This window comes from Hibiscus syriacus, unplaced genomic scaffold, assembly GCF_006381635.1.
Source record: "Hibiscus syriacus cultivar Baekdansim isolate YM2019G1 unplaced genomic scaffold, ASM638163v2 tig00001644_pilon, whole genome shotgun sequence".
Taxonomy (NCBI): Eukaryota; Viridiplantae; Streptophyta; class Magnoliopsida; order Malvales; family Malvaceae; genus Hibiscus; species Hibiscus syriacus.
In genome coordinates, this window is record NW_024061878.1 from 6,556,133 (window position 1) to 6,628,221 (window position 72,089).

The following is a 72,089-nucleotide window of genomic DNA, read 5'->3' on the forward strand; positions in this document are numbered from 1 at the left end:
GGTTCCCTCAGTAACAAGTGTTTGATAGCTATGTTAGACCAAATACTAGTCAGGTTTGCATTAGATAATGCACAGTATGTTAGGTTTGCATTTAGATAATACGTAGGAGTATCAGTATCGCATTTAGATAATGTGTAGCATGTTCAGTCGTTAGGGTTAGAGACCCTTTAGAGGTATACTCATGGTGAGGCCCTTAGCAGAGGATTAAGGGAAGCCTTCGACCTTTACTTCAGTGATAGAACAATAAGCCTTATATAGGTAGCACTTGATCTAGGCTATGCATGCACCAACTGCTTAGTACCATGTCTTCGGCATGCTTATGTTTATAAAATTTTTATGTTGCTCTAAATTAGCGATTATACTGTTGGGCTTTGTATGCTCAGCCTTCATATGTTTTCTGTTGGCAGGTCAATAGTTTGGGCAGTTCGTGGGGCATCGTCACAACAGAACTTTCAGCATCTCCGATAGAGTACTGCACGGTAACTTTAGTGGGCATATGTATTCATAAGACCTTACTCATGTATTCATTTTATTAAACTCACTGTCCGTATTATTTTGGTTTAAATTATGTCTGTAAAATGTTTTTATATCAATTATTTATGATTTATCATAATACCATTCAGTATGTTTGAAAAAATGAACAAATATTTTAAAACTAGGGGTTGTCTCGATAGCTAATGTAACACTTTAGGCCCAATCGGGTTTAGGGTTGTTATAAATTTAATAATAATTTGATAATAATTTAATGACCTACTTTTAAAATTGTCATAGTTTAGGGACTTATTATGTGGATGTCCCTTTTTGTTTCAATTTCGTCTCTATTAACTATCCTCGCGTTCTCCATAGTTCCCACCATCGTCTTCACATCATCGTTGATCCATCCTTCGTCGTTCGACCTCTGCTTTACTTTTTGTCGATAATATAGTTACCACTCATCCAACGATTCCTCCAAACTCCCATTTGGGCTTGTCTTCTTGTCTCCATCGCAACAATGTCTCCACCTATTGGTCTTCATCGTGTCTCTTCTGTGAGCCTCGCACACTTCGGGCGTCATCTTTTTAACGTTCCCATCAATTTTCTCTCTCCGTGTTAGTCACTCTCACAACCGCCTAACGTAAGTTGACCCTAACTTCCGGTCGTTCATTGAAGACCTAATTTTCAAAAATCAACTCAATAAGATATTCGAACTAAAATTTTAAAATTATACCCAATAACATTTACATATGAGATTCAAAACAAATATCAACAGTTAAGACCTACTAAATAATGCAGGGTATATCTTTAAACAAGTATTATTCATATTTATCGGGATAATCTTTATGTTCATACGTGATTCCATGATAGTAATTGTTTTATATATGAATCTTAAAGATTTTATTATTTAACTGTGAATCATGAAAAAAAAAATACTGTATCATTCTTTACTATTGAGACACCCCTTAGGTTCCTTGCCTACTACGTTTCAAAGGTCATGACATGTGGGCATTTAATTCATGCACGTGCTATTGTTCTTAAATAAGATAAGACATGTACCGAATTTATGTCCAAAACATTTTTGTTCCATGTGTCCTTTAATCCAATGCATGTGGACACAAAAGACGAGTGATGTAATAAGCGATCACTAAAATCATGTAATGGAAAAATCCACATGGGGTGGAATAAGAACCACATAAGCCCCGAGAAGACCGAAATGTGGTCCAAATTGGGTCATGGTACATGTTCATACTATTATGGATGGATGGAGTCAAGTCACATCCTGCACACAAAAGCAAACAGATGAGATGTCATGTGGTCCACTATACCAACAACAAAAAATCAAAAAGAGATGACACCTCTTTTGCCATTTTCCCTCTTTTTCTTATTTGAGAATTTACTTCGAAAAAAATACAAAAATATCCCAAATTTGATTCATGATTACTAAAACTCGCACCTACATCATGAATAGCATACATGTAGGAATAAGCTTTGTATCAAAAGAACAAAAGAGGAACAAATTTGGAGATTGACATTGAAAAGATTTGAGGCTTCAGAGTTGGGCAAAGTTGAAGAAAAAAAACCATTACAAAGGGCAGCAGCTAATGCTAAATGGGCAAAAAAATAAGGGAAACCAAACAAAAGGGAATAGCAAAAATCAAAATCTTCTCCTAAACTATACTGTGTATACATAAATTCACTAATAATCCAAAATCTTGTTTATGTACTAACAAATTACACAGGCAACTTGCCCCCATTGTGATAGAACCAAGACCGAAAGTAGTAGCAAAAACCTCAGTAGATCGTATTCAACATTTGCAGACGCACACTTTGCTTACTTAAAAGGAAGTCCTTCGACCCAAAGAATTACATTATCCAATAAAAATCAACAAGAAAATGTCAACAGATGTCAGTTCAGAGCTAGCTTCTTGTCGCCCCACATTGTCATTTGCTTTTAGCTCATGTAGAGTGCAACTCTATGGTGCAATATCATTAAAAGGAGGTAAAATCTAAATAGTCCCTAATTGTAGATTTTAACAGGCTTCTCAAAGGTGTGCCGGTTCTGCAAAGAAGTGTGATGTCATTTAAGCAGAGTCATATTCGTGGCATCTCAAAGGCTAGCCATTTTTATGGACTCGGAAAAAGCAGATTGATTAATCATGGCCTTAAAAGATCCAGCCCAAGGTACTGCTCCCAAGCACCATAAACATCTCGTCTCTGAATATATGTAAAGTTAAATGTGAATGAAACTTGGAGAAATGTTTCAAATAACATACAAAAAACAATATGCGCACCTGAAAACGACTAGATACAATATCAGAATCTTGAAGGTATTCTGGCCGACCCAGCGAGAGGAATGCAAACTTCCACTGAAAAGAAAACAGGTTTCATATAAATAAAAAAGAAAAGGATATAGGAAAACAGAGACAGGGGAATGAAAAATGTCTACTTCAAAACATATTGACAGAGGATATGTCAACATCAAAGGAGAAGAGAAAAGCCGTTGAAAACGAGAAGGATTAGGGTAGATCAGTGAGCATAAGCTCACATGGCATACAGGAAGTACAACCAACCTTAGCAAAATCCTCATCTGGAACTTGCAGCTTTTTCTGTAATCTGATTTTTATTTTAGCCAAGGTTTCACCTTCATGAATCACCAAGAAAAACGGTTCTCCAAAATTTAGAATTTGCTGCAAAAACAAGACAGATAAATTGGTAAGGAAGCATGATAGTGATAAAGAAGAAATGATAAGCAAAGCAAAATGGAAGCTGAAAATAAGACAATGTGTAATAATATCAAGATTGTTACCATTTGATTCTGAGCTGTTTCTTTAGTGAAGTGGTAAACATGAATAAGACGATCATTTGGACCAAGATTTTTCTCTTCTTCTGGAATCTGTAAGATTAAAGAACAACCATCAAAACCAGCTCTTCATATCTTAAAGAAAGACTATCTATGAAATTATATTCGTAAAATCAGAACTGGCAAAATACAAAAAAGGAAACTGATTCATTAGATCACAACATGCATGATATATGAGTGCATGCATGATAGGAACAGAAGGCGCGGGGAAGGAACTAACCTCTTCTGCCCTTAATGTCCAGTGGTCATTTATATTCTCAATCTTCTCACTAGGTAAAATCAGAACTGGCAAAATACAAAAAAGGAAACTGATTCATTAGATCACAACATGCATGATATATGAGTGCATGCATGATAGGAACAGAAGGCGCGGGGAAGGAACTAACCTCTTCTGCCCTTAATGTCCAGTACTGGTCATTTATATTCTCAATCTTCTCACTAGGCGGGAAAATCTGCAGAAATATATAGAAACATTCAAAATTTTGTAATTAGAGGGAAGGAAAAGGTACAATAGCCTAGGTAATAAAGGAACCTCAAATAGCAAACCAGTCAGAGAGACAAAAAAATGAAACACAAATGCGGAAATGCTATCAAGAAACTAAACAGTGAAACAATCTTATCAACAAGCAATGTAAAGTTTTAAACAAATAAGAAAGTTTGATGGCATTAGAGGATTATGAAAGAACCAAGACATTACAATCCATCACCTAAGCATCCCAAGGAAATCAAATAAAGATGTAAAGAGTTGCCGTTGCTCATTTCCCACTTTCAAGGTAAACACTAAAAGAAAACAACAATGAAAATAATGACATCCAGACCTTGTAGATCTTGTGATAGAAAACTTCAAGCAACCTCAGTTCTGCATCAGGATGAGACAACTCCACCTGTTTCAGAATAATGATTCACCAATTTTATTCTATTATCCATAAAAAATACGTGTCTTCAACATGATCATTTTGACCCAAGGAATGAAATAACACTTACCTTCGTCTTAAGATCGTTAATCACATCACCCACAGTGCTCTGTTTCGGAAGCCTAATAGTATGAATAACAGACCTTGTAATTCAGGTAGAGGGATTCTAACACTTCATATAAAAATATCAGAGTCTGACAAAAACTAAAAATTGGTTAGCTCTTAGATTTTCATCATTTGGCCTTTCGATATGCACTACTAAGGGAATTTGATTATTACCTGGTTGTAGTGGACCAGCATATCAGACAAATGATCCACTCCACGGTACTTAATAGGCTGAGGTTTGGGTTGCTGAGAGTAACAGTTGTGAGATGTAAGTCTGATTTTGGACGGATCATTCAAACCAAGTTGTTGAGCTACTCTTTCAACAACATCATCATAAGTATAAAGCCTTGACCTAAACATTCAAAAGAAAGGAGTGTGAATCTTGGATCATCACATTCATATAAAAAAATAGAAGAAAATAACAGTAAATAAAGTTATGTCAATTGCAAAAGTAAAGGAAGTCAACTTCTACCAAAATCTTGAACTTACATCTCCAGACAAAAATCATCTTCCTTGGGTTTTTCCAAAGACCGAAAATGTACAATCTACCATAAAGAAAGGATAAAAAAAATCAAATATTACTTTTGTTCATGAAGCAAAAAAAGTTAATTCGAGCATGGATATAACTGAAGGTTTAAAGACTGAAAGTGTACAATCTACCATAAAGAAATATGTCTCTACAGATAGGCTAACAGCTTAACATGCAAAGGCATGGGCAATATTTGTAAGTGAGCTAAAATAGTTTGAAAACTATATGGATACATAGAGCTTTTACTGTATTATTAATAGACAAAAATATATCCATACACCTTACTCCTTTTCTGGGTAATGCAAAAACATAATCCATAAACGTATACAAATGAAAAAGGCTGCATTCATCATCACAACCTAAAAAGTTATACTTCTCCTATTCTTCTATTTAGTTCTTGCGTACTAGACTACTAGTCCTGTTAACTTTTATGTTTAAAATAAACAAATCGGAATTAATTATGCTTAAAGATAATTTTCTTTAAATAGAAAATGCAGAACCAAATGTGATTCTTACCATTTTCATTCATCAAATGCATTTTTAAAGGAGAGAAAGATTGAATACTTTCAAATTAGGAAATTTAACATAGAAATAGACTGTTTACTGGAATCAAGCAAACACTATAATTGATAACTTTAGATATCATGATCTTATCAATCAGACTATAGGGCCTATTGAGACAGTGAAACAGTGCAAATGCAATAAAAATAAGTTAATTTGTTTCTGCTTTAATCTATTAGCAAATAGCAATGATGATAAACATTGATATGTGTGACCACTATCCTAAGATGATAGATCAAAAACTGCTCATAGAATTAATGAAATGTGTCCAGAAAAGCATACAAAACTCTCCAGCTAATAAAACTAATCAGAGAGAACAAAGTCACAATCAGTTGCACATTAGCTTCTGACCAATCAACCTAGCATACCATCAATTGCAAGAAGAATTTCTAAAAGCAGTTATATAATAAGCAGCCACATGACAGACAGATCAACACTAGCACACATCAACAATCACAAGCAGAATTTTTAAAAGCACCCATATAAAAGTGGCCACATGACAGACAGGTCAGCTGACCATCAGCACTCGCATCAAGACTTCAGATAAAAATGCAATGGAAATAATGAAATAAACTCACTGCAAGGCAGTTGCATATATAAAGGATAAAGAGAATGTACTTGACGATTATGCACATATTCCAAAAATGAAGGAACATCTGGATAGCGGAATTGTTCAATGCTTTCAACAGGGAGAGACTTTTGAAAGCAAACAATGTCACCATCCTCAAGCTGCATTGGAAAATGATATATGAACAAAACACTTAAATAGGATCAAACAAAATATCAATTATTCGAAAATGAAGTGCAACGCATACCTGGCTACTTCGGAATGTTATTTTCTTGTCAATTGGTTCACACATAACACTGGGCTCAAATTTAATTTCCTGTACATTAAAGCATACTCAAGGTATTATTCCTCATCAGAATGTCAAAATTTAAACAAATGTTTGGACAAATTAACCAGATGGAAATGATAACAACATCACAGTCAAACGCAAAAATACTGTTACATAGTTATTAATAAACAAGTAATTTATTAACCGTCCAAGTGAAAATAACTGAGAATATGCCTGAATAATCCCAAATAAAACCACTGTTGGGGTGGGGTTCATTTATAGAACCATATATTAGCTTCAATTACTATCACCAAATGCATGCAAAAGAGAAATGGATATGACAGAAACGAGTTGAAAGAGAACTGAAAATACAACCATTGCAGAAATAATTATAAGAAGCAAACCTCGTAAAGGTTGATCTCTTCATCAGGAGCATACCCTGCCATTTTGTTTAATTTTGATAAAATTTCTATTGGCTTGCATGTGCTTTTCACAAACATCCTTCCAACAAAGCTGACACAACAGAAAGATTATCCCTCATACGATTTCACTTACCTTGCCAGAAGACAAGGAAAAACAAACATGAGACAACTTACCGAAGCTCTTCTTTCTCAGGATCATAGTGCTTGATGAAAAGTAAAATGTCTTCCTTTGTCTTATCTGGTGGAGCAATTGGGAGTAAATCCTGAATAGTAATGTTTAAGTCATGAAACAAATATAAGACAACCAAAAAATCAACAAGGGAGCAAGACTGAATTGAACAATCATTTTCATAAGATTCATACAGAGAACTTCCTGAAGAATTCAACAAAAGGGAGATAGTTACGAATCTCACTAACTTGTATTTCAAGGACAGATAAGTAATTCTACAGTGGACATGAGTGAAGCTTAAAACTTCAAAGTCTGATGCCTAACTTTTTTATACATTTGAGGTTGCCAAGCTTAGATCCATGGACTCACTGCACTGGAACTTAGAGTTCAGAACTCTAGCAATAAATGAAAAGACTTGCTGGCAATGCCTAATTTCTACTCTGACAAAACAACCTTTTGCAGAAGCTCTTAGAATCTCAAAAAATGCTCTCTTATTCTTATTTTGGGGCTGATAATGAAGATCCTGAATGAGATAAATAACATCGCTAGACAGAAAACTTAAGAAATGGAAAACCATACTACCAGTCCAAGCTCAACTTCCAAGTACAACTTTAATTCTGCATTGTGGACCTTATTTGATACCTCCCGCAGTGTTCCAACCTAAGTGAGGAAAGTCGAAGTTAGCACACAGTTTTAAAAAGGTAAATTCATCATGCTTTCAACATTTTTCTGGGGTTTTCTGTACATTTTCTAAAGAGAAAAACATATGTAAATATATATATATATTCATTCAACAGGAAAGGCATATTTTTTAAAGAGAAACATATGTATAAATATAAATTCATTCAACAGGATAGGCATAAAACGATATGCATGCAAAGGCTATCAGGATAAATGAAGACAACCAGTTAAAGCTAATGAGCCTGTATCTCTGTTTCATGTTAACAGATGCTTTAATTGGGAGGCGGATAGCCTAGCCAAAGCTGTCATTGAGTAGTTGTTTTGTTCTTGATGTTATGTATTGTGTGTCTCGGGTGAGGAGAGCTTTAGGCCTTTGGGAACTGGTTTGTAATTGCTTGGTTGCAGCCTTGGTGTACTTTGTGTCTTAGCAATAAATTTATGGGCCACTCTTTTCCTCCTTCCAATATCCGTTGGGTTACTCTTGCAGCTCGACGGTTATGAATGGGGTTTTTAACGAGGCCTCTTTCTTATAAAAAAAAAAAGAAGCATGTATCTCTGTTGAACAAAAATTGAAGCAAAAACTATACACAAATACTCCTGAAACAAGGATTTTGAACCAAAACATATATAATTTATGCCAAGGAATATTACAGATTGTGTTTCCTCCAAAGGTGTCAATGGCCGGTTTGGACGGTATGTATGATTTTGACGCTTGGCCCACAACCAGAAACGCTGAAATTGCACTGGTATGCCAAACTCTTTAGCAATCTCTTCCTGCGTGCACGAACAAGATAAATCAAGAACACGGTAAAACTATTACCCCAAGGGCAAAGTAACACACTGAAAAGAACCTCTTTTTTCTATTTACCATACCTTAAACACATTGAAAGTTATCTGCTTCTGAATCCGGAAACTCCTGACCTTATCATGATCCACAAGATCAAAATATATATCCTTTCCAATCTGCTCTGCAAGATCATCATCACGCGCGACCTAGACAATCATATAGCTGTAAGAAAGTAATCAAAAAAATGCTCAATCTAGTCACTAAAATAATGACTCAAACAACCTTTATAATAGTGTAAAGGTGTGCCTCTGCCTTCTCCTTTTTTTTATGCTCCTTCTCTTCTTGTTCTTTCTTCAACCTCACCTAAGAAAGTTAAAAACATTGCATATTAAAATGTGAGAAAGGAAGGATCTGAAATAACCAAATTGAGATACAACTCTTAAAAATCAGCTTGGTAAGAGCTCATTGCTGATTACTCTTGATAAAGCAACCAAGACACAATCAGAGGATGAAAATTCTTCGCGGAGATGGGTGCAGGAGGAGCATCACCACACATGCCCCGCCCAATTGATATCCCTAGCCAATAACAACCCAAGCTCAAACCTAGTAGGTACTAGTAACCGAATCTCAAACCTAGTTGGGGACTAGTTAACTTTTTCAAGCCTAACTCCCTGCCTATCACATCGTTTGAATCGGCCCATTTTCAGCCAAAAGGCAGAGCATAAGAAGTGCCAAGGAGGCCTTGTCCCCTCAACGAATTTTAAAAACAATCAAAGTGTATATATTTATATGTAATCATATATTAGATTGGACCCTCGATATAAACTTTATATAATTGACAGCGAATTCTATGTACGATAAACTAAAGAAGTTAAAACAACATTTTCAAATTGTATCGTACCCCAATCTTATTTACAAATTAATTGTTTTGATATAAATATCAAATCAAAATCATGCAAACTTAAACTAACTTCTCTAAATACTAGTTTTTTCTACTAAACTCTTACCGAGAGTCGTTTTTTCTACTTTTGCTGCTGAATGTTTGTCTTCTATTTTGATCTTCAAATTCTGTTTTTGTTTCGTTTTCAATCTTCAAATTCTGTTTTTGTTTCGTTTTCAATCCTCAATAAGAATCTCTTTGCTTTCTATGTCAGAAACATTTATGTCGGCTTATTTAAATATTAAGTTCGATATGTTGAGGATATGAAGTTCAAAAGGAATTGCTGAAGTTAGGAAAGGAATTAAGATAGCATAAATAATATATATTATATATAGGAAAATATACTGGCATGAAAATATTAGTAAATAAGCACATCAGTTTGCAAGAACCAAATAGAAATAGCAACAAGAACATATTCGACAAGATTGCAGTTTTCTTTTACCAATTTAGTATTTCAATCGCCCCCCTCAAAACTAAATGTCAAGATCCACCACTGTTTTCAGCTCCAACATATAACAATGAAATCTTACCCTAAGATGCTCAGCAATATCCTTCGCATCCACATTACATATTATCTTGTCTTTGTCACTTTCACGTATATACACCAGCATGTATGCATTTGAATACTTGGTAAATTTAAAAGGAGTATTATTGAATCCTGGATTTGTCTGTGGTAACTGGCACACCACAAGAAAAGAAATTTTGTTAAAAACAATAACCCTGAAGGTACATACAGTTAAAAGCAGAAAAACTAAAACAAGAAGTTAAAAAAAACAGTGCACAAAACATGCTAGTACCTCTTCTTCACCACCATACTGCTCCTCTAATGCCCTTTTTATATCTTCTTTGGTTACTCTTTCATCATCAAATTTATACCTGAAAAGCAAACAATATCAATATGAAAGAAGTATCACATTCAAGACTCCGAAGCATAGCTGGCATATGCAAGCAATAGAGTACCTTAATTACAATCTGCCTTAGCTAATTTAATAGTCATGCACCAGACTAAGCATTTAGTAATCCATTCGTTTTTTATGACAATAATTATTATCCTATTTCTTTTTCATTTACTTAGCTTTTGCATAGTATAAATTTTACGCATTGATATGATCTGTACCATTGATCAGAAAGTGTCGGCCTAATAAATGCATAATAATGTCCACCATGCACTCCACCACTGTGAACGAGGACACTGTAACCAAACTCAAAGTTGTAAGCACCATATGTTATTATAAGCATTAAAGAAACACAAAGTAATATGTACTGTCAGTAAAAATTGTGCAACAGCAAAATCAACTTGTGCGCATATACCATCTTTCATGGTATCATTAGAGAACCCAAGTGCATGGTCGCATTCTAGACATAATGTTATTATAAGCATTAAATAAACATTTCATATGTCTTTCGCATAAAAACCACGCACCAGCACTATCAACCGGTACACGCATATGCAACCTTTCTTAACATCATTAGAGAACCTAAGTACATGGGTGGTATCTAAACTTTTCTTTTGTTTATATCCAAGAAAAACATCTAGAAGAAATATTTCTACCATAAACTTTATTTGAAAAAAAATTAAAAAAAAAGTTGAAAGGACATGGGAAGGTATAAATTTTTGGTTAATCCTTCAGCTTACTAGCTACTGATTACAAGATGGAAATGAAAGAACACAGCTGAGACAGAGTAAATGCTTAATGTTTAAGGCACCTGTGAAGTGTGTAAAGATTGCGGACTCTCCTATCAGCATCTGGTGATAAGTATTTTCCACCATCTCGGTCAAGGTCAAGTTGCAATGGGAACTCATAGCGATCATTAATCTACATAACAAGTGGAAATATTAATATAACCATTAGAATCAAGGATATAAACAAACGAAAAAATTTTAGCACAAAACAATAAAAGCAAGCCAACAAGAAGCTGATATCTGTCAGATGACAGGACAACAAAAACGTCTCACTGAGATTAAAAAAAAGGTCCATCATACACTGAAAAAATAGAACAGTCATGATGGTGCCTCTTTTAAGTCTTTAAAGCAAATTAGTCATTGCATTTTGTTCTCTAAACAAAATGAAGAGAGGCTTTAAAGACTCTTTTAAGTCTTTAAAGCAAGTTAGTTCCATGTTCCATCTTCATGGGAAGGTATAAGTTTTTGGTTAATCCTTCAAATTAGTCCTGATGGAGCCTCATTTAAGTCATTAAAGAAAATAGAACAGTCATTGCATTATATCAGCACACAGGCTTGCATATATTAAGAGCTAAGCATGAACATGGAACTAACTTCTTGTATACTTTCAGCAAAAGGAAAATTTTCGTCATGTTTTATCATTTTATGCACTAACATTGGAGACCACTTGGCTGCACATGTACCATTGACTAAGAAGAAACAAACAGAATTAATATGTTATAACTGCTAACCTTGACCATAGTGTCTCGCATAAAATCATATTCAAATCGTTTAAGCTGAAGTTGAAGGACTGGAGGGAAGTCGATGAACAACACACCCTTCTTAGCATCCTGGAATAACATCATCCAAAATTCAAAACGCAAAATAAAAAAACTAAAAGAAAAAAGAATTCTTGTGTAAAGAGGAAACTTCCAAAGTAATCCAGTTCCAGAAGTGCACAAGATGACAATTTGTTACAATCAAGTAATCAAGTAATTTGTGATGTACGCAAAAATAGACACATGCTGTGCACCCAGGCCAAAACAGCAACTGTTATGCAGCGTTTCACTACTGCACAACGATCTAACAAAAGGAAAATTCTCAAGCAATCAAGTAATTTGTGATGTACGCATAGATCATCCTATTGGTATTGTCTTAGAAGCATGATAATTGATTGATAAAATTTTACATCTACTTTAATCATGTCATTACAAATATCTTTTAGAATCTCGTGTTTAACAAAATACAACATAAGCTTACCTGCAATCCATATTGCTCAGCATGATATTTATTATCATCTTCGAGGCGTTCAACTTCTACATACTTGTCAAAAGAAGCATATACATCATGACAGCCTTTAACATCCAGCTGAAGATCTGGTATAGGCAAGAAGTAAATTAGAATCAACCGGAGAACAGGACTCGTGACATCCCAAGCAGTAGTTAAAAAAATTTGAAAGAAACAGATACCATAAAATGACTCCTTCCTTGTTGATTTATAGTCCACATTAATACACTCAATGTAGTTCATATGGTGCCCCTCAAACAACTGCTGTATAGTGCCCTCCACAACAGTTCCCTGGTGGGAATAACAGAAGAAATCATAATTTACTTCGGATTCACATTAGAATAAACTCATGATTAAAGATCATTGATGTATTTGACCTTCATTTTATCTTCAAGTTTTTCACAAAGAACCCTATTAAGTTCCTGAACATCATGCTGCATGAAAGAATCATGTGTGTCCCATCCAAAAGATTTAGTCAGCTCTTTTGTTGCAACACTGCTGTCACTGTACTGGAGTTTGTAAAATAAACTCTGCAGAGCGAGAGGGATGCTTCCAGATGGCATATCATTCTCTGTTGTAGGCATATGATAAACTGCCTGAAATATAACAAGTGAAGCATTAACAAAAGTAACCCAACAACACATCATTTCGGCAAAATATGGAGCATCAGTACTTACCTTCCTGAAGTAAGGAATGTGATACAGAGTTTGGAGCAGAGAGTTCATGTAACATGTTGCTCCTTGATTTTTAAGTCCAACATAACCAGTTTCCTTCTTTGAGTCATATGTCCAGTAATCAACAATTCTGCGGACAACCACCTCTGCTTCAACAATCAAAGTGTCATTCACAAGAAACCCTCGGCAAGGATCGTATAACTCGCCAAGGGGCATAAAGGATGTAAAACCCCAATCACTTTCTCGTGCATTAAACTGGTGTTGCGTTTCTGCAAAATCCAAGTCAGGTAAGTGCAAATTTTAATAAGCTTAAATTATACTCTCCAATGTTATGATAACATTCACATCAAATAACCAAAAAATAATTGAGAAAAACTAAGACTTGAACATGTTACTAAGAGCTAAGCTAGTGCATCATAAAGGCTACATTTTCCTTTTAATTTGATTAATAATAGGGCATCATAAAGGCATCATTTTCTTTTTAATCAGAGATGACTTTCATTGCATCAAATCCATAGTAGACTACTTATCAAAAGGGTGACAAAAGCATAACTCTTTGAAATGATGAAAGAGCAGCACAGATGAGGACGTTCTTGACCTGGCATTGATCAGAAAAACGAAACTGCCGCAGCAAAATAGCAACAAACTATTTTGAATTTATAATACCAAGAAAAGAATACTTAAACGGTGTACATATAATCTACTTAAAGGATAATACCTTTTCTAATAGAATATTTGCTATGAATTTGATTAACTACTGCCAAACTGAACTGTGCATATCTACTCCACCCATACGGTAAGCTTGCTGAATCAGCAACATCAAGATACATAGACAAATGATCCACATTGTTTCCCTTTGGAAATAGAAGTATTCTCCTAAGCAATTATAACCAAAAGTATCAAAATCATCAATTACCATCGCCAAAAAAAACAGAGAGAAAAAGAACAGTAGCACTATCAACGAGAAAAGGGGGAGAGAGAGAGAGATGTACCATTTATAACCACCAACAACAAATACTTCAGAATAATGCTTCTTAGCGTTTAACCTAGAGAAGTTCTCAATCCTCCAAGTGAATCTCGATGAAGGAGGATCCTCAACTGGTTGATTTTCCACAGTATTTGCAGTCTCGGGTTGCGCTACAACTAACAATTAAACATTCAAATCACGAGGATCGCAATCAGATTAAACCCCCTCCCTTTTCAGTGCTATCCAAAAGACAGCTAGAATTTTATTTTATTTTTTAGAAACTTGCATTGACGTAAGCGAATTAAAGTAGTAAATTTCCCGAAAGGAAAAAGAAAAAAAGGAAAAGAGTACCTTCCATGGGTTGGTGATTGTCGTTCAAATCAGACTGAGGGACGAGCATTTCCTCGTCTTCTTGTTGCTAAAGAAATCGAAGAAAATTCCAGAAAAAGTTAATTAAATCAGAAGAATCAGATCCATCAATAAACCAAAATTGCACACACAAAAAATCAATTAACAAAAGAAAACAAATCATAAACAAAAGGAAGTAAGAAAGAGAGAGAGAAAGAGAGAGAGTACATCGACGGCAGCAGGGGTCATGACAGTCATAGCAATGAAATTGAGAGGTAAACTTCGAAGTTTACGGAAAAAAAAGGAAAAACAAAGGGGAAACTGAGAGCGAAGGGTTTTTTTTTTCGAGGGGGGGATGATTTTTATTACAGTGAAGAAGAGAAGCGAGGAGAACGAAGGGTCTGTCGATGGTTATTTGGGAAAGGGTGTTTTCGGTATTCCGAGTGTTCACTTCCATTTTGTTCTTCCGACGTGAATTGTTGGGTACGGTACAATTCATATACTATACAATACCAGTATTCAAATACGGCGTACAATTATAAAATAAAAACTGAACTTCCATTTTAATCCCCTTACTATGTAATCTCCATTTTTTTTTTGCCAAATAAATTAAGATTTAAGCCTCATTTGCTGAATCTTATGAAGAAATCCACCACCGGATATATGAGAAATAGTAAGGTCTTGTTTTATTATAATAAATTTCTATCAATTACTTATTTAATAATTCAAAACTTATTAATATAATATTTTAAATCACTTTAATTATAATATATCTAATAATTTGATTACTTTTTTTAATTCTAATTTATTTTCAGATATAATTATATTTTCTACTTATATATTTATGTATAAAATGATTAGTTCTAATCATAATTAATTGAAATTATAATTATATATATATATATATATATATATTGTTTTGATTGTAATTGTATTATGTTTTGGTTATAATTGTTACAGTAAACTTTAAAAAATGTTTAATAAATTAATAAAAAAATTTGAAAAAAATTAACATATTTGACAATCATATTAAATTTTTATTTAATAGAAAATATTTTAAAAAATATGTTAAATATAATAAATAGGTAAGCATCTATTTATCACATGTTAAGTATATTTTTAAAAATAAATCTAAAAAATAGATATTCAAATAACGAGGTATGCACACTAATAATAAGTTGGTCTAGTGGGATGAGACACTAGATCACTTAAGCAATATCAAAGGATTGTGAATATAGCAAACTAAGATGGGCCACCCTTATTTCTGCTATGCCTGATATGAGGTATACACAGAGTGCTTGTTCATCCTTTACCTTAATTATTATGTAGTTGAAAAGTATTCATAAGGAGAAAAATTATCCAAAGATTAAAATCATGAAATTAGTAACCTTTAGAAAATTAAAATTTACTTTCATCCAACATAATTGTGTATCATACATAAAACAATTGTATACCTATCGAACAACCAAGGATTAGTATCAACTTTTTCATCCCATCCTATACAACATTTTGTATTGATTAAGAATTTAATATAGTTATAAAACGAAATTAAAGGATGAAATTGTATTTCAATACAGAAACATTGAGTGAGTCCTTTCTCAGAAAAAGAGGGGCCTGGCTTTTATATAATAAAATAAAGAAAACAGTCTTTAAAAGTTAACTGATAAATTAATGAAAATCCTCGCCTTGGATTAGTGATCGCCGGTCAAAACTAATAATTCAACTGAATAAACAATTTTGTTAAATCTAATAAATTCACTTGTTTCATCCAACTTTAGTCTTATAAGTTTAAGCTCAATCAAGCTAGAATTTAAACCTTACCAATCAGGCTATCCTGTTGAAAGTCATTTCTGAAAGCTGTTGCATGTGCAACTGTGATGTTTGTTTAGACATGAACCAAAACCCCCTCGATAACAAAATTGATCTTAGGCTCCTTTTGGGAGCCTGGTCGCGAAAACACCCGCCGACCGCACCAGGTCCACGGTTATACAGGTTTGTACAAGAAGACGACATATATTACGACAATGGAAAAGTTTCCCTAGACGTATCCATTCGGTTTCTCTCCACTCTGTGTGGATCTCTTCTGCATGCTAGCTTCATAATGTTGAATGGCGGCATCTAGGGCCTGCACAAGGGAGTGAACTTCAGAAAAATAGTTATACCTAACAAAACCAACTTCGAGTGACAATATGCCGTAATAGGCATTGCCTGATGGCACCGTAATGAATGTATTGTAGATTTCATGCCATAGGACACGAGCCGTGACTGCAACTGCATGTGCTGCTAATACCATCTGCTCATGAGACTAACGCAAGTAGAACAAACCGAGCCCAAGACTCAACCGAGGTCCAAAACCATCACACGGGCAAACACCCAAGCCAGTAGTAGAATTTTGAAGCCCAAGTTCAGGAGAATAAGTGAAACTACTACTGCCTGCAGTTTAATTCTTATATTTCTTTGTATTCTCCCTTTCATTTTTCTGGACTTGAACTAAGAATTAAGAGTTCTCACCTGATGCATTGGACGAACAAGGAGGGAAACCTGATGCCGAAGCTCCGACGGGACAGAACCCTTAATCTCCTGGAATTTTATGACAGGCTTATAAATGATATAGCTAAACTGGAAAAGCTAATATTATCAACAGAAGGAAATAAATAAAGATAAAGCCAAAGCATTTTCGACTCATCATCCAAAACAAAATCATTGCATAAAGGGTGGAATCAAATAGAACTAAGTTTACGAAATGCTAGTTAAGGAAAATAATAGCATTAATTTAGAACTACAGGGACTATACTGTTATCATCTGTAGATATAAACAACCATGAAAACAGGTACCAAGACAGAAATCAGAAATTTTAAAAACTTTTTTGTGACAAATTTACCTCTAATTGTGGATAGATATTTGACATGGCATCCTTCAGTCTGTTAACCTGCATAGAGCAACTGAATGAACACTTCGGATGATAAATTCTAAAAAGTAGAGATTTTTAATCAAGAAAGTCAATCATATTGAGATTTAAAATAGAGAATGCTATGTTAGAATGCAATGCTTTCATTTTCAGTTTCATCGGCTTTCAGTACAATGTTCAACAACTAAATACACAGCTTTTCCTTGAAAAATACACAAAACAGAGTTGCTTCGCGTTTGAAAAATACACAGCTTTTTGTAATTTAATTTTTCCCCCATTTTGAAAAATTATATAAAACTTGAATCTTCATCCATTGACAGGAAAAATCATCAACAGTCAATCGTAAGGTATACCAGCTCTAGGTTTTTTATAACTTAAACATGCAAGAATAAGTGCATGATTTACCTTTGCATAGAGGTAAGAGGTGGTGATAGGATATGATGACCAAAAATGTTTTAGTAGTTCAATGATTGAAGTCCAATGCTGGAAACATAGAGAAGTTTCTATAAGTATAAGCAAACTAGAAACAAAATTATCAAATTAAGTAAAATAAAAATGCACATCCTTAACAGAAGGCAGAACAGATAATGTTCCAAAATCCATGGAATAAAAAACAGCTATATAACAAAGAACTCTCACATGCAATAGGTCCTCCTTAGTTTTCCTTGGTAGCCTGTCCAGAACACTCTCTTGAGGATTTTTCCCAATATTATGTTTAGTATTGGAGATACTATAAGTCAAAGCATCAAAAACCTGCATCATAAAGTTTCACTATTAATTATTATCTCCACCACTTTCCATTTTAACAAGTACCACGAAGATATTGCTGTTACTTGATGAGCAACTTCGGGTTTGACAATAGGCTCATTCAAACCCATAGCTTTGATCAACGAGATAGAAGCCCTTAAAGAACAATACACCTCCGGGATGCTCAAACTGCATTTTATCTGTTCAGTTCCACCAAGTGCATCTCCAGAAGTTCTAAGTGCATTGGCTTGTTGAGAGTCAAAATAATCCCGAGGATCCTGGTTTGGGGCACAAACAATCAAGACATCTACAAAGAAGTGATTCATCAGAGCCACAAGGGCAGAGGAGTCACCTTAATGCAAAGAGGTGCTAATGGAAGATTATTTGATCCCTGAAGATCTTCTATTTCAGTCATCCTTGATAACCTATCCAACCTCTCACGACTTGTATCCCCATCAGATTCTCCCTTCTTCGATGATTCTAATGCAAAGACAGAATGTAAATACCCATTTTAGGGCATAAATCACAGTTGTCTGATGAATTAGGACAGAACCGATACAAACCCCGTTTTGACTGAGCAAGTGCTTCTGCTACAGCCTTTGTGTCTTCCAACTCCACATCTGCATTTAAATTCATAGAATAGATGCAATTATCCCCAAGACATTACTAAACAATACATATGAATATGAATATATATATATATATATTCATGCAATAAGAAAAGGAGGGAAAAAAAAGCACATTACAAAACAATACATATAATTATATATATGCAAGAAGAAAAGAAAATTAAATAAATTCTCTGGTGGTAGATAGCTTAAATTCAAGGGATAGCCTTTACCTACAGTTCTTCCCTCGAGAACAACTGCAGCATGCCGGTTAATATCCTGGGATAGAGTTCTTTTGTATAGCTCATTTTGTGATTCTGCCATTTCCTTATTACCATCGCGAAAGAGTCCATGATCCTGCAGATTAAGAAACAGAAACAGATGATTAGACATTTTGCCTAATGTTGAGACTGTAAAACTCATCCATTACAAACCTTGAACAAAAATATACATGAGCCAGCGGTGAAACCTAATAATTGAATCCAAAAAGTTCACTTTTATCTTCAAATTATCAAAAAGCAAACCTCCAAAAAGCAGTTACTAATTTAATTCCCTTAAGTAATGGTATCAAACATACAGGAAGATGTGTATAATCATCACCCTCGTCAGCCTCCATGTCCAGAGTTGGGTCAACCCGACGGATCTGCAAGGAACATATTATACAGAAGGGTAAAGATCATCATCATTTATAGTATTATTCACAGGAAAGAATGTAGAATCAATGGAGAATGAAGATATCCCAGTTACGAGATTAAGTTTACCAGGTATTTTATGACTTTGACTGTAATGCTTATGACAATCAAGGCTATTCAAGGTTATTTTGAGGTTATAATCCGTATTAATTATAAATACCTATGTTATTTTAGCTTCGACTGGGTTTAGCAGACGAAGACATCCATGTATCTGCGGCATGTTCGTGTAATATTTCAATTTCATAGTCAAGTTTAAAGTTTCCTATATTCAAATGAGTTTTAAATAGTCGTTTGATGTTGAGTTTTAGTTACTTTTACTAACGTGCTCATATCGTATCCAATGTTACCAGATCTAGGGTTTGGGTATTGAATATTGAGATATTCAGATTTCCCACTACAAGTTCTGTCTGATTCTCTTAAGTTTATCTGTTTCTCCTTCAATCTCTTCTGTTTCTCTCTAATTACGTCTATCTATTTCTGATTTTCTCACTTTCTTTCCATGTTCTTTCTGTCCTTCCCACTTGTCAACATCAAGGATTATTACAATTTAAGAACATTCAGAATATAAGAAAAATCTAAATTTCGAAAAAAGTGCACCTTCCTCCGCGCTTCACTTGCCAATATGTCATCCTGCTTTAGAAAAACAGCAAGCTCCTCATCTTCAGCAGCCTCGGCTGCAGCAGCAATACTGTTTTTCGTACTATGTAGGTATTCTGCTCTAAAATATTTGGTCCAGAAATTCCTTTCTGACATCTATAATCCAAAAAGAGAAAAAAAAAACACAAGAAGATATACAGAAAACATGCAGAATAAACCATTACTCGACAGGCTGACTGCTAGAAGAAAAATATTGTTTCGATGCTGCAGGTACCTTGTTAGGAACATAACTTAAGAATGCACGATGAACAGCTGGCTTCTCGGCAAAAATCTGTCACAAATCATCAAGCATCAGTTATACCAAGTCTGACAGCGAAAGACCAATGCTTAAACTAATCCTTCATATTTGCATATATGGTAGAAGCAAAATCTATGGAACAGGATAAGTTAAAATGGGTGTTTGACTAAATATAATGAAAGAAAGGAAAAAGAAAAAGATACCATACTTGAAGAATGATCTCTGGGGTTAAATTAAATGTGACTTTGTTTGTCTGCATAATAACAGAACAAAGATCATCTAAACCTCTTAAACACAACTTGGATAATTGCATTAAATAAACTAATGAATGGTAACCAATCTTGTGAGACATGGTCACATGGGATGGCGAAAGATGTAAGCAGTATAAAAATGTAAGTGAGAGTGCAAGAGAGAGAAAAGTTGTACCCGACCATCAGCTGATGGCTTGATGTCAGAAATCATCGCACTTTTAAAACCCAGCCTCTGTTTTGTCTTTTTACTGGCCTCTCTATCCAGTAACTTCTGCAATTGATGCAGAGGAAGATTTTAATATTTATTCCAATATAACAGTATGTACTGGAGAAAACGAATGTCTAAATGTGCAGTTAACCTTCCGTGTTGCCCAAAACTCAGCTTCTGTGAGGACACCACTAAGCACAAATTGCTTGTGAAGTTTCTGCAGTTCACTGAGAAGAAGAAATGTTAATTTAATATGTTCTTATCAACTCAGGAAGTTCCATACAGTAGCAAAGAATCCAGCCAAGCAGCAGCAGTGGCTTTCAAGCTTAATGTGCAAGATGTAAATGATAAGATTTATTATGCATTTAGTTCAAGCAGTTACAGAATTTATGGCAGCACAAAATATGTGATCATTTACAAATCAAAACACCCTATCAGAAAGCTTTATATAGGACTTCCAAGTCCATCATACGTGTCTTTAGAAATGTAGGTTATGGGGCTTCCAAATAATTGGTCATATTCATGAACAATCACAAGATCAGCCTCAAATTAAACAATGTGAAAACAAGCAAAAGAAGAGCCAATTGCATAAAATAAGAAAACATTTAGGGCATACATCCAGTGAAGAGTTTTATTTTACGTGCAATTCTGCCCAGAATGCTTAAATGGTTGTAGCAACTCGGCTCCAATTCTCATTACCTTATTTATCCTATTTGACTTGAAAGATGTATATATACCTATAAAATAGATATAATGTACAACACCCTTTGCCCATTTCGAACTTACATATATTACATCCCACGGATTGTGCATAAGCACTAAGGAAAAATTTTGTTGCTGAAATGTTCATACCCACAAAGATATGAAATATCTCTCACAAGGAGGTTATTTCAGAGCAAACTTGCTGTCAACACCTTGTCGTTTGTTTTAACTCCCTCAAGAAGTTATGATTAACTAATGCCGACATGAGTTTTACATCTTTACAAACCACAGCCTGACTAAAAGTTTCTGTATCTATCTGAAACCCTTTCAAGCATAAACTTATTCCTCTAAACCACCATTATCTTAATAACTTCACCTTGCAGCATTTTTCTCTCCTATTTTCCTTCCCACCTTCAAATTATTTCTAATATATATATATATATATATTGAAGTAAGCAGCTTGAAACCCTCACCCCAACACAATTGGCTTTCACAATATAAATTGGCATGACACCAAAAGGTAAATTTACCTATCTTCCTGTAATAACTTAATACGTAGCTCCATTTCAGCGGCACTGAGTTGTTCATCAGGATATGCAACAGAAGGCTTTTCAGAAACTTCTCCACCCTTTGCAAGAACTTTCCCTATTCATGAGAAGCAAAAATCACTTCTTGAAACAAGTGTACTAAAACATCAATTAATGCAGTGTAGCATGCAATTCATAGATGAGTAAACTTAAAAGAGAAAAGAAAAGGGGGATCTTTTAAGATTTGATTTAGGATCAAAGAATACTTCATAAGTAAGCATGCATACAAATACATCTCAGGCTGATAAAGCTAATTATAGAAATTAAACAGAATTGTAACATTGTAAAAAAAAAGATTTTTTAATTGCCTAAAACCTAAAGCAAGAACAAGTTAATACCATCGATTAGTTATGCATGTCAACAAGGATAGATAGAGAAGCCAAAGGTTTTCTTATACAATTTAACGAAAACGAGAAGAAGAAAAAAAAAGATGTTAGAAAACAAACATGAAAACAGCGCAGAACAAGGAGAAACACAAAAGTAAATCCTTAATAAAATCCTAGAACCATACCATTCCTAAACTCATTCAACTTGAACCTGTAACTTACCCACAAAATCTCGACAATCTTGGAGATCTGAATAATTTTCAAACTCAAAGATGAAACTCCCATTCTGAGAACATGTAAAGAAAACTTTAACATATCATCGATCCATCACACAAGAAAACATTTGGATTCAATCTGAATAAATAACAAAAAATATCAAAAACCATAGCCATGATTATCCATCCCTATGAAAAAGCATACATTCAATAACGTAAATGATGATACCTGATTGTTAGTAAGGTTAAGCCACGGTGGCTTGTTCGACCCCTCCTTTGTATGCTTTTGACCTGCGAAATTCATCATTTAAGCAGCAGTTTTTATAAAGTATGCTAGCTAACAAATGTACATAACGAATCACACACTGCAATATACCTTTGATGTATTGAAATTCGACATCAAGCTTCACGGCTGATTTAGGGTTATGAGGTACAAATAAAATTTTCTCTAACGTCTGTACAAAGCAAAGTTACTTAGATCATTATCTCTCTGAATCAAATCATTAAAACATTACAGTAAAAATATATACTAATACAATAAAATCCATCACAAACTTAAACTTGTTTCCTATAACATCAACAATAATAATAAAAACATCAATCAATAAATAAAATGCGCTTAAAACTTCAAATTTCATAAAAAAAACATGAATTGCAAACATCAGTTCATTATTCTTCTTCGACATTGATCAAATAGAAATCCAAAAAAATAAATTCAATAAAAATAAAATGAGTACCATTCTAAGAGTACCGGGAGTTCCAGGATCCTTGATAGTGGTCTTATACTTAGCTCGCTTAGTCACATGACCGCTCGCCATCTTCGATTAATAAGGAGAACAATTTGCAAAAAAAAAAAACCGAATTAATGTCGATTGCGGAAAACCCGGAAATTGAGGTTTTACAGTATTGTTTATATGGTAGTTAAAGAAAGATAAGAGTAAATCGAAGGGGAAAAGCTGAAGAGCGAAAGAGAAAGATGCAGGCAGAGTGAAGAAGAGACGACTGAAAACTGAAACACCAAGATCAACCCACAGAATCGAACAACAGGGAGAGACAACTATTAGCAGATTTTTTTTTTATTTTTTTTTTTTAAAGACTGGATTTAATGAGTTTCAGGTTCAAATATTATATTCTAAATTGGGCTTCTTTTAAATTATTGGGCCCTGATACAAACGCTGGTTTTAAACAGGTTTTTTTGCCCCAAATATAGAATTCTGACCTGCCGACCCGAAATAAAAAATGGGGTAATTATCTAAAAAATTTATCCAACCCGAAATTTCTCGGTTCACAAAATTATCTAAAAACAGGGCATTTGTCAACGCGAAATAACATCAAGAGATCCACATCAGTAGATGATTATATATCTTCAGCAATCCGATTTGTATCCAACCACATTCCAGTGTGGTTTTAAGGTGAACCTGATGTAGATTTCGGGTTTGATTGAACGTAGGAGGCCTGAGATGCACACTTTCCATTTTTTGAGTGGTGAAGCGCGATTACTTTGGAAGATGTCACTTACCAACTAGGTGTTCCCGTGAATGGTGTTGTAACATCCCAAACTATGGGTTAGTGACCAAATTGTAAAGTTTTAGAATTTGGTGACTAAAGTAGAAGAATGGATTAGTTTAGTGATTTATTTGGAAGTATTTCCTAAAAGTTGTTAGTAATTATTAAAGGAACTAAAGGGTAAAATTGTCATTTGATCATTTAAGGAATTAAAAATGTGATAGTGGGGATATATATTTTTACACGTGGGAGTGTAGGAAACCAAAAACAATGTTTCCAGAATTCTCTTCTCCTCATTTCTTCTTTGTGCGTGAAGCTCTAGCTCAAAGGTGAGTTTCTTAATTAGTTGGTTATTTGTTGAATTAAAAGTTGGGTTATGATTCTTAGGTGATACTTAAGCTTAAGATAAATGAGTTAGGGAAGATTAAGATTTGGAGTTCTTGAGTGAATTTCTGGAATGGAGTTGATAAGTTGAACTTGAAGTTAAATTTGACTTGTCATCAACTTAATTAAGAAGTATTAAGTGTTAGAATTGGATTTGAAACATGTGGAAAATAAGGTATGATTCTTGAAGTTCCTAAAGAGGAGAGGATATTAGGTTAAAGATGAGATAAATGAATATTAATGAGTTTAAGTATGTATATGTAAGTTAGGAATATGAAAAGGGTTAAAATATGAAGGATTTAATCCAAAAAGAATGAATTTTTGGGTTCAAAAAGAGGATTCTGGCAGAGTGCATCGATGCATATTCATAGTGCACCGATGCATCAAGGTTAAAACCCAGAAATTATTTGAAGGTGTATCGATGCACAGGTAGTGCATCGATGCACTCTTTTAAAATAAAAACATCGAATGCAATTGGTGCATCGATGCATAAGGCATGCATCGATGCATCCCAGTAATAAACAAACATCGAATGTATTTTGTGCACAGATGCACAAGTAGTGCATCGATTCATCGGTAGGGAATACATCGATACACTGTGCAGTGCATCGATGCATACCTTCATTAAAAGATGAAATGGGCTTTTCTTTTAGCCTAAGAAGTGACAATTTAGAAGATATCAATTAGTATATTGATATGTATCAATGTATTATTATGATGTAGATATAGAATGAAGCTTGTTCCGGAACAATCTAATGATTAAGATTGATTTAAAGCAAATAAGGCTAAGGTGAGTGCACATTCTTTAATATATGAGGTTCAATGGAAAATAAGACTTGCGATAAGTCTATTTCCAATAGTGAAAAATATGAATTCATAGAAGTATGTATTTATTATGATTTATATGTGTGCATGAGTATATGTGTTATTGATATGAATATGGTAAGTAAAAGGGATTAATGGTGATGATAAGAATAATAATAAGGATAATGAAATGATAGGTATATGTAAATATATGTATTGAGGTGTTTTTGTATGTATTGTAAGATTATATGTTTATGTGATAACATGATGAGATGACAATGATCTACATATCATATGAACACATGAGAAATGTTATGAGCTATATGAAAGAGAAAGTATATGTGATACGTGAAGGTGAATCATATGAGAATTTACATGAACTACGCGATTACATGTATATGTGAATGAAACCATGAGCTTATATAAATATATGATATGGTTACATGAATATGTAAAAGGATATAAAAGATAATCCCATGTTATGTGTAATGAGAGCTAGGGGTATAGTTGGCATGCCAAGAGTCGAGGGTCTATGTGGTCCTTCGGGACATATATGTATTCTTTGGAACATGTGTGAAGTCTGGTGAGACACATACTTGATCCTTGGCATATGTATATGATTCTTAAGGAATGATATGTGGTCCTTCGGGACATATATGTATTCTTTGGAACATGTGTGAAGTCTGGTGAGACACATATTTGATCCTTGGCATATGTATATGATTCTTAAGGAATGATATGTGGTCCTTATGGACATTATTATATGGCACTATGGTGCAATTCTACGCGGCACTCCGGTGCAATTATATGTGGCACTTCGGTGCAATTATATGAGCTGTGGTGACAGCATTAGTGCACAACCTCTATGTACTCGCATATCTTTAGTTCTCACATGTATATCATGGGCTATTATATAAATAATATTAATAAAAATGAAGATGATATTATATTTGCCTGGGTGTACGTGTTTTATGATAGTATATATGGTATATGTTATATGATATACATGAGTACAGGTTAAGGTATATGTGAATGAGTATAATTGATTGAAATGATGATATAATAATAAGTCTATAAGATATATGATATGGACATAAGAGATCATAGGAACATGAGATAAGAGATATGAATGATAATGACATATATGTATGTATGTATATATATATATTTGTTACATGTAAAAGTATGAGTTGTATGAAATGATATTAGTAATTGTTTATGTATGATTATTACTTACCGTTTACTTTATATGTTTATTGCCTCACTAAGTATTTGACTTAGCGTGTAAGTGATTTATACGTAGGTTCCGAGAAGAGTAAAGAGCAATGTGGAGCAAGACATGTCAGTTCTCCTTACTAAAGGTCAGATCAGAAAAGAGGTGAATAATATGTATTTTAGTATATAAAGTTCTAGTTGACATGTTTTCAAAAGAATGTATTATTTAAGCTATGAACAGTTTTATAAATGTTTTGAATAGTTATATGTAAATAAATAAGTGAAATATACACGCTCTGATTGGTTTTGTAATAATGAAAATGTCTTTTATGTAAATTAGTCATTTATATGTTATAAAAGTTTTAAATTACTCACTATTTTATACAAGTACATGTTTTAAAAGGTCAATGTGACACCTCGGATTTGTATCCGGGTCGGATATGGGTTGGAGTGTTACATTTAATGGTATCAGAGCTACAGTTTAGCCGATTCTAGGCATAAATCGAAGTAAAAAGTGTTTTAAAAAGTATACATGCCAACATAGAGTGAATAATTTCTGATCTGATAGTGTAAGGAGTGTATTGTCTTGCTAATATAATTAAAATGTTATGTTATATTAGATGTATGATCATGAGAGCTTCCAAAGTGAAGCACAAGGCAATAGACTGAAGGTAATAGCATTCACCTGCCCTGGCCAGGCAGGGAGAAGAGCGAAAAACCTCAGGAAGTGCCTGTATAAACTTAGGGAATGTCTTCACCATGTTGAAGAATATTCTGATGAATTTTCAATTTATACTTCTTTAACTTATAGAATGAATGTATTGAATTAGTTGAAAAAGTTAAGAGCACCCGAGTTCAAGGATGGATTTGAGGAAGGTTCTGTTGTTACAAACATATGGTTATATGATATGATAGAAGGTTTTCATTTCTCCCAAGAGGAGAAATTAAATTGAGTAGTTTCGTTACTACTTTGGTAAGTTAGAGTATGGTGGTCACCATGAGAATGTCAAAAGATCAAATGATGCAGTGAGAATTTGTAGGAGAGTTCAGAATAAGTGCATCAGTGACAAGAGTATGATATATATATATATATATGAAGTCAGAGTTTATGAATTTGAGGCAGAGGGAAATTATAATGTGTATGAACAAGAGTATAGTTTGATAAGTAGAGTGAAAGTTTGTGAAACTAATTTGAATGAAAATGATGTTTGCAAGTGATATGTAGAGGGCTAGTGCCTAGATTAAAATAGTGTTATAAGTGTTGAAAGGTTTTTTAAAAAAAAAATTGGTTATCGACTTAGTTGAAATCAGTTGTATTTCAAGTTAAAAGATCAAATTGTATGAAAGTCAGACTTACTTAAGTAATAGAGTTTGGTTATAGATAATTAAATGAGAAGTTAAAGATAGATGTGAAGTAAGATATGAAAGTGGAGGAATGGATTAAGTGTTTTGCTCGAGATTAAATAATGTGAAGGATAAGAAGTATTTTAAAAGTATCAAGTGAGGTAGATACTGTTTTTTTTATTTAAGATGGAAAGAGTTAGTGTTGGCTAACAAGATTATAGGATGGAATGTATTAGAATTACAAGATTTCAAGATATGGTAGGTTATGATAACCAAATATAAAGCGAATCTGGATACAATTGTATACTGTGATTATAGTAAAGTGATAGAGTGAAGGAAGTGAGGATTCAAATGTTTGAGTAAAACTAAGGATTGATAAGAAGAGTTTAAGTATGGGTACATCAATGATCAGTTTATAAATAAAGGAAGTTAGAATGTTAAGCTTGAATAATGGAAGTGATATGGTGTATGAGATTGAATGTTTATTTGATTAGTTGAGTAAACTATTGTTGAAATAATTCCGACTGCAAAGAATGTATATGAATTGTTCGATGAAGGTTTATGTTTTAGATTGGAAGAACCGATGTTAACTAACAGAGTTATAAGATAGTAGTGTATTAAAGTTAAATGATTAGAAGATGATTTCAGGGTAAGCTAATTATGTATGGTGTGGATTGAGATATGGTTATGTATTTTAATCATTGAAATGAAAAGTAATAAATGAGACAAGGCATAATACTGTATATGAATGAGAGTATGGATTCGATAAGTGAATTACACTGGGTTGATTTCAACTAAAATGATGTTTATGATTAATTTGATCAGGGCTTACGCCCTAGATTGAAAAGTTGTTACTAATTAGCTGTAATGGCATGGATGTTAGAGTTATAAGCTTTGAAGGAAAGATAAAGTAAGTTAATCAAATGAGATATGAATCTGGATGTGGGTGTGTATGTTGATCATATAGATATGATATAGGCAAGGAGATAAATATTTATGTGTTTTAAAGAAAGTTTTGATGGAAGAAAATTCAAGCAAGATACGATAAGAATGAGGTTCTGTATAAGTGAAGTTGATTAGTAAAGTTATAAAGATTGGTAATCAGAGATGAGTTTAAGTGATAGGAAAAGAGTATGTGAACATGAAAGAAAGATATGATTGGTGTATAAGAAGATTTTGATTTATGAAGGAAATGAAATGATGAAGTTTAAAGAATCAGATGTGATAAAGGTTATGTTGAGATATAGATTATAAGTTTAACTAGAAGTAAGAAAGGTATGTCAGGTGATATGAGAAATTGTTTAGTTATGCAAAGTGTATGTTTAATCAGTTATATGGATATTTAAGGTTATGTTTCTTGGTCAAGTGGAAGTAGTCAGAGAAATGAAGAAAGATTTATATGTATTAAGGAAGTTTTGGAGTCAGTCAAGTAAGGATGAAATAAAAGTTTGGTTATTCTTGCAAGACAATTGAAGATTGACAAGGAATTTGATTGATTTATGAGTTTAAGTAATAAGAATTAATGTTATTGTCTATCTGATAAGTGACATGATAGGAGATATAAAGTAAAAAGGTAGTCGAATAATTGAAATGATAAGAACCAAGTTATTAATGATGATACAAAAGATTAAGTTCAAAAAGCATCATGAGAACGTTAGAAGATATGTTCTTCTCAAGATGTGCAGTGAAAATTCGAGGATGAATTTTTAAAAGGAGGGGAGATTTGTAACATCCCAAACTATGTGTTAGTGACCAAATTGTAAAGTTTCAGAATTTGGTGACTAAAGTAGAAGAATAGATTAGTTCAGTGATTTATTTAGAAGTATTTCCTAAAAGTTGTTAATAATTATTAAAGGAACTAAAGGGTAAGATGGTTATTTGATCATTTAAGGAATTAAAAATGTGATAGTGGGGATATATATTTTTACACATGGGAGTGTAGGAAACCAAAAACAATGTTTCCAGAATTCTCTTCTCCTCCTTTCTTCTTTGTGCGTGAAGCTCTAGCTCAAAGGTGAGTTTCTTAATTAGTTGGTTATTTATTGAATTAAAAGTTGGGTTATGATTCTTAGGTGATACTTAAGCTTAAGGAAAGCTTAAGTTATCTTAAAATCAAAAGATAAATGAGTTAGAGAAGATTAAAGATTTGGAGTTCTTGAGTGAATTTCCAGAATGGAGTTGATAAGTTGAACTTGAAGTTAAATTTGACTTGTCATCAGCTTAATTAAGAAGTATTAAGTGTTAGAATTGGATTTGAAACATGTGGAAAATAGGGTATGATTCTTGAAGTTCCTAAAGATGAGAGGATATTAAGGTTAAAGATGAGATAAATGAATATTAATGAGTTTAAGTATATATATGTAAGTTAGGAATATGAAAGGGGTTGAAATATGAAGGATTTAATCCAAAAAGAATGAATTTTCGGGTTCAAAAAGAGGATTCTGGGCAGAGTGCATCGATGCATATTCATAGTGCACCAATGCATCAAGGTTAAAACCCAGAAATTGTTTGAAGGTGTATCGATGCACAGGTAGTGCATCGATGCACTCTTTTAAAATAAAAACATCAAATGCAATTGGTGCATCGATGCATAAGGCATGCATCGATGCATCCCAGTAATAAACAAACATCGAATGTATTTTGTGCACCGATGCACAAGTAGTGCATCGATTCATCGGTAGGGAATACATCGATACACTGTGCAGTGCATCGATGCATACCTTCATTAAAAGATGAAATGGGCTTTTCTTTTAGCCTAAGAAGTGGCAATTTAGAAGATATCAATTATTATACTGATATGTATCAATGTATTATTATGATGTAGATATAGAATAAAGCTTGTTCCGGAACAATCTAAGGATTAAGATTGATTTAAAGCAAATAAGGCTAAGGTGAGTGCACATTCTTTAATATATGAGGTTCAATGGAAAATAAGACTTGCGATAAGTCTATTTCCAATAGTGAAAAACATGAATTCATAGAAGTATGTATTTATTATGATTTATATGTGTGCATGAGTATATGTGTTATTGATATGAATATGGTAAGTAAAAGGGATTAATGGTGATGATAAGAATAATAATAAGGATAATGAAATGATAGGTATATGTAAATATATGTATTGAGGTGTTTTTGTATGTATTGTAAGATTATATGTTTATGTGATAACATGATGAGATGACAATGATCTACATATCATATGAACACATGAGAAATGTTATGAGCTATATGAAAGAGAAAGTATATGTGATACGTGAAGGTGAATCATATGTTTATATGAATATGAACTCATATGAGAATTTACATGAACTACGCGATTACATGTATATGTGAATGAAACCATGAGCTTATATGAATATATGATATGGTTACATGAATATGTAAAAGGATATAAAAGATAATGCCCATGTTATGTGTAATGAGAGCTAGGGGTATAGTTGGCATGCCAAGAGTCGAGGGTCTATGTGGTCCTTCAGGACATATATGTATTCTTTGGAACATGTGTGAAGTCTGGTGAGACACATACTTGATCCTTGGCATATGTGTATGATTCTTAAGGAATGATATGTTGTCCTTCGGGATATATATGTATTCTTTGGAATATGTGTGAAGTCTGGTGAGACACATACTTGATCCTTGTCATATGTATATGATTCTTAAGGAATGATATGTGGTCCTTATGGACATTATTATATGGCACTACGGTGCAATTCTATGCGGCACTCCGGTGCAATTATATGTGGCACTTCGGTGCAATTATATGAGATGTGGTGACAGCATTAGTGCACAACCTCTATGTACTCGCATATCTTTAGTTCTCACATGTATATCATGGACTATTATATAAATAATATTAATAAAAATGAAGATGATATTATAGTTGCCTGGGTGTACGTGTTTTATGATAGTATATATGGTATATGTTATATGATATACATGAGTACAGGTTAAGGTATATGTGAATGAGTATAATTGATTGAAATGATGATATAATAATAAGTCTATAAGATATATGATATGGACATAAGAGATCATAGGAACATGAGATAAGAGATATGAATGATAATGACATATATGTATATATATATATATATATTTGTTACCTGTAAAAGTATGAGTTGTATGAAATGATAGTAGTAATTGTTTATGTATGATTATTAGTTACCGTTTACTTTATATGTTTATTGCCTCACTAAGTCTTTGACTTAGTGTGTAAGTGATTTACACGTAGGTTTCGAGAAGAGTAAAGAGCAATGTGGAGCAAGACATGTCAGTTCTCCTTACTAAAGGTCAGATCAGAAAAGAGGTGAATAATATGTATTTTAGTATATAAAGTTCTAGTTTGCATGTTTTCAAAAGAATGTATTGTTTAAGCTATGAACCGTTTTATAAATGTTTTGAATAGTTATATGTAAATAAATAAGTGAAATATACACGCTCTGATTGGTTTTGTAATAATTAAAATGTCTTTTATGTAAATTAGTCATTCATATATTATAAAAGTTTTAAATTACTCACTATTTTATACAAGTACATGTTTTAAAAGGTCAATGTGACACCTCGGATTCGTATCCGGGTCGGATATGGGTTGGGGTGTTACAGGTGTCGTCTTCGTAAGACAAAACGATTACAACCTTATCGATATTCTTCATAAAGTTTTGTGAAGGATGCCACCCCCCGATGTCTTAAGGGTATCGGATACGGATCACGTGGTTGGAGTTTGAATTTCAAGTGACGGACGACCCTACAGAGGAGGTTATTTTTACATCCTGAGCATATATTTTCCAACTGATTGGAGGGATATTATTACCAGGTAAATCCGGTAATTTGACGTACACTCAATATCTATCTATATTAAATAATTTTAATGAGTGCCCTAATACTAGTTGGGGCTTGACAATTTTGACCTTTTTGTATATGGAGCTTAGCAAGGTTGCAATCGTCGAGAGGGGTCAAAAAACCGATGTAGCGGCCTATCTATTATTGCTACTGTCTTGGGCTTGGTAGTGGTTCCCATTTTTTCGCCAATTACACCACCCCAGTTGAGTTTCTTCTTGTTGCATGGTAATTTTTTAACTAATTTCTTTAATTTTATTTTATTTGTTTTTAATCATTTTTTATTTTTATTATTTTTAGATGGTGCCATAAAATAATCGAGACCAAGTTGTCGGACGCTACAAAAAAAGATATACGAATGAGGATCGATATCGCAGGTCGACATGCGATAAATACTCAACTGCTTATTTTATTATTTTTTTGAAGTTGTTTAACTTTATATATATTAACTTTAATAATTAATGTTTACAGTTTTCTTGGTTTTCTTATTGTGACGAAGAGATCTATCAATTACTGCCATAGATATTTTTTGATGGATCAGAGTTATGGTGTGCCGTATTGCCTTTATTACACTTTGTGATTATTGAGATACACACCGTTGATAGAGTGTTGCGACAGTTTGCATCTCATCAACTGATTGCTACGCAAATATTTGATATGGATGCGCTCTAAGGAATAGATATGCGTGGGAAACATATCGAAAATTGGCCGAGGAAGCACGTTGTCTACATTAAGTAATGGAATCATTGTCAGTTATCGGTCCTCATGCATTGCGAGATTACACCTATCAACCTAGATTTCAACCTTTCTCCTTATCTCCGAAATTATGAAACAAATGGGAAATCATATCTTAAGACACTAGAAGAGATGGGAGAATAGGAACAACACAGGGCCAAATTCGCAAAGTTGAAGAAATCATAATCATCTTCTTCTTCTACTTCTGCATCTCTAGATTATTTTGCATTTCAAGCTAGTTTTTGTTTTTATCTTCCATATCATACTTCAATCGAGACTCAATCGACTTTGGTTGGAGGTTCGTAGGATGCAATGCAAAGCACTCAAGCATCTTCAATAGAACATATGAGTGAGGGTGAATGGGATCATATCAAATATGGTCAACAAGGTAGCCAAGTCGATTCAGTTACGACAATGATGGCGTTAAATACCATAAGTATCCCATCACCGTATTTCGAAAGTGGATCTCAGAGTGTGTTCAATACACCTCCTATTCAACAACCAAATAAAAAGTAGACAAAGACGACCAAGGAAGATGACCTCTAAGTATTCGACGAGCCCCACGCCATTATCATTTGACCACTCCTCAGTATCGTCAAGAACTATGAAAATATAAATAAATTTTATTATGTATGTATTAGTTTGTAAACTCTATTTTATTATTTTTTGCAATAAAATTATTAATTTACCTTTTTTAATTAATATATTTGTTTAAATGTTCTATGGTGACTGTTGGCAATTGATCTTTGTTCTTGCCACTTGCCCAACGACTAGTTTATTTGATTTTAAATGAACTCGTCACGTCGAGGTGATAAGTTCTATCATTTTTTAAATATTTTTATTTAATTTAAATAATTATTTTTAAAAAAATAATTTATTAAGGTAACGTGATGAGTCCTGTTAAATAAATTAAAATAATAGCCCATATGGGATTCACTAAACTGGGACCAATAAAATAATAATTCCAACCGAACTAGTCACCTCAATGTGACGAGTTCCCTCTGTACTGTATCATTTGTCATAGATTGCAAAATAAAAACTGTTGTTCCCTATTGGGCTAAATAATTTACCGAAATATGGTTTTGGGCCAAAAAAACCTTTTAAACATGATTCGAAATTGACCCGCCCAAAAGATTGACAATTTTACTTCTCAATAGTTTAAGATGATTATAATATAATAATTATTCAGAATATTTTTAACTAGATAAACAACACAAATGATCTTTCGACTATAGTACGTTGCTTTGTTGAATCCCTTAACTATTAAAAGTTACAAAATGATCCCCCGACTATAACGTGTTACTTTGTTGAATATATAATTATAGATAGTCACAATACATAATACACATTGTTTAGACATCACACATGTAATTCAAAAACATATTTGATAACCAATCAATACGCAGTTCAGAATACGAATCACATAATACATACATAGACATACATCATCACGACATCGATTATAATTCAATTATTCAAGATTCAACAGAAAAGTTATTAAACATAATTGAAATGGTTGTAGCACGGTAAGACACGCACCTTAAATCGTATAACAATAAATATACTAACGAGCAAAAAATTTTGTGATTGGAATCTTTAGTAGAAGGCTTAGCGGAGAGAGACCACACGATTTTTTTTTAAAGACTAACTAAATTATTAGTCGTAGAATTTAAAACGAAACAATAATATAATAGATTAATAATATATAGGGTTTAGGAAAAATAAAACCACTTTATAGATTAATAAGATCAAATTTAATTAAAATAGAGATAGCGATAAAAATCATGTTTGAAGATCAATTCTAAAATAAATAGTTTACGGAATATATTTTAGAATTAAAATAAATAGATAATATAATAGCTAATATAAAATAAACATTTTTAAAAAAAAAAGAAAAATGAGTAGAGTTAAGCAGAATTAAATTCCGAATTCACTTGTGGGTTAATCATATGAAAAGTCTCTGAAGTTTATGAAAATACCTCAAAAAAATATGCTTAGAAAATATTTCCAAAATTAATATTTTTTTCAATTTAGTCACAAATTCGAAATTAAAATGAATAAAATTTAAATTATCAAGACTAAAATATTAGCCTCGATTTTGGATAAATCTTCCAATTTTAGAGTTTTTGATTCGATGAAAAATTAGGGAGTGAGAACTCTCCCCTCTATAATGAAATTTTGCCATTGAAATTTTTATTGACTTATCAATAGATTCATATCACACAGTTAACAAGAAAGCACTACCCAGACACAGAAAAGAAAAATAACTGGTGTTAGAATCGACATTGAAATCTAGGAACCTGTCAATTTTAGAAAAAATATATATTTGTGGCATAAAACTATTTAAAAAAATCCACTTTTATCAATTTTCAAATCAGATTTACAAATTATTTTTATTTATCATTTTTAAATCATACGATTCTAGTGGAGTCCATAGTTTGAGGGTTGAACCTGACTCTGATATCACTAAATGTAACCCCCTAGACATGGCCTAAATGTTACGGCCAAATCTTAAAGGTCATATAAATCATCGAAGTGATCCAGAAATAAATTAAATTTTTTAATATGTATAAAATCATATTTTTCAAATAATTATACAATTATTATCACTTTATTATAAAATAATTTAATAAAAATAATTTAAATTTGAGACTTTAATCCTCGAAATGTTGATCCAATCCTAATATCCTGAAATATCTAAAAGGGAGAAATACAAGAGGTGAGCTATAAAGCTCAATGCGATCAAAATGTACGGATAAACAAAGTATTCAGATAATCAAATAAGCATACACAACTAATTTGAAAATATCGATAAACCAAAATACAAACACGAGCTAATAAGTTCCTAACTGCACAACCATTTACTAAGCTTCACAAAATGAGTTTCCATAAATCGTAATCAACTTAACGTCAAAAAAATGTGATAAATCCTATAAACAGAAGTGGTGACTGTTGAAATTAAGAAAAATATTTTTTGTAAACCGTATAATGATTACACCGGCAAAAGCATTAATTTGCTAAAACATAAGAGGTGAACCACTAACCTTCCTCATTGGCATCCCTATCCTTGAAACCAGACAAGTGTGACATGTTTATACCGATTACATTGACAACTCAAGGCATGTGATACATAAATCAAAGTACTCTTTAGAAGGATGTATAATTACATACAATCACCAATACATAATACACGTTGTTTGGACATCTCACAAGTAATTCAGAAACATATTTGATAACCAATCAATATACAGTTCAGAATACGGAACACAAACATAGACATACATAGATTCAGATACATCACCACGATATTAATCATAATTTAATTATTCTAGATTCAATAAAAAAATTATTAAACAAAATTAAAACAATTATAGCACGGTAAAACACGCACCGTAAATGGTATAACAATAAATATACTAACGAGCAAAATTTTTTGTACTCAGAAGCTTGAGTCGAAGGCTTAGTGGATAGAGGCCACATAATTTTAAAAAAGCTAACTAAATTAATAGTCGTGAAATTTGAAATGAAACAAAAAGGGAGAAGATGAATATGTTCTCTTTGTATTTTGTGGCAATATATATTGTTTAGGAAAAATAAAAATACTCTATAGAAGTCATGTTACTATAAAAATTAAATCCTGATTGCTTAATTTAATTCTAACTATTAAATAAATAAATTGTGATTGGTTGATTAATTAAAATAAATAAATTTAATGGGGGCAGTTGGAAGGATGTCATTTTATTAGTAAAGATTACATGGGATAACTACGTGTAGTGGTATACAAAATTTGACTTCGAGTTATAATTTCATAAACTCGACTTCACTCGAAAAAAAATTTCAAGTTCAAATCGAGTTGTAAAATACAACTCGAATAACTCAAAAATTTTAATAATTATTAAATTGATTTTCAAGTTTGAGTCGAGTCTCTCGACTTTGTATGGTATATGTAAATTACATATGAAAAAAATATGAAAAAATATATATGTACTGTATATGATTATAAAATATCACTTAAATTAGAACCAAATAATATCATAATATTGAAAATATTTACAATTAAATTTAAATAGAAACTCAAAAATTTGACTCGACTCGAAAAAAATTTCAAGTCAACTCCGAGTTGTAAAATAAGACTCGTCAACTCAAATAACTCGAATTTTTTTTACTCGACTTGATCGAACGCTCACCCTTAATTACATGTAAGGGAAGTAGACATATACATGAAAAAAAGATGTATGCAAAAGACGATGACCTACTGTCAAAGACGTTCTCAACAATCGACGATTTTCAATTAAAAAATCTTCGTCTCTTATGTACAACCTCTATAAGTGATAATTACAGCAACCAACAAGTTCTCTGATCTTATTCAATTTAGATCAATTAGTAACTAATTCAAATGTATCATACTTATTTAATAGACAAATATAACATATTTAGGACCAATTATAGATTAAATTGGACATTCATACCTCGTAAAGCAAAGGTTTAGAAATCGAAGGACCAGAGTATAAATAATAAAATAGTTGGAAAACTTTTACGAATTTATCAAACTTGACATAAACAAAGGCATCTTCCCTTGGAATGGTAATCAATGGCGTGATTTCTAAGCTGGAAAGATATGGAAATCTTTTCATCCTTAAAATAATACAGCGATGGAGTGAAGAAGATGAAATCAAAGGAGAAAAAGTGTGGGTAAAAGTGGAATAGCGATTGCCAAGGGAATCACTTTAGAAACTCCATTTGGTGGGCTGCCTCCACCTGAGGAATGCAAAATAATTAATATTATTTAAATAATAAAGTACGTTTTGCCATTAAAAATAATTATTTATTTTTTATGATTTTATTTTCATCAATTAGTTATTTTTAAAATTATATTTTAGTTAATTTTAATCTTATTTAGTTAAAAATAAATAAAATTACTGATATAATAATTTTTTTAATAATAATATAATATTATCTTATAGTGACATATCAATATCATTATTAATTCTTTTAACAACATGAGATCACAACATAACATTATATATGAGCGAAAGAAAAAAGTAACCACATGATGAAAGCGTAACCACGTGACTATGTAGGTGATTAAATATGTAATTTACCAACGAAAATATTGAAGTTACCTGGTGAAATTGCCGGAGCTCCTACTGGGGTGCCATTGATAACTGTAACAGTGCAAAAAAACGATAAGTATTAAATATTTTTTTATATAATTACCGATTTTTATCTATTAATCGATTAATTCGAATCTAATAATCTAAAATCAAGGATTAAATAAATATTTTCTACCACTTAATCCAATAAAAAATAAAATAAATAATTAACATAAGACAGGGCACGTGATGTTCGGTGGGGCAAACCAAAAACCTTGAATCTCACATCATAATAATTTAGTTTCAATCAATCATCTACCAATTATATCATCCATTTAGATTTAGGTGTTAAATTTCAATTTCAATTAAAAATCTATTTAAAATATAAATTAAATTATAAATATGAATTTAACGTATTTAAAAAAATACTACAACTAAATCATTGTGAATACATTATATAAAACAAAAATTTGGGGGGAAATTGGCTGTTGAAACTAAAAATGAAAAATTAATTGCATAAAAATTAAAAAATTAATTTATAGAAAACTAAATAAATTCAGTCATCAATTTAAACTAATTCAACAATCTTAAATCAATAAACATTTTTACACTATTAATGAACCTTACATCTATTTGAAATTTGATATATATTTATATATAAGAGTAAATTATATAAAATATCCACAAACTATAATCTTTATCTTTATTTTAAATTTGTCTCTAAACTTTTAAATATGATAATTTCATCACAAATTATGATTATCATTTTAAATTAATCCTCACACTTTTAGATGTCTTAATTTTATCCTCAATCTATAACCCCTTTTCAAATTGATCTCAAAATTTTTAACGTCCAATTTTAACTCAAACTAATGGTATACGCTAATCACATCTATATTAATAAAACCATTAGGCTAAGTTTTATAAATACATTTTGTGTTTAAAATTTTAAAAACTAATTTAAAATTAATGTAATAATTAAAGGATGACATTAAAATATTCAAAAGTTTGATAATAAATTTAAAATGAAAATCATAGTTTAGAAATATTTGATATAACTAACTTTACCTAAAATATGCTTTATTTTATTTTTTGAAATAATATTTAACGTCTAAGAAGTTTAGATAATATGAAAAAAAAAGATTTTAATGTTTTAAGAACTTAATTTAAAAAGGGTAAAATACACAAATTATCTTTTGATTATAGAGTATTACTTTATTAAATTCATCGACTATTAAAAATTATAAAATAATCTTCTAATTATAAACTGTTGTTTAATTAAGTCTCTGATTACTAAAAAATATAAAATAGATATATGATTATTTATTATGTTTTAAATTCGTTATTTTTCATTAAATTTTTATAATTTTTTAAACTAGACGTTAATATGATGATTGTGATATGATAGTCGTTTGAGATTATAGAATCAAATTTTATCTTATTATAATCAGCAGATTAGCGTTCAGCTCAGAATACTATTATTTTTTAACAGAAAATGACGAGTTTATAATATAATGAATAAACACATAACTATTTTATAACTTTTAATAGTCGAGTGACTCGATAATTAACATTCTATAATTAAATTATCATTTTGTAATTTTTAATAGATGAAATACTCAATAAGTAACGTTATATAGTGAAATGATCATTTTATAATTTTTAATAAATAAGAGATTTAATATATCAATACTATGTCCCATTTGTGTATTTTACCCGTTAAAAAATTATACTCCCGTTTAAAGTTTTATTTGAAATTTGAACCATAATTTAAAGAATTTCTGATAAAATTAAGTCGAGAAACTTGCACCAGATCTGAAAATCAAAACCAGAATGGACATGAAGCTTATACGAAATGGAACCACGATCGATGATGTTTTGGTAAAGGAAGAAAAAGGGTAAAGAAACGAGAAGGGACTTACCTGAGCAGAGACTAACAGGAGGAGTGGAAACACGGCAAACAGTGGGAAGATCAAGAGCTTTTTTCATATCGATGTTGATCCCGATCCCGGAAGCAGTCTTATTATCCAACAATTTGCACAAACACTGTGGACTGCTCTCCACAAGCCCCGCCAGCTCCGGGCAGCACGCTTTGTCCGGCTTCGTCAGATTGCTCCCTGCCTCCACGAACGTCAAGCAATCCGATAAGTTCAATAACGCATTGAAACAATCCGACGCCGGTGCCTCCGCTGATGGCCCCAAGGCCACAGCTGCCGGCTCGGGCGCCGCTGCCTGTCCCGTCGCGCCCCTACAGAATGTTAGGGCAAAGAAGGTGAAAGCAATAATTGCCACTGTCTGCTTAGCTGCCATTTCTTGTGGGTTTAGGCTTACTGTGGTGTGGGAATTGGGAAAAGACAGGTGGATATATATAGAGAAGATAGGACGGTAGGAGTGAGTAAAATTTGATTTGAGTTGAAAAATTAAATTTTTTTTATTTGATTCGAAAATTTAAAAAAAAAAATTAAATTGTAAAATATAACTCAAATAATTGAATTTAAGTTTAAGTCTAGTGTCTCAAATTTATACTATATATGTATATAATATATGAAAAATAATATATATATATATTATATAATTATAAAAAAATTATTTAAATTAAAATCAAATAATATCATAATATTATAAATATTTATAATTAAATTTAAAATAAAAATTAAAAAATTCAACTGGACTAAAAAAAATTCAAATCAATTTTAAATTGTAAAATATAATTTATCAATTCAAAAAAATTTGATTTAATTCGACTCAATTGAACATTAGTTCCATGGGTGGGTGGGATATGAGAGAATCAAATTACAAAAAAGCCCTCATGTAACTGCAACCGAAATGACAATTTAATGCAACTGCCAATTTATTTTTATTCGGCTAAATTACATAACTGACACCGTTTGTTTTTAATTTTACTTTTCTAACACCGTTCGACCAATATTTTCAAAACTAGCACCCTTTCTGCTGAGTTGGCAAAGGCGCGTTCCCGGGGACGCGCTTTACCCGTGTTTTCGTTGAGTTGGATGCCACGTGTGAAAGGCGCGTCCCCGGGGACGCGCCTTTGCCATATCAGCAGACACGTGTGGAAGGCGCATCCCCGGGGACGCGCCTTCCATTAAATGTCATAAATGCCCCCATCCGTTTTTCCTAACTACCCCTCCTCCTCCCCTATATAAACCCCCTCAACCCTCACTCATTCTTCACACCAAAATCATCTTCTCCTCTCTTATATAACTCAAATTCTCCAACTATTTGAGTTTTAAATTTGTTATTAGTGGTAAGAAATTTATTTTTATGTTAGTCTTTTTTTAAATAGTTATTATTTTTTATATTAATATATTTATGTAAATATTATTTTTTTATTAAAATAATATTTATATAATTATTATTTATTTAGAATTATTAATTTTTTTGCTAATTATATTGTTTTGTCTACAGTTATAATGGAAAACGAAATGCTGTTGCGATTGGATATTGATCATATCTCCAGACATTTTAGCGATATGGTAATATTTTTTATAATTAATGTTAATATTTAAATTTATTTTTATTTTAAAGTTATTATGAATTTATATTAATTTTTACTTTTTATAATATATATTATTTAGGATGCTGATCGTATTTTAGAAACTTTTATTAAAAATCCACGTATACCGACACCGGAACGTATTTTGCCATATTTGGCTTCTGCTGGGTTCGGGTATATTGCAACAATTATAGGCGGTTGCAAACTCGAACCTGTCCTAATTTCTGCACTGATTGAGAGGTGGAGGCCCGAGACACACACTTTTCACCTTCCATGTGGAGAGGCAACAATTACATTGGAGGATGTCTCTATGCATCTGGGGCTTCCCGTCGACGGAAATATGATGTGTGGTATGGCGGATGGTGATTGGCAATCAATGTGCATTGATTATCTTGGAGCTGCTCTGCCAGAGTTTAATGGAGGTAGAATAGCTTTATCTTGGTTGAAAGCTAATTTTGAGGTTTTAAATGAAAATGCTTCAGAGGATCAAGCAAAGGCATGTGCTCGGGCATATATTCTACGAATAATTGGAGGAATATTGATGCCCGACAAATCTCGCAACCAGGTGCATTGTATGTGGTTGCGGCATCTGATCGATTTTGATGAAGCTGGAAGATATAGTTGGGGTGCTGCAGTTTTGGCATTTCTCTTTAGAGAAATGTGTCGGGCGACGAATTATAAGAAAACTGCTATCGGTGGATGTCTTCTGCTTCTACAATCATGGGCGTGGTTCCGCATGCCTTTCTTATGCCCGATCGTGAATGAACCATACGTATTCCCCTTATTGTTGAGGTAATTTTCGAACTAAATTTTGATTTAAATATTTTCAATTAAATAGGGTGATATTTAGTTTATATTATATTTCATAGGTGGTCGATGAAAAGAAAGGACCATAAAAGTATACCTACTAGGTTAGAGGAAATTCGTTTACTTATTGATACGAAAGCTGGGTTTGAGGTATGTTTTTAAATTTGTTTAATTATTAATATTTTAATTTAAAATATTAGATATAATTAGAATATTTTATTTATTTGAATTGTATATTTATATTTCAGTTTCAGTGGATACCTTATACGAGCGATGAAGTGAAAGCTTGCATCCCACCCCACCTTAGTGGGTCATTAGAGGTATGGATATCGGTTATACCTCTTATATGTTATGCTATTATTGAGTGGCATCCAGTTGATCGCGTGCTCCGTCAGTATGGTTGTACGCAATATATTCCTGGTTAATAATCACAAAAATTTCGTTAAAGATTCGTGTAGCAGGCCAGAGAAGACTATCTTCACTTCAATACAGATTTCCTACTGAACTTTTTCCGCTCACGTATACATCATTTCAGCTTTCAAACGATGATGATGTTTCTATGATGGTTGATGCTCATATGGGGAGTTCACAATCTCTTATTGAAATGTATGCCACTTTTATTGAGGTTCGTGTAACTCGTGGTCTCTCATATTCCTCTCACTTTGGCATTGCATATCAAACTGATCAAGTTGATAGCCCGACACAACTTATCTGTAATGATTTCACATCATTAATGGCGGATCCAACGCCATATACCATGCCATCAAGTTCAATAGGAAGGCATTCATCTGCAACTGCTTATGATCTTAACCCACGTGGCTTCACCAATAATCCATATGGCAACATCTCTTCTACTTCAAGGGGCAGACATTCATCTGCCAATAATCCATATGAATGTTTTTATTTCTAATAATTTAATGTTATTGCATTTATATAATTTGTCAATGTATGTACACCTAAATAATTTTTTTTAACTTTTAAATACATAAATATATTTAATATATTTATTTAATATAATATTTAATATTATTAGTTATAATTTTTTTTAAATATAATAATAATTCCACCTTCTAAGTAGAGAAAAATATTAAATTAAACAAATTATAAGTTATTAAAAAATTTATGTATACGATGACACATTTCATGTTCTGATTAGAGGATTAAATTTATTAAATTAAATTTTCAATAAGACTAATTTTATAAAATATGTAAGTCTTGAAGATTAAATATGTAATTATACTAATTTATTAACTTATGCATCAATATTTTCGTTAAATATTGATATGAGATGACTAGATTGATTGATAACATTTAAATAATTAACTGATAAAATTAATAGATCGATAATCAAAATCAAAAATACTCGAAACTTGATAATTCTTACATTATAATCGAAACATTTTACATAATATATTATTAATTTATAATAATAATAAAAATAAACTATTTATTATATAATAAAATACGTGTCTGCTGAGTTGGCAAAGGCGCGTCCCCGGGGACGCGCCTTTCACACGTGGCATCCAACTCAGCGAAAAACACGGGTAAAGCGCGCCCCCGGGGACGCGCCTTTGCCAACTCAGCAGAAAGGGTGCTAGTTCTGGAAATATTGGTCAAACGGTGTCAGAAAAGTAAAATTATAATCAAACGGTGTCAGTTATGTAAAAACCCCTTTTTATTCGGTAAAGTACACTTCGTGGTCATCAAGTTTCGAGTAAATTCTCATTTAATTGTGTGTTAACTTTGTTGAGCAACTTTCATTGAATGAAATTAACCTTAGGTGGTGTTTAGTTCGTTAAAATGTTTTTGAGGGAATTGAAATCTGTGAATGAATTAGAATATGTGAAGGAATTAGAATCTGTGAAGGAATTGAAATCTGTCAGGAATTGGAATTCAATTCCATATTCTATTTGGTTCGTAGACATGTCAGATAAATTTGATTTCAGTAATGTAAAATGACAGGATTATCCTTCTTCTTTTTTTTTTTGCTTAATTTTAATTTGTTTTATAAATTACATGTAGCAATATATTATAAAAATTATAAAAATATTAAATTTTAATATTATTGATTGATTATTCATTTCAATAAACTATAAAAATTATGCTAATAAACATCATAAGTTAAAATTATCTCAATTAGGGATGGTCATAGGTCGGGTCGGATTTTTTGTCTACCCGACCCGAGAACAAGGGAACCTCCATCCGAGACTCGACCCGACCAAAATAAAGTTTCACCCGACCCGACCCGAATATATGAATTAGAAACTCGACCCGAAATAATAAAAAAATATTTTTATTCAATAAAAACAATAACTTAATTGAAAAAAAATTATATATAGAGAGGTATTATTGTAATTATTCATAAATATATAAGGTAAAATTATATATTTTTTGGGTCGGGTCGGGTATTTTTCACCTTAAACCCAAACCCGACCCGAATATCACACTTAAAAAAAATCGACCCGACCCGACCAAAATAAAGTTTCACCGACCCGACCCGAATATACGAATTAGAAACTCGACCCGAAATAATAAAAAAATTATTTTTATTCAATAAAAACAGTGACTTAATTGAAAAAAATTATATAGAGAGGGGTATTATTGTAATTATTCCTAAATATATAAGGTAAAATTATATATATTTTCGGGTCGGGTCGGGTATTTTTCACCCTAAACCTGAACTCGACCGACCCGAATATCACACTTAAAAAAACCGACCCGATCCAAATATATGAATTAGAAACCCGACCCGAAATAATAAAAAAAATATTTTTATTCAATATATGAATAAATTACCAAAAGATTGATGAGGGTAATATGGTCAAATTTCAATTCCCTCTAACAAGGGAATTGAATTCTATCATAGAATTGATGGAATTCACTTTCCTTCATTTGATGGAAAATTGAAGTCATGAGAGATTTTAATTCCCTTTGAAAACTTGAACCAAACATGGGAAAGTGGTGGAATTGAATTTCAATTCCCCCTAATTCCAAGGAATTCATACGAACCAAACGCCACCTTAGGGTTTTTCGATTTCTCACAAATCACAGATGATTTGTTCAACTGTTTTAACTTGAATGTTTTTTAGGGTAAACTATATGAATAACCACTTAATTATTTAGTCCTTTTATTTTTAACATCAATATTTTAATTTTATCAATCAGATCACTTAACTATTTAATTATATTCAATCAAACCACTTGTCGTTAACATTTGATAGAAGTAGTGACGTGGTTGTTAATAAAATTGGTATAATTATATATTTTGTCTTTAATATTTATATATTCTATTAAATTAACCTAATTTTAAATTAATTCATTAAATTTAATTTGCCAATAAGATGATAACACTTGTCACCAATTAATTAGGTTTTATTTTAATTTATTTAGTTTAATATATTTAATGTCTAATCAAAGGGTGACACGTGTCCCTTTAAATTGGTGTCGAAATGAGTTACGAAGGTTAGTCCCCTTAAATTGGTGTCAAAATGAGTTATGAAGGTTAAACCTTCAAAGCTGGGAATTGATCCAGGACCTGAAGGAGGGCTTCCTCACAGCCTGACCATCACGACAACTCCCATATTTGGTAAGATTTTACAAGATATTTTTATAAAGTTTATAACAGAAAATACAAAATAAAATTTTATAAACTATTTTAATTTTAATTTTAAATTATCATAAGAATAAAATATAAATATTTAACTTAAGAAAATGATAAAATATACTTTTTTATAATTATAACCAAGATAAAAATAAAATATTTTAAAAAAAATTAAGATAAAAATAACTTATATTTTTTAAGTTCAGATTATAATAAAATATACTTAATAATTTAAGATAAAAATAAAATATATTTTATAAAATTGAGCCCCATTATGATAAAAAAATGTTTTTAAAAAGTTAAAATAAAAATAACAATATATTGTTTAAATTAAGATAAGATTAAAATATATATATTTTAAGTTAAATAAAAATAATATATATTTTAAAGTTAAATATTAATATAAAATATATTTTTTGAAAGTTAAAATTTGAATTTAATTTAATATTTGAGTTTAAGTTAAGATATATATTAAGAATTTACGAATTTAAAATACAATATATATACTTCAAGTTGGAAACCATAAAAAAATTTGATCTGGCTCAATGGTTGGGCGTTTGTATTCTTGAACTATAATTCCAGGTTTGTGTTGACTAAGCACCGGAAAAAATGAGCTGTTTTGTTGATTTTTTGGACAATGGCTAAATCATAATTTAGTCATTAAACTTTAGGGTATTTACAAATTAGTCCTTAGTTTTCAACTATAAATACCCTAGCTCATTTAGCTTCAAAATCATCCCAAAGCATTCTAGCTTTCTTCTAATACTAGAGAGATTTTAGAGAGTTTCTTGAGAGTTGTTTTCTCCTTTTTATCTAGAGAGAATTATCATTGTTTTCTCCTTGGTAGATCGAGAGAGGTTGTAATTCATATTTTCTCATAGTGAAATTCTTCTACCATTGCCCGTGGTTTTTACCCTAAATATTTTATGGGTTTTCCACGTAAATTTTGTGTCTCTTTTATCTTCAATTTTATTTTCTCAAATTATCAGTTGCGATTTTGCTCTATCCGATAGCCGTCTTCCGCAACAATTGGTATCCGAGCTAGATTAGAGTGTGTAATATCTGCTTATTGTCTTTGTGGTTGCCACAAAAATGTGGATCCTCCAACATAAGAAAGTAAGAAGTTATTACCCATTCTTTGAAGGTTCCAGAGAACTATTCACGATAGTGAAATAGTGGGAGCTATCCGTAAAAGAAGCTATGGCAACGAAATTTGATATTGAAAAGTTCAATGGGAGAAATTTCTCATTGTGGAAATTAAAGATGAAGGCCATCCTGAGGAAAGACGGGTGTCTAGCGGCTATCAGTGAAAGACCGATGGATTTTGCAGATGACAGCAAATGAATCGAAATGGACGGAAATGCTATGGCAAACTTTCATCTAGCATTAGCAGATGAAGTATTGTCAAGCATCGAGGAGAAAAAGACAGCTAAGGAGATATGAGATCATCTCACCAAACTGTACGAGGCCACATCGTTGCACAATAAAATTTTCCTTAAGAGAAAATTGTACACTCTTCGTATGCCAGAATCTACTTCAGTGACGGAGCACTTAAATACACTGAACACTTTATTTTCTCAGCTTACATCTTTAAGCTGTAAAATAGAAGAACAAGAACGTGCTGAACTTCTTCTTCAAAGTTTACCGGATTCGTATGATCAACTCATCATCAACTTGACAAACAGTAATGTCACCAGTCTAGTCTTCGATGACGTTGCAGCTGCTGTTCTACAAGAAGAAAATCGACGCAAGAATAAGGAAGACAGACAAGTAAATCTGCAACAAGCAGAAGCGTTGACAACGATGACAACGATGAGAGGGAGATCAACAAAACGTGGCCAAAGCAGCAGTCACAAACATGGTAGATCGAAGTCGAGGAGCAAGAAGAATTTAAAGTGTTACAACTGTGGGAAGAAGGGTCATCTGAAGAAGGATTGTTGGAGTCTAAATAAAAACTCCAATCCACAAGGCAATACCGCAAACACTTCAGATGATGGAGATGCTCTATGCTGTGAAGCGTCAACCACCGTGGAAGGAAGAAAACGATTTGCAGATATATGGCTCATTGATTCGGGAGCAACATATCACATGACCTCAAGAAGAGAATGGTTCCATCATTATGAACCTGTCTCAAGAGGATCTGTGTATAGTTGCAATGATCATGCCTTAGAGATCGTTGGCGTGGGAACCATCAAATTGAAGATGTATGACGGAACAATTAAAGTTGTTCGAGATGTGCGGCACGTGAAAGGCCTGAAGAAAAATTTATTATCCTACGGATTGTTGGATAATAATGCAAGCAAGATTGAAACACGGAAAGGAATCATGAAAGTGTTCCGTGGAGCGCTTGTGGTACTGAAAGGCGAAAAAATAGCTGCAAACTTGTACATGCTGAAGGGAGAGACTTTGGTAGAAGCAGAAGCCTCTGTTGCCTCATGTAGTTCAGATTCGGCAATGCTATGTCATCAGAAACTTGGACACATGTCAGAACAAGGAATGAAAGTCCTTGTGGAGCAAAAACTACTTCCAGGCTTAACAAAGGTATCACTTCCTTTGTGTGAGCATTGCATAACAAGTAAGCAGCACCGGTTGAAATTCAACACATCAAATTCTAGAGGCAAAAGTGTTCTAGAATTGGTTCACTCTGACGTATGGCAAGCACCAGTAACGTCCCTAGGTGGAGCAAAATACTTTGTCTCATTTATTGATGACTACTCCAGGAGATGTTGGGTGCACCCTATTAAGAAGAAGTCAGACGTGTTTTCAACTTTCAAAAACTTCAAAGCGTGGGTGGAACTTGATTCTGGAAATAAGATCAAGTGTTTCAGAACAGATAATGGAGGAGAATACACAAGCGAAGAATTTGATGACTTTTGCAAGAAAGAAGGCATCAAAAGACAGTTCACAGTGGCGAACACTCCTCAACAAAATAGAGTGGCAGAGCGAATGAACAGAACCTTGTTAGAAAGAACAAGAGCAATGTTGAGGGACGCAGGCCTAGAAAAATCATTCTGGGCAGAAGCAGTCAATACCGCCTGTTTTTTGGTGAATCGAGCTCCATCAACTGCAATAGAGCTGAAGACACCAATGGAGATGTGGACTGGTAAACCAGTTGATTATTCAAACCTCCATGTATTTGGAAGTATTGTGTACGTGATGTACAATGCCCAAGAAATTTCAAAGCTGGATCCAAAATCCAGGAAATGCAAATTCTTGGGGTATGCTGATGGAGTAAAGGGGTATCGCTTGTGGGATCCCACTGCCCGCAAAGTGATCATTAGCAGGGATGTTATCTTTGTAGAAGGTAAACTACAAAGAAAAGAAGACGATGATAGCACTGAAAAGTCGGAGACTACTCAGATACATGTGGAAAAAGAGTTTGAAGAATGAGATTCTTCTGAAGCAGAACCAGTACATGATGAACAAGTACCAGAGAGTTCTGAAGCTCCAACAACTCGTCAATCAGATCGTGTGAGAAGACGTCCCAATTGGCACTCGGATTATGTTATAGAAGGTAATATTGCATACTTCCTTTTAACAGAGGACGGTGAGCCATCAACATACCAGGAGGCAATAAACAACTCAGATGCTCACTGTGGATTATGGCAATGCAAGAAGAAATCGAAGCCCTTCATAAAAATAATACATAGGACCTTGTGCCACTACCACAAGGAAGGAAGCCAATTAGTAACAAATGGGTCTTCAAAATCAAGCGAAATGGTGACGATCAAGTTGAGAGGTATCGTGCAAGACTGGTGGTCAAAGGATATGCTCAAAAGGAAGGTATTGATTTCAATGAAATATTTTCTCCTGCGGTTCGACTAACAACAGTTCGAGTAGTTTTGGCAATGTGTGCTACATTGGACTTACATCTAGAGTAGCTAGATGTTAAAACAGATTTTCTTCATGGAAATCTTGAAGAAGAGATTTATATGCTCCAACCTGAAGGTTTTGAAGAAGACGAAAAGAAGAACTTGGTTTGCAGGTTGAACAAATCTCTGTACGGTCTAAAGCAGGCGCCGAGGTGTTGGTATAAGAGATTTGATTCCTTCATTATGTGCCTTGGATATAACAGACTTAATGCAGACCCTTGTGCTTATTTCAAGAGGTCTGGTGATAACGATTTTGTTATATTGCTGTTGTATGTAGATGACATGTTGGTTGCAGGACCCAACAAATATCATATTGAAGAATTGAAGGCACAACTGGCTAGGGAATTTGAAATGAAGGACTTGGGATCAGCAAACAAGATTCTAGGGATGCAAATTCACCGAGACAGAAGTAATAGGAAGATTTGGCTTTCACAAAAGAATTACTTGAAGAAGATCTTGTCACGATTCAGCATGCAAGATTGTAAGCCAATTTCTACCCCTCTTCCTATTAACTTCAAATTATCATCCAGTATGAGTCCTAGCAGTGAAGAAGAGAGGATGGAGATGTCTCGAGTACCGTATGCATCAGCAGTGGGAAGTTTAATGTTCGCTATGATATGCACAAGACCAGACATTGCACAAGTAGTGGGAGTGGTTAGTCGGTACATGGCGAATCCAGGCAAAGAGCATTAGAATACAGTGAAGAGGATCCTGAGATACATCAAAGGGACCTCAAATGTTGCATTATGTTACGGAGGATCAAACTTACTAATCAATGGTTATGTAGATTCTGACTATGCAGGGGATTTGGATAAAAGCAAATCTACTACATGATATGTGTTTAAAATTGCTGGTGGAGCTGTAAGTTGGGTTTCAAAATTGCAGTCAGTCGTGGCTACGTCCACAACAGAGGTAGAATATGTAGCAGCTCCACAAGCCAGTAAAGAAGCAATTTGGTTGAAGATGCTATTGGAGGAGCTTGGGCACAATCAAGAGTATGTTTCTATGTTTTGTGACAGTCAAAGCGCCTTGCATCTAGCAAGGAATCCAGCATTTCATTCAAGGACAAAGCACATACGAGTTCAATACCATTTCATTCGTGAAAAGGTGGAAGAAAGGACGGTAGATATGCAGAAGATTCATACCAAAGATAACATAGCAGATTTCATGACGAAAGTGATCAATACCGATAAATTTACTTGGTGTCGATCATCTTGTGGCCTGTCAGAGACGTAAGCAACATGATGGTACAAGGTAGAAAGAATGGTGTGAAGATAAATCTTCACACCATTCTTTCTACCTTGTACCATCATGTTGCTTACGTCTCTGACAGGCCACAAGAGGATCGACACCAAGTAAATTTATCGGTATTGATCACTTTCGTCATGAAATCTGCTATGTTGACTAAGCACCGAAAGGTGCATATTAAATGCACCGAAAAAAATGAGTTGTTTTGTTGATTTTTTGGACAATGGCTAAATCATAATTTAGTCATTAAACTTTAAGGTATTTACAAATTAGTCCTTAGTTTTCAACTATAAATACCCTAGCTCATTTAGCTTCAAAATCATCCCAAAGCATTCTAGCTTTCTTCCAATACTAGAGAGATTTTAGAGAGTTTCTTGAGAGTTGTTTTCTCCTTTTTTATCTAGAGAGAATTATCATTGTTTTCTCCTTGGTAAATCGAGAGAGGTTGTAATTCCTATTTTCTCATAGTGAAATTCTTCTACCATTGCCCGTGGTTTTTACCGTAAATATTTTAGGGGTTTTCCACGTAAATTTTGTGTCTCTTTTATCTTCAATTTTATTTTCTCAAATTATCAGTTGCGATTTTGCTCTATCCGATAGCCGTCTTCTGCAACAGTTTGTACCCCCTTTTTTTTCCATTTCACGCCTTCGATTTTCATTGATTTGAAGGGTAACACGTGTTACGCTTTGATTGATAGAAAATAGACTATTTAAATTAAAATAAATTTAATCCTCCAATTAGATGGTGACACATGTCATATTACTTGACACTAGTGACACATGACACCATCAGATTTGAAGATTAAATTTATTTTAATTTATTAAAATTAAGACCAAATTGATAGAATACATAAGTAAGAGTGACTAAATGTATACTTATACCAATTTTAGTAACTGACACATCACCACTTCCGTCAAATATTAACGACAAGTGGTTTGATTAAATACAATTAAATAGTTAAGTAGTATGATTGAGAAATTGAAAGATCGATGATAAAAGTAAAATAGTTAAATAATTAAGTGGCCATTTGTAGAATTTACCCTTCTTTTTATTCACTTAAAAAATTTTAGATCACCCTAGTGGTCGAATATGACACTCGTAAACACATTAAATTTATAAATTAGATTTAAAATGTTATAGTCCCAGCTGAATATCAGATACAAAAATAATATAGGTGCTGCACTAGTCTAATAGCATAAAAATGATGTTAATACGAAAAAGATAACAAATATCGAGAGAGGAGAGAGGAATACCAAATTGTAAACCAAAAATCGTGTATCTTGCTGAATCAGTTGACATGCTTTATTGAAAAAATTAATCCTGTGAGCCAAAGTATGACGCTAGTTCCGACGAACATTGAAAGGTATTGAAATTATATAAGAGGATAATTGTAATACACTCACATTGATATGAGTGACCTGATCCGATCTGATGTATCATATTAGGACCACCAAAGAGACATACAATAAAAATACGAAGAGAATAATTTTTTTTGTCAAAACATTTAAATCGTAAATCAATTTATAAATAAATTTTACAAATGCATGGATCATTTATATGTTAAAACAAGTTTTAATAATAAATAAATATCAAAATAAGTTTTGGATTTAATATAAAAAAATGTGACCTACATGCCCCCTAATAGTAGTTGTACCGTACTCTACAAGTGACGTCGAATGAACTGCCATTATTGATGTGGATAACTACACAGAATCAAATCTTTAACCTGAAATGGTAACTAACAGAGTGAGATTTAGGAAACTCAGTAATACAGAAGTACCATATGATGTTAGGACAAGCAAATATATGACAAAGCATAAAACTTGATTATTGATCTAGGCATATACACGTTCTAGTGATGAGTTGAGGTTTATTATTTAAATCTTAGGGTAATAGTTATGAAACCTATAATTTAGAGGAAACATTCAGAGGGACAAATTTAGGAGATTCAAAAAGGGTGTCTAGTGTGTTTCTATGAAACCATAAATAAATATAAACATAGTTTAAAAACAGTAGTAATTTATTTCAGTAAAACAATTTTTTTAAATCACTGTAATACCCTCCAACCAACACTCCATATGCAGTTCCCTATAACTACATCCATAAGGACTTACCCTAGGCTCATTGGTAGGAGCCAACCTAAGGGAGTACCTAGGGGCCTTAGAGCCTGCCCAAGGGAGTACCTTAGGGCCTAAAAGCCTACCTAAGGGCCACCTTAAGTCCGTAAGGAATTACAAGCTTGATCATAACAAAACCTCATAACTCCAAAAACCTACCCAAACAGTACCCTAATAAAAATTAGATCATAAAGTAACCAATAATATCAGAAATCATGAGTCAGATATATTATATATTAGAAAACAAAGATCATAGATCGGGTTTTTATTTCAAATATCAGAGTCATGCTTTTTATAATTAGAGAAAACATCTTTGTGCATAGGGAACACACTAGAGGATCCAGATATTTTTCGGAAACACTAGGTAATTATCAGAAAGGGAAATATGAGCTTTTGCAAGTTTATCGAATTTCAGAAACGATATTCCTACAAAAAGGTTTTGGTTGCTAAGTGATTTAATCATACCTTTAGAAATTACTGCTTTAGGAACGTTTAGGATTCAAATACACCATGAATGTATTCAAGAAATTTTACGTCAGAATTTACTAAGATTCTGATATAACCAGAGTAATTCCATTATTTAGGCCATAATGGACATTTTAGACATTTTGATTTCTTGAAGAGTTCTCAGTAATTTAATCTAACAAGGACAAAATGATGATTTACAACATTTTGAATTTATATCAAGTTCTCATAATTTCAAGTCAAATCGAATTAAACAGATCTCAACACTGTGATACTTGCCATTCATTCAGACTGATATACTTCATGAATATTCACTTCTTAACACTAACTACACTAGTTGAGTTGTACACCTTTAGAATCAGCTTTGAATGAATCTTGAAGAGATGAACATGTATTCCGGTGGTATTTATTTTATTTATAAATTGCAAAAGTATCCAAAATGATCGATGTACTTGGATCATGATCTAAACCTCAAGTGGTAGTACAAAACTTAGTTTATCGGTGTTTCCAAAATACTTCAATGGGCTCCACTTATTTCCAGGTCATGAGGGTATTTATGTCATTTTATTACTCGATGCTTATTCTAGTCATTTTGGAGTTCGAGAGTATTTGGGTCATTTCAATCAAGTCAGGTATATAGAGTACTTCTGACAAATTGATCTTCAGAATTCATTTAATTTTTATAAAGGCATGTGTATTAAGTGCTAATTGAAGGAAAAATCAAGAAAAATAAGCTTCTTCGTCTCCATCAAACCCTAAACAACCATATCCATAGAGGTATGAATTTTCAATTTTATTTTTAGGCTTATTTGATTGATTTTTGGATTAAGCTATTAGATATAGAATTAATCTACTTTAAATTCTCTATCATTTGATATAAAAAGTTTATGGAAGCATGCTTGGATGATGAATTTCATGAATTAAGTGGATGAAGAACAAGTTTGATTTTGATGATCAAAGTTTGATTTTTATGTTATCAGTGTTGTAGATTAATTTCCAAGCATGGGTGATGATTAAAATCATCTAGAAAAGTGTATATTAAATTCAGCAAAGCTAGGGTTTGTGAAGAATTGATTGATTTTGGATTGAATTTCATGTTAGGATGATTGGAATCGCATGAATTTGATCTTAGGTGCTTGAATTCATGCATGAAATTGAATGAAAAGTATGCTCTAATTTCTTAATTAGGTTCGGTCATAGGGAAATTAAAGGAGAAAATTATTCAAAAATTTCCTATGGTCTATAATTGATATTAGATGAGTTCTACATACTTTGGAAGCTGATTTGGAACCTTGAGATAGTAAAAGGACCATTTTGTAAGTTTTGGAAATTATGGGACGTTGAAGTATAAATGCTTAATTATGGGTGTTTATTGCTGGAATTTAATGTTTAAATGTTGAGTTTGATGTTAGAATGTTGTTTTGATCAAATAGCAAGAATTTGGAAATGTTAGTGGCTAATTCGAATTATGCTATAAAGTTGGGGATGTAATTGCAAGTTTTCAAATGTTAAAGTATTAGATTGAGTGAAGTATTACAATGCTGGAAATTTATGTTTGGATACTGATTTTGCGGTTAGAATGATGATTTTGGATCAAATTGCAAATTTGGTTAAGTTTAGGGCTTTATTTGAAAAGATTGAAAATTTTAGGGGGTTAAATGAAAAGTTTGAAAATGTGATTATATTAGAAGGAATACATTATTTTAGTACTGGAAATTTTGGTATTAATTTTATATTGAATTAAATGGTGAAGGACCATTTTGAATTAATTGGAAAAGTTAGTATGAATTCTAAAAGAATTCATAAATGGTGATTAAATTATAAGATTTGTGAAGTTAAGTGACTTGGTGGTGAATATGAATATTTATATAATTCAAGAGTTATTTTGGAAATGTTGAAGTTGTTATTGAATAGTGAAATGATTTTTATATCGAATAAGTATCGAATATATTATATGGATTTTTATTGTTGGATATTGGTTATGTTAGTATAATACTAACATATACTTTGAATATTTGTTGTGTACGATTTTATCTAGACTGAGATAAGTCTTGTGATCGAATCAAGTTGGAAGCGAAAGATCAAGGACATGATTAAAAAGCATATCATCATTAAAGGTTCGATAGTGAGGCTAAGGTGAGTGCATTTTATTTATTTAATTATACTGATAGAGGAAGACTTGCGATAAGTCAACCTTTGATGTTTTGAAAGAAAAAGAAATTGAATCATATTAAAAAAATATTTTTATAATGATTTTCTGAAACGGTTATTGAATGATTTTTGGTATGAATTACCCAATATGTTTATATATGATATTTTTTTGAAGAATATTCGAATGGATTCTCTAAAATGATTTCGGGTATGATCTGCCCAATGCACTAGTTTTGATAAAAGATGTTTGAAAATGTCACTAATTAGAAATGTTTAATATATAAATGACATAAAATTATAGAAAAGCCCATTGTATGTGACATTGAGAGTCATAGGTACAATTGTCATGCCATGAGGTAGAATGATTCTGATTTTGATCAGGTATATTTGTGTACATTATATGATTGCACTTGGAGTGCATATTTTTGTATCTGATGATTGCATCTGGAGTGTTTATTGCACAAACTCGTCTGACTCACGTACCTTGCATTCTCTTTAGATATACATTGGGTTATAAATCAGAAAATGAGTTATGAATATGAAATATGAAAGTATTGGTAATGAAAACTAGAAATTTGACTGAAAGAAAATGAATATTTTATTAATTATTATCATTTGACATTTTATTGTCATGATTTTTATGGATATGTGATATATTTGTTTTGACTGGTTTTAAAGATGAGGTTTTAAAGATGATGAAATGGCTGATTAAAGTCAGTTTGTGAATTTCAAAAGTTTTATATAAAAAATTATATTGATTTAATTTTATTAAGTTGTTTTATATTTTATATCACCATAATTTGTTTATAACACCTCACTAAGTTTTACTTAGCATGTGATGATTTTCACGCATAGGTAAAGAATAAGGACGTGATGTGAGGAGCACTGCAAGCATCTCTTCTGGGAAATCATACCCACCTACAGTATCAGTAAGACATCATTGCTATTATTTTGATTTGTTAGTGACATGTATATTATGAATGTTCTGGTTGCTATGATAAAACTGCTTTCATATGGTTGGTAGTAGATACAAGTAGTAAAGAAATAATATTTTATATTATTATGTTTTAAAAGTTAACTGATTGATTTTTAAATTAAGCAGTGTTTTTGCAGTTTTATATATGTTATGAAACATCATCGAACAACCTAAAATGTTATAATATGAAACCGAAAAAATTATCAATGTAATAGCATAATATGTTGCACTTAAAATGTTATAAACGGTAAGAAAAATAAGTTATAAACAATAAAGATTATAAATATTATTAACATTTTAGGTTGCGCCTAAAATGTTACCATAGTTTAAGCTGATAGGGCCTTATACATTATCACTATTAGAAAATATGTTAAAAGCAGAAAATGTTATGAATATATATAAAAAAATATGGTTGCACAAAAAATGTCTTGTTTCATTAAGAAGTATGTTACGATTTGTAATGTTAATATTTTTATTAGTAAAGTGAATTGTACCTAAGAATATCATGGTTCACTAAGAAATAGGTTGCGATCTGAAGTGTTAATATTTTTATTAATAAAAGTGTTGCGCCCAAGAATGTCATGGTTCGCTAAGAAATAGGTTGCGATATGGAATGTTGACATTTTTATTAATAAAATGGGTTGCACCCAAGAATGTTATGGTTCGCTAAGAAATAGGTTGCACCTAAGAATATCATAGTTCACTAAGAAATAAGTTACGATTTAGAATGTTTAATATTTTTATTATAAAAAATTCGAAAGTATGGATACTTTTACACAAGTATCAATAATTTTGAATTTAAAAAAAATATGGAAAATGAAAAGGTTGTAAAATGTCGATACTTTTTCACAATTATCGATACTTTCAAATTAAAAAAAAATATGGAAAATGATATTTTAATTTTCGAATTTAAAAGTATGAATACTTTTGGAAAAATATCGACACTTTACAACCTTTTCATTTTCCATTTTTTAATTCGAAAGTATAGATACTTTTGGAAAAATATCGATATTTTGCAACATTTTCATTTTCCATATTTTTTTTAAATTCGAAAGTATTGATACTTTTGGAAAAGGATCCATACTTTCAAATTTAAAAAAAGATAGAAAATGATAGGTTGTAAAGTATCGATACTTTTCCAAAAGTATCCGTTCTTTTTTTTAAATTGTCAACCGTTTATATTATATGTTTGAAACCGTTTATATAATGAAAAAAATAAGACAAAACAGATTTATAAGTTTAAAATTCTAGATTGCACCTTTTTTAAATTATCAATCGTTTATATTATATGTTTGAAACCCTTTTTATTATGAAAAAGTAAGATAAAACAGATTTATAAGTTTAACTTTCTATGTTGCGACTTTTTTTAATTGTCAACCATTTAGATTATGTCTGAAACCGTTTTTATTATGAAAAGTAGGACAAAATAAGTTTATAAGTTTAACATTCTAGGTTGCGCTTCTTTTAATTATCAATCGTTTAGGTTATATCTTTCAAACTGTTTTTATTATTCAAAAGTAAGACAAAACATGTTTATAAGTACAACACTATAGGTAACACTTTTTTTAATTGTCAAAAGTTTACATTATGTTTGAAACATTTTATATTATGTAAAAGTAAGACAAAACATGTTTACAAGTATAACATTGTAGGTAACGCCTTTGCTAATTGTTAACCGTTTAGGTTATAGGTATTAAAATGTTTATATTATTAAATATAATACAAAAAGTCTTGGTTTTTACTATAAAATATTAGGTTTATGTTAAGTCCCTCAATGTTGATATTAAATCGTTGAATATCGATATTTTTTGAAAAGATTTAATTTTTTTTGTTTTTTAATTTTCTTGGGAGCAACCGTATTTCTTATATATGAATAATGTTTTCATGTTTTAACTTATTTTCTTTCAATTCTTAAAAGTATCAATCATTACTGCATAAGAGTCGATATTTTAACTTTCGATATTATCTTTAACTTTTTCAATATTTAAAAGTATCGATAATATATTCAGTATTGATATTTAAAATTTCGAACTGTTTTTTTTTATTTTTTTAGCACAACTTATTTTATTTAAAAAAATATTAAGATAACATATCACAATCTATTTCTATTTAAAACCATGACATTCTTAGGTGCAACCTGTTTTATCAAAAACATATTAACATAACATAACATATTGCAACATGTTTCTATTCAAAACCATGACATTCTTGGGCGCGACCTATTTTGTTAAAAAAAATATTAATATTACATTACATATCGCAACCTACTTTCTTAGTGAACCATGACATTATTGGGAGCAACCTATTTTTTCAATAAAAATTTTAACATAACATATCACAACCTATTTCTATTCAAAATCACGACATTTTTGGCACAACCTATTTTATTAAAAAATATTAACATAACATATTGCAACCTATTTCTATTCAACACCGTGACATTCTTGGACGTAACATATTTTATTTAAAAAAATATTAACATAATATATCACAACTTATTTCTATTCAAAACCATGTCATTCTTGGAAGCAACCTATTTTATTAAAAAATATTAACATTACATTACATATGACAACATACTTTCTTAGTGAACTATAACATTCTTGGGAGCAATCTATTTTATTAATAAAAATATTAACATTACGTACTGCAACATATTTCTTAGTGAACCATGTCATTATTTGGTGCAACTGTATTTCTTATATATATTCATAACATTTTCAGCTTTTAACTTATTTTTTTATCGTGAAAAAATCCAATGCTCCATCAGCTTAAACTCTGATAACGTTTTAGGCGCAACCCATTTTGTTATAAAAATATTAACATTACAGATCACAACTCTATTTCTTAATGAACTATCATATTATTGGGCGTAACCGCTTTATATATATATTCATAACATTTTAAACTTAAAATGTTAATAGTATTCGTAATATTTACAGTGTATTACTCATTTTCTTACCCTGTATAACATTATAATACAACCTGTTATGTTACTCCAACGAATAACTTTTTCAATTTCAACTTATAAGATTTTAGATAATACATTTAACATTTAACATTTAACGTTCTTCATCGTTCACGTTGTTTATTAACTTTATTTTATGTGCGAACCACCCGGAAAGTGAAAAATGTTTGGGAGAATATAATTCCTACCAATTGTTTTCCTTTTTTGCATGAAACAATCCCTACCAAATTTGGTTGCTTATTTAGACCTACATGGAATGGGGTTACTCTTATGTGGATATTTAATCTGTTCTACTGGTAGGTTACAATCATAATCACTTTATCTATTTTTTATATTGTTATTTTTGTATTTTTTATATTTGTTTCACAATGTATATTTAAAATTTATAATTAATAATACAAATAATATCATTTTCTTGAATCAAATATATATTTTCTCTTTAGTTAACTCGTATCCTACTTTCGAAACTTAACTTCAGATCCCAAGGTTTCTAAATTGCCTAAAGAGTTGTATAACTCTAGGGCAATTTTGAAACTAGACCCTAGGGGCTTGGATTGCGTTCATTTGAATTATTTCGAGCCATGTAAGCCTAAACAACTCATATGGATTCCCTTACGTTACTCGATCCTTCTAAAATGGTTTTTTTTTTGGCTTAATAGGCAAGGCCAAAATTATTTGGCTCAATAGGACACCTCAAAAATTAATTTATGATATACGACATTTTTTACAGTACAGGGGGAACTCGTCCATGGGATATAATTTTTATATTCCGTGCCTAATATTTTAATATTTTCTTAGGAAAATATTATTTTTTAGATTATTATGTGAATTTAATTTTTGAAAAAAACTACACCGAAACTCGTCACCTCGAGGTGACGAGTTTCTTTGGTTTAAAATTTATAGCCGTTTCGATTTGAAAAAGAGCTCGGTGACGAGTTCCAACGTTAATTTTCTCAAATTTTAACTATAAATAGGAGTTGGGTTAGTTGATATAGTTACATGAGAACCAAAACATGAACTTGTGAGAAGAATATTTCAAGCAATTTTCAGAAGATCATTTTTAGTCTGATTACTCTGATATTGATGGTTCGGATTCAAGCTCGTCTTCAAACGTGGAATGGGTGAAAGAATCAATAAAGTCTATTCTTGATCAACATAATGAGTTGAAAAGAAAAGAGGAAGATGAGAAAGAGAAGAATGAGAAGAAGTAGAAGAAGAACAAGAATGAAGAGTTTGCAAGCCGACGTAGTAAACGACTCATCGAAAGGAATGAGAATAAGAAAAATAATGTAAAAATTGAGAAAAAAAATATTATTTTTGAAATATTTTAAATAAATGTATGAATTTGACTTTATTTAAATGTTATAGTTTGCAATTATATATGAAACGTAAAAAATTGAAAAAATATTATTGATATTTGTAAAATCGGTACTACATGGAATACAATTACAAAGGATTTATAGGCATGGTTCATATCTTGGGAGATGTGGACAATGCTTCCTAATATGGTCTTCACCTCTGTAGTGGCCACATAGTTTCGGTAGACCTTGCTCTCTTTGAGGGACATCCATATCGGTATGAATTCAACTAGATTTAGGACAACTCCTCAACTTCCTTAGTAATTACGGATTAGGCAACCATTTTTCATAGATAATAGGTGGCCATTATGCATCGTTTGAGAGATACTTAAACTCACAACTGTATATGTTACGCATAGTATTCAAGCTATAACAATCATCAGCGTAAATGTATGGGTCTACATTCACATGCATACACGCAGTAATTGCGTGAGCCTATGGGTATCTGAAGGCTTGAAATTGACCACAATCACACCATCTTGTATTCAGATTACCAATATAGGTTACCAATATAGGTAGCAGAAGTCCCATCCTCATGTGGTCAAACAAGTGCTTGGACAATATAATTAGATTCCAGTCAGGTGAAATTACAAACATACGTTGATGTTGCGTGAGTTTAGTCATTGCTTTCTCCATATCTGGAGCCCAATTTCTACCTTCGTAGAGCATTGTCTTTACTTGGGAACTTTTGTCTGACCAAACTTTACCCAATCTGAAGTATGTCTCCCGAACAATATTTTCCACTAGAAGATGTCTAGTCTCTTTTAGCACTAAATTGATACACCCAACAAGATTGGTTGTCATATGATTGTAGCGTCGACCTTGATCGTCATATGCCTATGTTTATCTTTCCCGAGGTATCTCAGTTGTAAAGTTATACACATTTTCTCCATACTTTCTCAAACTTTCCAGTCTTACACGGAAGCTTGTTGTAGTAATGTGTAACCTGAAAAAATAGTTAGGTGTAAGTATAATAATTTGAAATGAAGAACAATACCAAAAAAATAAAGGGTAAAAATGAATAAGTTACACTTGCTGATAATCTCTTTCTTTATATTCTTATTCTTAAACCTCGTCATAGCATTTTAAGCAATATGATGTATGATATAAGCAGAAAGTGCATTCAGAAGAAACCACCTACTTCCCGATCTGTTAATCGTGGCCAACAACCCATGTGAACTATCTGAGATCATATAAACCTCATCTTGAGTGACAATATGGAACCGTAAGTTTGACATAAAGAAATTCCACGTTTCCTCATATTCATTTTTAACAATAGAAAAGACAATGGAGAAGATGTTTATGTCACCATCTTGTGCAACAACTATCATAAGGATGTGTTTGTTTAAGCCTTACAGAAAAGTGACATCCACTTGAACCATCTGTTTGCAGTAACAAAAGTCTTCAATTCGTGACTTGAAAGCCTAGAACAAGCCTTCGAAAACTCTATTCTTAGGGATAACATGTTCATCAAATATGTTTGGATAATACGTGTAGGAGTGAACAATGTCCCTGGGATGAAATATTCTATCACGTGCAACAGACATGACAACTCATTATACGACTGATCCCAATCACTATACAGTAGTATCATAGCTTTACGTTTGACTATCCAGGACTTGTAATAAGACAGAATATACCCAACTGTATTTTCTATTGATGTCACAATTATTGATATCGGGATCTTTGGATTTTTCTCCACCAGTAGCTTCACGTATGCACAAATGACATCGGAGTCTATGTGTTTGGGTCTTGTTTCAAGGAGATGAATGTGCAACTGTGCTGGTTGTGGAACCTTTTCACTTCCCACAATATCTTTTGTTGTAGGTATGAGACACTTGTCATCCACTTACAACCAACGTTATTGTTAATACATCTGAAAAATATGCATTTTGGTCAGACTCCACAATAGTATGAGCTTGATACAAAACTCCTTCACAGCTAGTTGTGTATCATTCTTACTCCCAAACTGTGACCCAATTCCAAACTCTGTCGATCATTCATCCTAGGCCCCCTAGTGGACTAGTCATATATTTGGTATATCAGGTGTAGACACCCGTTTTTGACCGGACTTAAAAATATTATAAATATTAATTATATTGTTATTATTATTATTATTATTATTAATATTTATTATTTTACATTTGCAGACCCAATTTACAAACTCAAATTACAAGACCCAAATCCAGAATCGACTCGCTAGCCACCAGAGATGCATGTGTGCTTCATTGCTGCTCTTATCCATGCGTATGAGCTACCGCCAATCATGCCATATTCATCTCACGTGGAACCTGTAATCATCCACTGAACGTTCAAGCAACCACCAAGTCAATTCCAACTAATCCCAACTAAACCCATCAAAACTTCACCAAACACAAAGAAAATCAACAAAAGGACAAGGGGCTTTCGGTGGAATGAAATGAATAAAAATGAACAATCAGAAGAATAAAAAAGGGGGGAATGATTCGGAAATAAAAAGGGAGGAGGGTTCAACAACCAAGGGGAACAAAAAAAAATTAGAAGAGAAGGCACCATTGGAAAAGAGGAGAACAAGAAAAAAAAACTCTTCCCTGCTCGTTTTCTATGCAGCAACAACAGATAAGAAAAAATATTTTGCCCACAGTATTCAAGAATCGAACAGTGTAGCAGGGGTCTTCCCTATCGTTTTCTGAAAGCAATAAAAATTAGTATTGAGGTATTCATCATATTTTTTTCGATTTACAGTGTGTGAGTAGTGTGTGTATGGGATTCATGTTGAAATAAATGAAAAAGACGAGTCAAGTTTACCTTCGGGTATAGATATGTCGTCAAAGTAAGTGAGTCGTAATTATTAGTGTCCCTTCGTCTAGGTTGCAATGTCGCCGGAGTTGGGTAAAGTTCCATGAGTTTTTTCAATCCTTGCATGTTATTTACTTAGTTTAGTTCTCATGGGTTTTCAAAATATCAAAGCAGAAATAGATGGGGGTTAAGTTATTACCTTAGTGTTGCGAGTTCTCGTAGCCGGAGTAGGGTCTTTGCATATTTCGTCCGTGTTGTGGGAGATCTCTTCGTTAGCTTAGGCGCTCAAACTTCTCGGTCGTGGTAAGAAAGGGGGAGAGTTTGGAGAGCTAAGAAACGGCGCTGGTGTAAATATGTTAGGTTTAGATGAGTTGGGGTTTAGCTATTAGGTTAAATATTAGTTTAAAGTTTTATTGAACTTAGATGAAGTGATGTCGTTTAACAGGAGTTAGGGGAGTCCACTGTGTGCGAATGGGTTTATTACTGAAGAAGCCACTTTTTTTTTATATTTAGTTCATTGTAGTCCTTAAAACCCATGTTTCCGTGATTTCATTGTTTGTAATTTTGTTGAGTTATGTTTGAGTGCTTTACATTGTTACTGTTATGACTTATGCCTTCAGGTTTACATGAAATTTAATATGTTCATGAAAAGTAAATGTATATTCATGTTGCGCATATTGTTTGCTTCATATTTAACTAGTATTATTTAAGTTCAGAGAGTCAATACATATTCATTCATATTTTCTACACATACATGCATGATTAATAGCTAGGTATATATATGTACGTCATACGTGAACCTTATAGTAAATAATAATTATCCTATTAAATAGGTTTTCATCTTTTAATTATATTAACTAATCTAATGTATGTAAGTTATGTGAATTTATTTAATTGTTAAAACATAAATATAATTGCAAGTATCCATCACTCAATATGTATGATATTCTCACGTGCATAACTTAATCTATCCACATAATTGGATTAAGGGTAATACCCTTTTAATTTAAATTCGTTTTAAGTGGGCTGTCTTAACTATTAGAGGTCCGCTTTTAACGATTTTAAATTAAAAGTGTATCCCATTAGTGACACCTAAAAATTGATCTATCACTTTAAAATTTGGGAACGGAAGATAAAGAAATGTTCGGTTATTTAAATTTATCGAGAAAAGGTTGTTATAACTATTTAAGATCTGGTCTCGATATTTTTTTAAATAATCGAACATTCTTTATCTTTCTAAAGGTTAGGTAATTTTAATTTAATCTATTTTGGTGATTTTAAATATTGTAAATTCCATGTGTTGTTATTTTGTCGGGGATCATAAATCAAATTAAAATCGAATTTATAAATTTCATTGCAAAGACATTAATTAACCGACTAGGTACCAATTTAGGGCGCTGTGAGGGTGCTAATCCTTCCCCACGCGTAACCGACTCCCGAACTCGAATTTTGGTAACGCATACCTAAATTTGTTATTTTAATTAAAATTAATTTTTTATTTAAAATGGCAAAACATTTTTGGGTGTCCGATCAAACCCTAATCAAAGATCGGTGGCGACTCTTCGAACCCGTATTTTATTGTAAAAGAAATTTCAAATATTCAAAACGAGGGGTTTTCTAAAATCGCATTGTTTTTAATTAAAATTCAATCGTAAAAAGAATAATTAAAATTGACTCGATTTTCAAAATCTCACCCCACCCGGTTAAAAATCGTTTCGACATCAGGAATCTTAGGATTTCTCATGGCATCATAGTTTATCTCATATATTGTAATTGTATGACGATATTGAGGCATCTGGGGGTGTGATCTTTCTGTTTGCATGGCTGTTGGTGGATGTGCCCAAATTGGAGGAGCATTATGTATTGCTTGGCTATGAGAAACGGCTACCTCCCAGACATCACCCTTTATATTAAAGGCTTGTCCCTTTGAAGAAACCTCGGCGATATCAAATTCATCGATTTTTGGTGTGTCATCATCCATCATAAGTGGAACAAAAGTTTCATCATCCTCATTAAAATCAGCAAGGATTTCATCGAATAGCCCCAAGAGGTTATCTACATCTTATTATGGTCATGCTTCTATGGTCACCAGTGCAACAGTTGAAGAAGTAGGAACATTAACAGTTTCGAAAATAATCTCAATAATTTGATTATTGGAATATTGACGAAGGCCAACCATAACAACTACATCGTCGCCATCATCGATCAAGATTACTATATATTTAAACGAAATCTCTGAAATGATATGTCGATATCTCAAACTTAAAAATGAAGCTCTAATTTTTCTTTCAATTTTCATCTTTATTTACCCATGAGTTACATCTCCCGGGAAGACCATGTTCACGGGACTCTATGACATGAACTGAACACCATCTTCAGTTTCAACAACTTGGCCATTTAAGTGGACGAATGTGAAAAACTTGTTTGCCGTAGCTTCAGAGAGAGATTGATTTTTTCTTGTTAACTACAATTGTAAAAATAATAAGTCCTGTGAAAATTCATATGAAGTGATCCAATTTAAATAAATACAACCCATAATTAATTACCATTCATTGCTTTAGCAATGAAATGTCATCTCAGTAGGCACTATTTCAGCTACTTTCTAATGCTCAATTAATTAACCGTGTCAACTATTCTTTAGAGGTCATTTATTATATCAATAATGTAACGATTGGATTATTGTTAGACATTTACTATAGAATTCAATCAACTTTTCAGAAAATGGGTGAAATAGTGGTGCATTATCATCTTTAACAACTTTTCAGTGATATGTCAACTCAAATCAGATAATATGATTTTAACTCCAGCAAAATAATGCATCATTACAGCTATTGTTCAGTGAAATATGAACTCAAATCTTAAAACTTTGTGGTTTTGAATTATCACTTCAAATAAAAAAACGTGTATTTAAAACAGGATAAATTATTCACTGTTTTAGCTACTTTCCAGTGCTCAATTAATGCACCGTGTAAGCTACTTTTAAGAGGTCATTTATTGCAGCAATAATGCAATGGTTGTATATTTTGTTGGTCATTTACTGCATAATTCAAACAACTTTTCAGAAATCGGGTGAAATAGTGGTGCATTATAATCTTCAGAAACTTTTCAATGATATATCAACTCAAATCAGACAACGTGTTTTTAACTTAGGAAAAATAATGCAACCTTACGGCTATTGTTCAATGAAATACGAACTCAAATCTTAAAACTTTTCAATTTTGAATTATCAATTCAAATAAAAAAACATGTATTTAAAACAAGCCAAATTATTCATTGTTTCAGCTATTTTCTAGTGCTCAATTAATGCAACGTGTCAACTACTTTTCAAAGGTCATTTATTGCAACAATAATGTAACGGTTGACTTTTTAGAAACTTTAAGTGATGTGTCAACTCAAATTAGAAAACTTTTTTTGTAATGCATTATCACTTCATATCAGAAAAACATATATTTCACAAAGGTCAAATAATGCCTCATTTCACCAACTTTTCATTGCTCATTTAATCATCTTAAGCAACAATTAATATGTGTGAGTTGAAAACCATTTTACTCTGATATTGAAGCAAAAAAAAAATACCTTCAATCATTTACTTCCAAAGCTTGTGTTTCTTTCAAAATGTCAATTGTTTTTAACTATTACAAATCTATAACCATGTGTTTCCAAAGAATATCTAGCTACACAAGTTTAAGTTCAATGTAGAAACAAGAGTGCTACTCAGAAGCAGTAGAAGAGTATGTTCCTTATATTATAAATTTCCAGTTTGATGCACGAGGTTTCATCTAAGCGATAATGTAAACCTTGCTGGCATGATTGAGACATACTTTTATCACTCTTTCTTTAATGTCGATCTTTTTGAGTTTGATGATCTCGACCTTGGTTTACCACTGAGGATGTTGCTTCTAACTCGAATATCCCACCAGCTCAGACAAATAACCAAGAAATAAACATAGATTATGGAGATCCGGAAACATGGTTTCAATTCGTACGTGAATGACAACAAAAAAAAGAATGGAGAATTGAAGAACTTAATATTAGTTCTTACGAATCTACTGCTTACGAAGATTAAAACTTCTTAATCAATACTGCTATGTTAATGATTTTATTGTTTATGGTGTTCATAAGGTTAGTGACATTTATATCCTTATCTTAATGTATTAAGTTTGTTGTTTTTTTCTTCTTAATGTACATTTCTAAAGGTCTAATCTAATATTCATAGTATGTTGTTATTTTCAACATAATCTATCACATCAAAAAAACTAAACCGAACTCGTCACCTTGAAGTGACAAGTTCTGGTATATTTTTTTCAAAAATTAAATTAACATAATAATTTAAAAATTAATATTTTTAATAGAACTCATCACCTCGAGGTGAGGTGACGAGTTTCTCATAAAATATTAAAATATTAGGCCCGAAATATAAAACTAATTTTCCATGGAGGTGACGAGTTCCCCCTGTACTATATAAAATGTCGTAGATCTCAAATTAATTTTAGAGGTTCCCTATTGGACCAAATAATAACGGCGCTTGCCGTTTTGGGCAAAAATAAAACCTCTAAAATGACATTTCAAGCCTAGGTTGAAGCCTTAAACATTTAAAATGACTAAAACACATAGTATTAATTAGTTAGTCTTGATGACCATAATTAGAAGTAGAGTCACAATTTGGTGAAGGTGGACACTAAAATTTAAATTTTCTTTGACTAGTTACTTATTTTACTAATGAAGTCTACCCTGAAATTTTTCGTGGCTGCACTGAAATCTGAGTTTTCTTCGATTAGTTATTTATTTTACGAACTGTGCCTATTCTGAAATTTTATTTTTACCCATCCCATTTAAAAAATTTATGTTATTAACATATGTATACCTATCATGCAAAATATTTATGGATTTACCACTTACCATAATTGCCAAGTAACCTATCTGATGGCTTATGTTTATGGTATGCGCACGTTTATTATGTATATCTATTTGTAATTATATGTATCTAATAAATATATACATATATGTGAACTATTAGTTATATATATTCGACATGTATATATTTATATATGTGAACTGTTAATTATACGTTCTTGATCGATGATGCACACGTGCAAACTATTAGATGCAAGTCCAAACGACATATTTAAAAATTTATGTTAGGAGATGTGAACTTAAGAAATTATACTGAAAATTGTAGGGGTGCAAAGTTATAAAATTTTAAGAGATACGAAATTAAATAATCAATATAAAATATAAAAAAATATAAAATATAAAACAATTTAAAATTTCTAAGAGTACGACCACACCATCAATACCTCTCTCAGTCCATCTCTGGTCGCAACCATATATATATATATATATATATATATATGAATGATTCGACTTTGATTGTGGTTATACCTCTATCATAATTTAGTTAAGGAAATCTCTTATAAACTTATACTCACATATATAGTTACTTGAACTTAAAATTTCTAAGAAAAATAACACTTTTTTTAACCATACTATCACTTAATGGGTTTAGGATTGATTATAGTTCTACAATATTGTGCTTTGAATGTCAATAAGCATTGATGGATGTAAATGAGGTTTATGGTAGACTGATCTCGTTTTGAAATATTCTTTTATGTTAATTGTTTATTTTATTGATAATGTTCACCTTAAAATTTTATTGAAATTCATTTTATATATATATATATATATATATATATATATATATATAAAAGTCTATTATAACCTTAAAAATATTTTGATTTTGCCACTAATATAAATAACTTAAACATTTATATACGACGGTTTTTTTTATTTTCTAGAAACATTTTGAAACTCCTACTGTCATGTACTTTTAGTATTATCCCTATTATTTTGAAACTCCAACGATTTTTAGTATATAAAAATATTATAACGTGACATATGTGTTGTTTAACTATGTTTTTAACAATTATTATAATCAATATATATAATATGATAATGTTTATAACGTTAAGATATGGATGAATAAAAAAATATTAAACACGATTTGATAAAAGAATTAAGCTTATATATAATATGGAAGGAGATTGGTTATTGGTTGGATGACACGTACGTATTTTTGGTCTATCTACGGTAGACAGCTCTTGCATGCGTTGTTGCGTTTCATCACTGAATAAATAGTAAATCTACGAATTATTTTACTTTATATTTGGGAACCTGTATTATTATTTTATATTGGCGTCTAAATTACGTCTCATAAAATATTTTATTATCTAAAGAATTTTCGTTAAAAGTATGTTTTTATGGTTTTCTCTGTAACACTTTTAAAAATTATTTTTTAAAAGATATGAACATGACACATGACACGTGTCACTTAATGTTTTTTAACGATAGATGCTTAAAAGTGTAACGGATAAAATTTTAAGCAACATATTTTCAACAAAAAAAATTATTTAGCCACCAAAAGTTAATTTTAAGTATAGTTTAGACACTTATTTTTATATTAAGCCTTTTATATTTCTTGTCGTTAATAATATTATATTATCAAAGACGGAGCCAAGTAGGACTTTGACCACCTCAAATTTTTTATCATTAACAAATATAGGGATAATTGTCTATTATGCCTTTAAATTTTGATTCTACCCTCCATTTTCTATTATTAATTATATTTTGTCCCCCTTGAACTAAAATCCTAGCTTTGTCCCTGTATATTATAGAGAGTTCACAGGGGTTGGTCCAATTTCTTTTGGGTAAATTACACATTCGTCACTTAAACTATCGGTTTTAGTCTGTTTTAATATCTAAACTTTTAATTTTTTTTCAAAATCATATCTAATGTTTAGTTTTTGTTTCATTTTAGTACATGATGTTAAAAATTTAACGGGTTTAGTATCTAAGCTATCAATTTTTGTCTGTTTTAATATCTAAATTTTCAATCTTTTTCAAAACTTAACATTAAATTTTGAGCATGGGTACTAAAATAAAACAAAAACTAAATTTTAGGTATGATTTTGAACAAAATGAAAGTTTAGATATTAAAATGGGTCAAAACTGATAGTTTAGGTAACTAAATATGTAATTTATCCATTTCATTTTTTGTGCGATCAGAAAGATATTTAAGATTTTTTAATGATAAATAAATTATTACTATTCTTTGGAGTTTGAAGTTCCATTAAAAAATTAAAATTATATATATATTAAAAAGAAAACATAAATTTTGAAATAAATCCAAAGCTTTGAAAATCTTCATTTCAACCACTAACCCACGTCGATCGTCATCTTTTGCCATCGATGAAGCTCTACCCGACCTCCCCTCCCCCTCGGGGACCGAAACCCCCTTGAAATCGTGACCGATTGACGATCAGTTGGTCGTCAGAATCGCGTGGGATCGTGATTTTCATCTTGGGTTTGCGTGGTATAAAACGTTGATTCATCATCGATCGACCGTCGATTGATCACGATTTTATGGGGGTTTTGGTCGCCGAGGGGAGGGGAGATTAGGTGGAGCTTCGTTGACGACAAACGGTAATGATTGGCTTGTGTTTAGGGGTTGAAATGAAGGTTTTCAAAGTTTTGGGTTTATTTCAAAATTTGTGTTTTCTTTTTAATATATATATATATATAATTTGAAATAAAAATTTTAAAGTTACCAGGTTGTGACACTTAATAGGAAAATTAATGACGTTGATGGCCCGAGCACCTAAATGAGTGACGGAATGAAACATTAAGCACCAAATGGAACGAAATAAACATTAGGCACTAAATTAAAAAAAGGGGTATAAGTTGGCACCTTTTGTATATTTAAGCCAAAATTTAATGATGAAAATTAAATAAAACCAAAACAGAATTGACTTCTTTTATAGTTTATCCAAAGTTATCTTTATCGATAAGCCAAACGAAGTTGATTTTTTCTTTAGAGAAAATAACTTCAGTGACCGAAAATGCCTTATAATATACGATTTTAATCAACTTTTTTTGGATTTGCGAAAATGACCAACAAAT

General features: G+C 31.9%; 3 protein-coding genes and 1 long non-coding RNA gene across 5 annotated transcripts; 1 reads left to right on the forward strand and 3 right to left on the reverse strand.

The window, feature by feature from the left end:
* Nucleotides 1-2,631: 2,631 nt before the first annotated feature.
* Nucleotides 2,632-14,646, reverse strand: LOC120128546 (ubiquitin carboxyl-terminal hydrolase 13-like). The gene is made up of 30 exons (XM_039146217.1): nucleotides 14,449-14,646; nucleotides 14,224-14,290; nucleotides 13,898-14,048; nucleotides 13,624-13,781; nucleotides 12,909-13,174; nucleotides 12,609-12,827; nucleotides 12,414-12,522; nucleotides 12,205-12,320; nucleotides 11,697-11,795; nucleotides 10,989-11,098; nucleotides 10,399-10,473; nucleotides 10,079-10,157; nucleotides 9,812-9,958; nucleotides 8,624-8,704; nucleotides 8,428-8,547; nucleotides 8,206-8,328; nucleotides 7,456-7,533; nucleotides 6,879-6,967; nucleotides 6,687-6,795; nucleotides 6,262-6,330; nucleotides 6,065-6,175; nucleotides 4,846-4,901; nucleotides 4,531-4,708; nucleotides 4,395-4,445; nucleotides 4,156-4,221; nucleotides 3,724-3,789; nucleotides 3,284-3,370; nucleotides 3,048-3,164; nucleotides 2,769-2,843; nucleotides 2,632-2,691 (listed from the first exon to the last, which is right to left on the reverse strand). The coding sequence occupies exons 1-30, from the start codon at nucleotides 14,476-14,478 to the stop codon at nucleotides 2,632-2,634; spliced, it is 3,162 nt and encodes a 1,053-aa protein (XP_039002148.1). The 5' UTR covers nucleotides 14,479-14,646.
* A 1,434-nt stretch (nucleotides 14,647-16,080) lies between these two features.
* LOC120129694 (general transcription and DNA repair factor IIH subunit TFB1-1-like) lies at nucleotides 16,081-23,426 on the reverse strand. Of its 2 annotated transcripts, XM_039147139.1 has the most exons (21): nucleotides 23,263-23,426; nucleotides 23,098-23,178; nucleotides 22,737-22,815; nucleotides 22,590-22,651; nucleotides 22,368-22,431; nucleotides 21,763-21,877; nucleotides 20,682-20,757; nucleotides 20,498-20,593; nucleotides 20,280-20,324; nucleotides 20,048-20,104; nucleotides 19,774-19,929; nucleotides 19,062-19,127; nucleotides 18,718-18,841; nucleotides 18,440-18,496; nucleotides 18,229-18,356; nucleotides 17,963-18,154; nucleotides 17,769-17,882; nucleotides 17,535-17,612; nucleotides 17,103-17,150; nucleotides 16,732-16,800; nucleotides 16,081-16,345 (listed from the first exon to the last, which is right to left on the reverse strand). In XM_039147139.1, exons 2-21 carry the CDS (start codon nucleotides 23,176-23,178, stop codon nucleotides 16,259-16,261), a joined length of 1,794 nt encoding a protein of 597 aa, XP_039003070.1. In that variant the 5' UTR covers nucleotides 23,263-23,426; the 3' UTR covers nucleotides 16,081-16,258. The 2 variants fall into 2 exon arrangements, with proteins under 2 accessions (XP_039003070.1, XP_039003077.1); XM_039147146.1 differs by lacking the exon at nucleotides 16,081-16,345 and having other exon boundaries at nucleotides 16,726-16,800; nucleotides 17,103-17,163.
* On the forward strand, nucleotides 16,281-39,079 carry LOC120129723. The gene is made up of 3 exons (XR_005516776.1): nucleotides 16,281-16,401; nucleotides 28,268-28,275; nucleotides 39,069-39,079. It is a non-coding gene; the product is annotated as an uncharacterized LOC120129723 (long non-coding RNA).
* LOC120129712 (non-specific lipid transfer protein GPI-anchored 2-like) lies at nucleotides 37,673-40,640 on the reverse strand. Its single transcript, XM_039147154.1, has 3 exons — nucleotides 40,200-40,640; nucleotides 38,308-38,349; nucleotides 37,673-37,942 (listed from the first exon to the last, which is right to left on the reverse strand). The coding sequence occupies exons 1-3, from the start codon at nucleotides 40,585-40,587 to the stop codon at nucleotides 37,857-37,859; spliced, it is 516 nt and encodes a 171-aa protein (XP_039003085.1). The 5' UTR covers nucleotides 40,588-40,640; the 3' UTR covers nucleotides 37,673-37,856.
* Between the last annotated feature and the right edge of the window lie 31,449 nt (nucleotides 40,641-72,089).

What these genes read in the sequence shown, in the direction of transcription:
- LOC120129712 (XM_039147154.1), bottom strand. Translation starts at nt 40,587, where the DNA reads ATGGCAGCTAAGCAGACAGTGGCAATTATTGCTTTCACCTTCTTTGCC. An exon ending in TCCTGTTAGTCTCTGCTCAG is followed by an intron (nt 38,350 to 40,199) that starts GTAAGTCCCTTC and finishes GCACTGTTACAG; the next exon opens with TTATCAATGGCACCCCAGTA. An exon ending in AGCTCCGGCAATTTCACCAG is followed by an intron (nt 37,943 to 38,307) that starts GTAACTTCAATA and finishes TGCATTCCTCAG; the next exon opens with GTGGAGGCAGCCCACCAAAT.
- LOC120128546 (XM_039146217.1), bottom strand. Translation starts at nt 14,478, where the DNA reads ATGACTGTCATGACCCCTGCTGCCGTCGAT. An exon ending in TGACCCCTGCTGCCGTCGAT is followed by an intron (nt 14,291 to 14,448) that starts GTACTCTCTCTC and finishes CGATTTCTTTAG; the next exon opens with CAACAAGAAGACGAGGAAAT. An exon ending in CTTTGGAGGAAACACAATCT is followed by an intron (nt 7,534 to 8,205) that starts GTAATATTCCTT and finishes TTCCTCACTTAG; the next exon opens with GTTGGAACACTGCGGGAGGT.
- LOC120129694 (XM_039147139.1), bottom strand. Translation starts at nt 23,178, where the DNA reads ATGGCGAGCGGTCATGTGACTAAGCGAGCTAAGTATAAGACCACTATC. An exon ending in CTCCCGGTACTCTTAGAATG is followed by an intron (nt 22,816 to 23,097) that starts GTACTCATTTTA and finishes TGCTTTGTACAG; the next exon opens with ACGTTAGAGAAAATTTTATT. An exon ending in TCTCGAGGGAAGAACTGTAG is followed by an intron (nt 18,497 to 18,717) that starts GTAAAGGCTATC and finishes ATTTAAATGCAG; the next exon opens with ATGTGGAGTTGGAAGACACA.